Source organism: Glandiceps talaboti, chromosome 1, assembly GCF_964340395.1.
Source record: "Glandiceps talaboti chromosome 1, keGlaTala1.1, whole genome shotgun sequence".
Lineage (NCBI taxonomy): Eukaryota > Metazoa > Hemichordata > Enteropneusta > Spengelidae > Glandiceps > Glandiceps talaboti.
Window position 1 is genome coordinate 2,325,753 of NC_135549.1, and position 72,089 is coordinate 2,397,841.

General features: G+C 35.6%; 4 protein-coding genes across 6 annotated transcripts in view; 3 read left to right on the top strand and 1 right to left on the bottom strand.

Annotated features, from left to right (window-relative positions):
* Nucleotides 1-7,421: 7,421 nt before the first annotated feature.
* LOC144439907 (aminoacylase-1-like) lies at nt 7,422-20,964 on the bottom strand. The gene is made up of 15 exons (XM_078129142.1): nt 20,799-20,964; nt 17,655-17,824; nt 17,205-17,276; nt 16,827-16,849; nt 16,446-16,522; nt 15,709-15,795; nt 15,426-15,482; nt 14,443-14,516; nt 14,137-14,186; nt 13,161-13,224; nt 12,490-12,570; nt 11,680-11,748; nt 10,641-10,720; nt 8,668-8,728; nt 7,422-8,193 (listed from the first exon to the last, which is right to left on the bottom strand). The coding sequence occupies exons 1-15, from the start codon at nt 20,875-20,877 to the stop codon at nt 8,041-8,043; spliced, it is 1,197 nt and encodes a 398-aa protein (XP_077985268.1). The 5' UTR covers nt 20,878-20,964; the 3' UTR covers nt 7,422-8,040.
* A 626-nt stretch (nt 20,965-21,590) lies between these two features.
* Nucleotides 21,591-32,027, top strand: LOC144441113 (putative protein-lysine deacylase ABHD14B). Of its 3 annotated transcripts, none has more exons than XM_078130654.1 (4): nt 21,591-21,697; nt 25,864-26,312; nt 27,731-27,963; nt 31,739-32,027. In XM_078130654.1, the coding sequence occupies exons 2-4, from the start codon at nt 25,886-25,888 to the stop codon at nt 31,922-31,924; spliced, it is 846 nt and encodes a 281-aa protein (XP_077986780.1). In that variant the 5' UTR covers nt 21,591-21,697; nt 25,864-25,885; the 3' UTR covers nt 31,925-32,027. The 3 variants fall into 3 exon arrangements, with proteins under 3 accessions (XP_077986780.1, XP_077986788.1, XP_077986772.1); XM_078130662.1 differs by lacking the exon at nt 21,591-21,697 and adding an exon at nt 22,129-22,163; XM_078130646.1 differs by lacking the exon at nt 21,591-21,697 and adding an exon at nt 22,513-22,631.
* A 2,469-nt stretch (nt 32,028-34,496) lies between these two features.
* Nucleotides 34,497-49,901, top strand: LOC144437439 (aminoacylase-1-like). Its single transcript, XM_078126384.1, has 15 exons — nt 34,497-34,644; nt 38,279-38,448; nt 40,309-40,380; nt 40,750-40,772; nt 40,985-41,061; nt 41,503-41,592; nt 41,815-41,871; nt 42,867-42,940; nt 43,205-43,254; nt 44,221-44,284; nt 44,775-44,855; nt 45,509-45,577; nt 46,472-46,551; nt 47,540-47,600; nt 48,401-49,901. Exons 1-15 carry the CDS (start codon nt 34,566-34,568, stop codon nt 48,551-48,553), a joined length of 1,200 nt encoding a protein of 399 aa, XP_077982510.1. The 5' UTR covers nt 34,497-34,565; the 3' UTR covers nt 48,554-49,901.
* Nucleotides 49,902-72,057: 22,156 nt separating this feature from the next.
* Nucleotides 72,058-72,089, top strand: part of LOC144443206 (leucine-rich repeat serine/threonine-protein kinase 2-like) — a 61,816-nt gene continuing 61,784 nt past the window's right edge. Inside the window, exon 1 of the mRNA XM_078132606.1 lies at nt 72,058-72,089. This exon is cut by the window's right edge and continues 64 nt beyond it. The gene's annotated coding sequence lies outside the window, so the exon portion shown is untranslated.

A 72,089-nucleotide genomic window follows, 5' to 3' on the forward strand; every position in this document is an offset into this window, starting at 1 on the left:
AGAAAACAAAACTATCATTATTGTAGTTATCTACTGAATGAAAGGTTATATTATCAATATAACTCTGATAATATTAAGCCCAATGCTGAAATTGGTGTATGTAATCATAAACTTGTTGTACACACAGGTCTATGATATGCAACCATTCTTGAAGTACTTTTTAGGTGTTATCATGAACAACACATCAGGCATGCCTGTGGTATTTTTCCAGCTGACATGTTCATGAACAACACATCCAACATGCCTATGGTATTTTTCTTGGTGATATGTCTACTCAATACAGCACTGTGGCATATATCATGAAATGTGTACATACCACACAAGTCTATGGCATTTTATCCAGGAAATGTGTACATACAATACACCACACAAGTCTATGGCATTTTATCCAGGAAATGTGTACATACAATACACATCATACAAGTCTATGGCATTTTATCCAGGAAATGTGTACATACAATACACACCACACAAGTCTATGGCATTTTATCCAGGAAATGTGTACATACAATACACATCATACAAGTCTATGGCATTTTATCCAGGAAATGTGTACATATAAAATACACATCATACAAGTCTATGGCATTTTATCCAGGAAATGTTCACATAATACACATCATAAGTCTATGGCATTTATGGGAAATGTGTACATACAATACACATCACACAAGTCTATGGCATTTTATCCAGGAAATGTGTACATATAAAATACACATCATACAAGTCTATGGCATTTTATCCAGGAAATGTGTACATACAATACACATCATACAAGTCTATGGCATTTTATCCAGGAAATGTGTACATATAAAATACACATCATACAAGTCTATGGCATGTTATCCAGGCAATGTGTACATACAATACACATCACACAAGTCTATGGCATTTTATCAAGGAAATGTTCACATAATACACATCATAAGTCTATGGCATTTTATCCATGAAATGTGCACATAATACACATCATAAGTCTGTGGCATTTTATCAAGGAAATGTGCACATAATACACATCATAAGTCTATGGCATTTATGGGAAATGTGTACATACAATACACATCATACAAGTCTATGGCATTTTCCCAGGAAAAGTGTACAAATACAATACACACTATGGGTAAACTTGACATAGTGTGTAATTGTGATTGTTACATGTCCATATACTAGTCTACACACCATACATATCTTTGGCATTTTTCCTAGTTACTGTCAAGACATCATGTAGAGGGAGTCCTTTCAATTCCGCAATACGCTGTGCTACAAATATTGCCATACCAGGGTTGGACCACTTCAAACGTTGACCGGTCTGTAATAACAAACAAACAAACATACATAACAACAAACCATCCGTTTCAATGTACACAAAAAACTTACTAACGTTACAACATTTCATGTTTGGTGCAAAAACAATTCTTCACCATTGCGACATTTCATCATGTACCGCAACAAACATCCTGTTATCATTGCTACATTTCATCATGTGCCGCAACAAACATCTTGATTTTGAAAGGGATTGAAATACTTTCAAAATGTTGGTGTCTGCCCTTATTTGGATTTCATTTGCCACACTGTAAATAAGAGGAATGTTATTACTGGCTACCAAACAACACAGGGTTTTCCCCAGACACTCTAGTTTGTGCCTGCATTAACACTGAACCATAAGAGATGGGGCCCTCACTGGATTCCTTGGGATATATAATATATGATGTAAGTGTTGATATCCAGATTACAGAACTAACAATTATACATTACTTTTGTAAATACTCCAATTTGGCTATCATTTTATACTTACCCTTTTCACTTGCTGAGGTAGAAAGAAGGGAGCATCTGTCTCCAATAGAATTCTTTCCAATGGTACTTCTATAACAGTTCTATGTACCTGCCTGGCTGATGCATAGGTGACCAGTGCTGTGAGGCCAATGTAGGAATTAGGAAACTCTGACAGTATGTCTCTGTTGATAAAACAAATTGGAATTTGTACATGATCATGGTTGGGTGTAGCTAGATACTAGTAGTTTGAAGTGTGTCACCTTTATACATATTCCAAGGTACTTTACTAGGGTTTTCTTCCTAAGGCTACATGTATACAATCCTCCTAATGTCTTACAATCATGTTGTTAGCAAAGTGCAATACTTGCCTCCCCCACCCCCCTTCTCAATATGATTTTACCTAGGTTAATGCTAAAACTGAACAAGAGGGTCAACTCATTCTTATGCATTCCAATCATGCTACAGCAATGTACGTGTAGTGCATGGGGTGGAAGTCGTGGTTTAACCAAGAAATTGAGTGATTGTTGTTTTGTGATGCACCTACATAGAACATTCTTAAATGTTAACAAAACTTAGTTGCGATCTGGCATCTATGAAAAACATTCTGGTTTTGTTCAGAAAATGTTCATTTCTGATATTTCTTCATATATCAGTTAGTATGAAACAATGGAGGAAAGGTAAGAGTGAAGTCTATTATTTTCTATTAATACAAAACAATAATTCAATATATCTTAATTGTCCATTCAACTTATATCAAGTCAATTTCAGACACTTACAAGGTGTTATCAAAATGTAGGTACATTCATGGAAAAGTGGTTTCTGGTTGACAATACCTACAATAAATAGACTGATCATCTGTATTCATGATGTACAGTCACGTGTACATATACAGTCCTGTGTACATGTACAGTCACGTGTACATATACATATATCAGTATACTGAAACTTTTGATGTTTTGCTATAGCTCTGTAAGCCTACAAACTCTGATTAATCTAACTCTAATTTTAATACATGTAAATTCATCTTTGTCTGATGAGAATGGTAACAAACTAATCTGAACATAAATTCTTTTTAACCCCCCCCCCCCCCATACAAATCAATTCACATTTAATAGCTCCCTATACAATGTAGTTTTGTAGATATGATACACAGTATCTACAGCTATACTTACATTGCTTGTTCAGTAGTCCCTGTGAAGCAGTGTCTGTGTATCTTGTAATTCCTTGGCACAATTCGTGTAAGAATCTCTGTTGTGTCTCTCTCTGCTTGTCTGGAATGTATGACCAGTGGTTTTCCAAGTTCAATAGCTAGCTTCAGCTGTCTTTCAAACACCATGTGTTGAGTGATTTTATCACAGCAACAATGAGAGGAATAGTCTAATCCAATTTCTCCTAGGGCTACAGCTTTAGGATGTTGTAGAGCTTGTCTTATCCTCTTCTCTACTGCCTCTGTGTAGCCATTGGAGCTGTGAGGGTGAATTCCGAAAGCTCCCCACACCTTGTTCTCATTCAACAAACACTTCCATAGATCGGAATAGAAAGCATCCGGATCACAGAACACTGCAACACATCCATCAAAACTACTGGGAAAATCATTCTCCTTCATGAACTTATTGAAACTTCCTTTATAATCTAACCTAGTGTACATGTAGTCAATATGACAATGTGTATCTAGGAATCCAACTCGTTTCCTGTGACTTGGACTGGGAGATTCTGTGGTGTTCCCGTGACGTTTCCTGTGACTCGGACTTGGACTCGGACTTGGAGATTCAGTGGCCTTCCCATGTTGTTTCCTGGGACTCCGGCTAGGACTTCGGCTACGACTGGGAGATTCAGTAGAGCTCAAGAAATGTTCAATACGTTTATAATATGGAACTGATGATGTTATTGATGTAACTGATGTCTTTGAACTTGAAGTTTTACTGGATGTAGAGTTTTTAATGTACGGTGGCTGTAAGTCTGGTATCTGTTTGTACTGCCATGGTGGGATGGTCGATTTGGTTTTCTTGGACTCTGTCTCTGAGGGAATGTTTAGCTTAGGAGTTTGGTTGTACCTTTGGAAAGGACCAGTCCATGTTTTGTCATAGGTAGTTGAATCAACTTCAGCTTTTACGATATCTAACTTGGGTGATTTTACCACTATATCACTGCCATCTTTACTAGAATCAGTTCCTTTCAAAGACAGTTTGGGTTTTCTTCTCTGCGTTGGAAGTTCTGCTTTGGTGTTACTTTCAGAATGCATCTTTCGTCCATCTCCTTTCTCACCAATGTTGACATGTTGACCTTTATAACCCAATGAGCTAGACTTAGCTTTCATTGCCATCTGCTTCTGGAACCTTGGTGGCATTTCATACCTAGTTCCATCACTGTAATATTTAAACTCTCTCTGAGAAGTTTCGACCTCAGCACTAGAATAACTACCTGGAACTTTTGAAGAGTTTGGCTCACTGGATGAGGGCATCTCACTGGCAGAAGTATCATTATCATCACTACTCTCTGTACTCTTCTCTTCAGAAAACAACCATTTGAAGGATTCTTTTGGCAGAACATCATCCTTAGAGACTTCTTCACTAGGAGATCGTCTATCATACCAACTTTGAAATGTACTCTGTGGACCTGGTTGACAAACATTTCTCTTTCCTTCTTTTGGGCTATATATTTCTTCAGGTAAAATGTATGCCCTAGAATCACCATGTTTGGTAGAAATTATCCTATTGTTCTCTTGCATAAAATGCATTGGAGCTGACTGTGTTGGTAGAGGTGGAGGCGGAAATGGAATAGGTTGCCCATGTAAAAGTTGTGGTGGCGGTGGTGGGTAAGGTGGTGTAAACATTACATTCTGACTATCAGCCATACCATAACCATAGCCATAATACTGACTATAGTCTACCATGGGTCTGAATTGATACTGCATAAATGGTTGATGTGGAATCTCTCCACTAAATGCATGCCCTATTGCTGCACCTGGTTTTGCAATCACATTTGGTCTTGACTGCCATACAGGTGATACTGTCTTGACACCATCTCTTCCTTTCATACTGCATGTATTTTGAGACTCGGTCATAGCTCTTGGAGTAATGATCCTCATATCAGCAAATTTAGACGGTTTACTAGGAGTCTCAAAATCATCCCTGTTACAATCTGCATCATCGGGCACTTCAATACCATGGTTACCAATCACTGCATTATCATTACTTCCATCATTGAAATCCTGGCTTTGTGTTTCTAAGGCATCACCATAGTCACTGTTACTATCGCTATCAGTCGGACAGTAAGATTGACACAGCTCATCAAGTACACCCATAGTACTTTTTTTACTAATGCTACTATTACTACTACTAGCTACATGCATTTTTTCAACTTGTGGTGTGGTATTGTCATCCATGACAACGCTTCTATTGTTTGAGACACTGCTACTGACTTCAGATTCAATATCTTCACCTTTTGCAGATTTATCACTGTCTTCAACACTACAAGCCCCTGTGGTACATGTAGTGGTATTGTCAATCTGTTGAGATTCTAATACAGTAGTGTCCTCACTTTGAACATCTTCATTTATTTGGTTCCATGTTCTTTTCTTTGTTCGTTGGCCATGAGCATGCGATGAAGGGGAATTAATCTTGCCTGGTGTGATGTTCCCTTCGCTGTCATCATATTTGCCTTCTTCGTGTTCAACTTCGACTTCCATCTTTTGAAGTGTGGCATTATTACGGTTCATGTCAACGTAATTCCGGGAATAATCCAAAGATGACGTCTCATGCTTAATGCTAAAATGTTTATTTGTTTTTTGCAGCTTTTGCGCTTCTTCGTATTGTTTCCACAGAGGTTGTGAGGCCTTGTCGACACGACAGTTGTGTTGAACTTGATCTTTGACGAGTTTTGTCAACATATTCTTGGGATTACCAAATGCATTGGCTGTCGTGGTATGTTTACGTTGCTTCTTTGTGACTTGGGTGTGTTCACCTGAAGTGTTTCCCCGGTGAGGAAAAAAACTTTGCATGTTTGGTGGATTTTTAAGGAGAGTTCTCCTTACCTGACCTCGTCCTCGGCCCACACTGAAAACTCTTTCAACTTGACCTGCTCTTGGGGTGACGAGACGCACACCACTTGCACTACGCCCATCAGCATTTGAAGTTATGTGATTATCCATTCTGTTGTACACTGCACCATTTCCCATGGATATGTTGTGAGAAAAACACTCCTCCGGTTGCGATTTTAGTATGAAAGACCGTTCCCTGTATTCAGGAGTCATACTATGCTGATATGTTGGCGAAAACCTCGACCGTTCGTCAATGTCACGGGAGTGATTGAATCTCCCTTGTAACTTGTGACCCAGTTGAACATGCTTTACCTGTTCTGGGCAGACTGGTTTCCAGTTACTAACCGAGTCAGTGCTGTCTGGAGAAACTCTGCTTGCAACAAACTTGTTGACAGTAGGGAACTGCTCGTCTACATCCATTCTTCACTCTTGAACGATCATAAATTTGATGTGACCCAAAATTTCCAAAACGACAAGAGTCGCCTTCCCTTCAATTCCGTATTCGGCGGACTTTATACCCTTGGAACACACTTTAGCCTCGATCTGACTAAGCAAACTTATCTTTATAGAGGGCGCACATCTGGTTATCACCGTCACCGTCACCTTCACGTACATCATTATTATCATGCCTTCACAATCATATGCTTTATTCAGTGGACTTCACTCAGGGCGTCTCCATGCTAGCTGCTCCGGACTAAAAGTGGCGCTGAAGAAAGTCCCCAGATCATATGTCCCAGGGACATCGGCTGCAACATTCTAATGTCGTATTGTCGAGGCTATTTTGCACGGCAATCACAGTCACTTGTGAGTTAATTAATATTCTATTCCTGGATGCGGATGGTAATATTTTAGTCTTGGATGATCATAATACAAAATAATGACGTTATTAGGTATATACAATATTCCAAAAATACCGCTGTTGTAATATATCAATCAATCGATCGATCGATCGATCGATCGATCAATCAATCAATCAATCAATCAATCAATCAATCAATCAATCAATCAATCAATCAATCAATCAATCAATCAATCAATCAATCAATCAATCAATCAATCAATCAATCAATCAATCAATCAATCAATCAATTAATCAATCTTTATTGCATAACAACATGTCATAGCAAACATGGTAAAGCATACAAAAATAACATACAAAAATAAAGTGAATACAATACAGTCATTTAGTCAACTGCTGGAGGACTATTTACATCAACAAGAAATTTTCCAAGAGGGTTTATCATCAAAGGTCAAAATGTGCACAAATTTACTTTTGTCATTTAGGAATGAATATTTGAATTATTTAATGACAAAGAAAAAAAAAAGTGCCCTTCTCTCATTTGTATAATGAGAACAAAGAATTAAATGATGAAATTCAACTGTCTCCCCAACTCAAGTTGAATATTATAATTGAAATTCTAAATTTAGTCACTAGTTTTCTACAATATATAAGAGCAGTCAGGATCATAGGCATGATTAAAAGAAGCTTTTATACACTTCGTACCACAGGGCACTTAGGTAGTTATGTTTACAAAAACAAACAAACAAACCAGGCTTAGTTATGTTTACGAAAACAAATAAACAAACAAACAAACAAACAAACCAGGCTTAGTTAGTTATGTTTACAAAAACAAACAAACAATAAAGAAATAAAAAAAGTGAGTATAAATGGTAGACAATTTGAACAATTTCCCAACTAGACCCCACAAGTAATGTCCCCACCAAATACCAAGGCAATCTCCATTTTCTAAAATATGGCCCTCCCTCGAGGGCTGATTTGTAAAAAGTGTTATTTGCATAATTAGTGATTCCCTTACGAGAGGCATTCAGTTTAAATCTGGTATTGATATATTAGTATCATTATGATAGAGAAGCACTGAAACTAAAAAATCAGCTGAATGTGGATTATTGAAATTTATTTATTCATTTTGTCATAAAAAGTCACCTTATTTCTGGTCTGAAAAAAATCAAATAAGCAGTACTGATTTCTCATTCTCATTTAAATCTTCCTTTAAAAAAAAGTACATTTTCATGTACTGTTCATACAATGATTATCCAGATCTAATATTTCAATCAGAAATCTGTCTGAAAATCATAAATTTCCCAATCTGCTCATTCATTGTATTTTTGTTCACATGGGAAGCACATACATATCATTTATCATTCCAAATTACAGCCCTATGTCACATGATGGTCATGTGACTGCCACAATGATAGTCATGTGATAATCAGATGGCAGGCACATTGGCCAATGCGGGGATAATCTTCTCATAGATGGTGATCCCCTTCAGGTATATGTTTTCATTGAGGAATTCATTGTGGTCATGAAGCAGAATCGGTGTGTTGTTCATGGGAGAGAAACCAATTGCAGAATATCCAAGCTATAAGTAAGAGAAAGCATTGAATGCATGTCAGAAATTGAATAATATGAAGGACAGTACATTTTGCATAATTTTGAAATAGTTCATGAACATTAAATGTGTGACTTCTAAATATTCTATGATTGTAAGTACATACATACATACATACATACATACATACATACATACATACATACATATACATACATACATACATACATACATACATACATACATACATACATACATACATACATACATACATATTACATACATACATTAAATACATACATACATACATACATACATACACACACACACATGCACACACATACATTGTGACAAAATGACTTCAACTGCATATTTTATTATGGTGGGGAGGCAAATTATAGTCTGTCTTGTGGTTATGATGGCGTACACTTTCAGACATTAGTATTATAAACCCCTGCATTATAGTACGTACATATAGAATGTTATTCAATATGGTTAGAATACCTCTCTTAGGAAACGACTGTCTGTTGCTGCTGGAAAGATTTCCGTTTCTATCTTCATACTCCTGGTAGTTATTTAAAACAGAAAAAAATTAAAACATTATACACATGTAGATGTAATGGTAAAGCTATTTTGTCACTGTGACCTTAGTAATGACTGGTTCCAAACTCAGAGTATAAATTATTTTGCATAAGATATTTTGGCCACATCACCTATAACCTTCTTCACCTGTTACTGTACACTATTCAATAACATAAAATTGTCCAATGATTGCAGGATGATGTACATGTATTTCCATCCCCTCATCCTGTAACGGATGCCATTTCTGTTTAATCTTGATGGATTCTTTGACTCAACCTTTGAAGCAATGGTCCTCACATGAATCAAGTCAAATGACAAGTTTATGTCATTGAACTCTGCTTAATAACAGCTGTAGAAGGTTGTCATAGCGAGTAAGCTATGAGTTCAGAACGGCTAGTATTATGTAGTATCTTTCCAAACCAAGGAAACAACACTTTTGGATTGTTGTTTGTTTCTACAATGGGCCTAGAAACAGCATGAACTCTCTACTGGGGTCACATAGGGGTTTCTATAGGAGAGGAAACATGAGAAGTAATTGGGATTAATAGAATCCCACACCCAGGCCCAATGGGCTGAGATGGAATATTTCACACGAAGTTGGGGATTTTTTTGTCTCACACGAGCTGCTGACGAGTCTGCTTGTTTGACAAGCAGTATTCCAAAATATGTCATTAGACTATCATTGTCATTTCATTTTTTTGTTGATTATAAATGTCATGCTTATATACTATTACATTACAATACAGTGGGAACATGCAATGATCACCAAAAGACTGTACATATCATACACATTTTATGTTCCCCACAATGATTTAGATTAGATAAGAAACAGTGTTCACACAGACCACTCACTACAGATATAAACTATTCTACCCAACCCCAACTGATACACAGGCTCTCATACAATATCATTGGAACAAAAGAAGCTATTGAATATCATCACAATGCAGGCTCAGATTTTGACATTTATACTTCCATTTGATTGAATTCTAGCAAGAATTTGTGTCTGCTTGTTTGTATGGTGATCTCCATGGCGACATGTGTGTGCATATATAGTGCCTGTTTATCAGCAGGAGTGTGGTGTTATTCATATTTGTATTGAGTGGTCTGTAGGAAGCCTGTTTCTTATCTGTCTAAATGGTTCTTGGGGATCACAAATTGTAAATGTGTATGATACACACTGTGTCTTTTGGCAACCATTGCATGTTTCTGCTGTAACTGAGTTAGCAATCATTGCATGTTTCTGCTGTAATTGAGTCGGCAATCATTGCATGTTTCTGCTGTAATTGAGTCGGCAATCATTGCATGTTTCTGCTGTAATTGAGTCAGCAATCATTGCATGTTTCTGCTGTAATTTAGTCAGCAATCATTGCATGTTTCTGCTGTAATTGAGTCAGCAATCATTGCATGTTTCTGCTGTAAATGTGGAACATATGTTGTAAACCTGCACCAGCTGTAACTGGAGTATTACTTTTTTAATAGATCAGATAACAAATGTAGTCATTGAAAATTGTTAAAATACCAAACATTAGACATTGTAGAGGTCTATTTTATCTACACAAGTAGTAATAAGTTTCAATCATCATTCATTGAGGTGTTGATTTTTGGGTATGGACACAAAAAAAAACCTAATTTTATTAGATGTAGTGTAGATTTTGTACCATATGATGTGAAACTGCTACACAAATATGTTTACCCAAAGATGATTCAATACCATTCAGGATGTATGATATTATAAGTCATCTACAAAACAGTTTAAAAAATATTCAAGTTGCAGTTAGTGCAGCTTTACAGACTCATGGATGTATAAAATTAATTCCATTGTAAATTTCATGTAAATTTGCATGTCATATCAAGTCATGTCATAACCTGTAGACATCATATTAATCACTTACATTTGTTCACATGCTGTTGTGAAGGCATTCCACCATGGGTCACTTTTATCAATAGATGTCATGGTGTTATCCATATGTTTCTATGACGACAAAAAACAACAAAAAACAATAATTTAGGGATGTTAATTCTAGAGCAAACAGATATCATTCGTATGTATTGTTGCACTGGAATTATTTTACCTGAATACATTCATCAGAAATAAATCCCACTACCATACTTTATGTATATTATGCAAATTAAGTTGACAACATGTTGTAAATAAAGGATACACTGGCGTGACCGGCCATGGTATCATGAACTCTTACACAAATATACACACAGAAACAACAGACTCACAACTACTACAACAGTATTTATATATATAAAAGGTTTAAAATGGTCACATCATTTCAAAAAAAGTTGTCAAGTTTCAAAAATTACTTCAATTCATCTTTGTCTTGTATGTCAATATGTACATTACAGAGCTAAATGAATTTAAAAGAGTTTTATGATGATTCTACCAAAATGGCAGGGTGACCAGACAAGCCATTTACAAGTAGTGTCTTAAATTTCCCTTTGTACCGTTTGCCAATTTAAAGTGTGCCTGATGCATCCTAAATTACCATTCCATAAACTTTTTCATGTGCAAATATAAATATAACTACAATACAGTAGTGACTGTAACTGACTATTATATTACCAGTGTTCTCCCCAACAAAATAACTTGAAACTGTATTGTAATTCTGATACATTTTATGGACATTACTCTGATAATCCCTACATTTTATGCAAATTACTTTGATAACACTATATTTTATGCAAATCACTCTGATAACCATTCCATTTTATGCAAAAATGCCATCAAAATTGCCATCAAGTCAAAGATTCTCTCTTCCTTGTGTCTAGCGATTATTTACTAATCCAGCTTTAGAAGAGGAGTCATTATTTTAAATTATTTTACTGGATTGGATAAATATAGGGAGAGTCGGGTCATGAAAAACACAGAAATACAACAATGGCCAACTTGTAAAATATCATGTCATGTTAAGAATTTCTCACCAGTATAAATTCATAGGTAACATCAGTACCGGCTTCTGTACACCAAGTCTTTATCTTTTCTTCAAACTCCTATCAGATCAGTGAATTAGGGGAATAAAAACAAACAATTATCAGATTAGAACTCAAATGGAAGTAATTTTCTACTGTTTTAAGTAAATATTCCACACCATATATTGTAATTTGCAATATTGTTCTTTCTTCTAATTTTGATTGACAAATCAGGGAATTTGACAAACTTATAATGTAAACACCTTAAACTCTATGGTCAATTTTAATTGAGGTTTAAGAAAATGTAATGTGCACATAGATGTATAGGAACCTGCACACACACACACACACACACACACACACACACACACACACACACACACACACACACACACACACACACACGTACACGCACACGTACACGCACACGTACACACACAAACACACCACATGCACACACAACACACACTCACACACACAGACACACACACACACACACACACACACAATTTTTTACAGTTATGTATTACAGATTTCAGATGCACAAGGTCAATCCTGTGTTAAATATGAGGTAAAGTAACATGGGGCAGAAAGTTTTACGGCAATTTTTTGGTTAATTACATTTTGTTATTCCAATGCTACATGGATATGTTACACTCATTTTAATACACATACCAACATAATTTTAATGACACTTGACAGAGTTTATGTGATTATCTATTGACTAGAAACAATAGTATCTCAAGTTGGCCATGTCCCTCAATTAAATATGAAGGCTTGTAAATTAACATTTAAACTATGTGCCAGGGTCAGGTGACTTACTTTCATATCTACTGTTGGCGCCAGTCGAATGTCAAATGAAGCAACAAACTGCATAGGAACAACGTTGTAGGCAATACCACCCTGAAATGATAAAGTAGGATCAATGCAGAATATGACAATATCCAGGTTATCAGAAAAAACAAAGGATTGTACAGTTATGGCCACTAGGGTGATAAAGACATACACAGTCAGCTATTAAAAAACTGTGTAAAAAGTTTGTTATTGTATGTACAATAACAAATATTTTACACATTGTTTTAATGTTTTGCAATTTATTGAGTTACAAACAAGGAGTGATTTAATATATGTTGTTTCAAAGTGTTTATCCAAGTATAGACACACAGTAGAGTTGTTTTTATGAATTGAAAATCAAAATTTGTCACCCATATGGCCACTTTAAAGGGTAACATTTTCTGACTGGTTTAGTGTTTTTCTTTTGTTGACAGCTTTGTATACCATCGACATGTCCTCTGATTTATGTCCAGCATGAACAATCAAGCTCTCATATTTCTCAATCTGCAGTACTCTCATGTGACACTTCTTTTGAAAATGGCTGAAAACCTGCTGCATCCCTTTGATACATGAAGCATGGCCTCAACACAATGCACTTTAGAAATGTGTATACAGTGTTTTGCATATATGTTTGAAATGTCCCCCTTCCCCAACTATACCTCCAACTTGTTCATATTTACTGTAGTAACATCACCGAGTCTCAACTCTTCATTTTTTTGGAGTCTGTAGGAAAGACAAGAAAGAGATTAACACAATATATAAACTTTGTTACCTTTATATACAATCTACTTTGAAGCGACTGTGTAGCTTTCATCCAAATAATTCATATGTTAATATCAACTGTTTGATAACAAACTTGTTTGCACACCATTAGACTGTTTTCTCCACTACACCTATATCTGCATGCATGACAAGCCAGAGCATATTTTAGTGCATTTTCTTGGATAGAGCTGTAAAGAGGCCTGTACTACCATACTTTGCTAAACACTGGCAAGAAAAGAGAGAAGTGTGTGGTGCTATAGTATTATGGCAGTGAGCTGTAAAAACAAAAAGAAGCACCTAACACATTATTTCCCACAATGCCTCTTCCCATCGCATAGCAGCTCTCTTCTACACGGCTAAATATCTACATGCATGTGACAGGATTGATCTGTAACATGCATGAAGCCGGCCAGTCAGATCAGGCCTGCCACAAGCATGTCCTATCCGGCCTGCCACAGGCCTGTCAGATCAGGCCTGCCACAAGTATGTCCTATCAGGCCTGTCAGATCAGGCCTGCCACAAGCATGTCGTATCAGGCCTGCCACAGGCCTGTCAGATCAGGCCTGCCACAAGCATGTCCTATCAGGCCTGCCACAAGCATGTCCTATCAGGCCTGCCACAGGTCTGGATCTGTACCTGCACAGACCCTGTAGGGTATACCTGTACCAGACCTGCCACAGACCTGTTTCAGACCTGATAAATTTTAGCTGTGCAGGTATCCAGATTTGGGTAATTTTCATTATCATATTTTAAAGAAATTGCTCATTGCAGGGTTAGTAAAGTTGACTTTTTCATAAACATAAAGCAATGCAGCCAAGCTAAAATCAGCCTCGCCTGTTTTCCCCTGTAATTTAATGATGTCATATCACTTACAGTTCCTTTTGTTCCTCTCGGAAGGCTAAGAATGAGTTGATAACTTTTTGCTGGAAAAACAAAACATTTTACTCAGCATGTAGTTATTTTTTATGTTAATGCAAGGTATAAATATCTGAGACGAAAACAATTTTTGGATTAAAGTAAACTTTGTGATTACACCCACAAAAGCTCAGGTATAGCTATAACTTGTCTGGTACAAACTTTCTGAGGAGGATTTCATCAAAATAACATTATTAAACATCCTTCCTCCATGTAGTGACATCTAGTCTAAACAACTTTGGTAGTTATGTTTTCTAAACTTGCCAGTTTTTCTGCTGCAGTGTTTTCAATAAATCGAGAACCATGACCAGGATTTCCAACACATTTCACATTGACCCCTAGTAAGACAGACAGACAGACAGACAGACACCTGAAAAGAAGCTTTGACAGTCTTCAAACTTTGATCTGGGTTGGATGGTAGGATGATGAAGAATGTGTAATCTGTATAAGATAAGGCATGTCTCCTGAAGATTTCTACTGTAGAGAGTACATCTAAAATGCCTTGTATTATCACATAATGTACCAGAGATTACTTGCACTGGTGCATGCACATCCTAGTGGTACTTTCACTGCAGTGCAATACCGAAAACATTATTACATGTGTACCAGAGATTATTTGCGCTGTTGCACATGCATAATAGTGGTATTTTCACTGCAGTGCAATACGATCGTACATTCTAACAAAAAGCATGTTATCGTATAGTGTCACTTTTATGGAAATTTGTTGTTGTTTTGGATAAACATATGTAATAATAACACTGCACTGCACTTTCATGAGCATAGCAAAAACACCGCAAGCACTAATTGTGCTTATACCTTGAGTATGCCACACTTGCACATGCACTTCATGGGGTTCTGTCATATTATTGAACATGTATCAGAGATTAGTGGTATTTGCACTGCAGTGCATGCACACATACTAGTGGTATATACACTGGTGCATGCACACATACTAGTGGTATATACACTGGTGCATGCACACATACTAGTGGTATATACACTGGTGCATGCACACCTACAAGTGGTATTTGCACTGCAATTATGCAATACTGAAAACAGGTTGTCCAGAACAAAAGAATGATGTGGTGTAATCCAATTTATGACTCCACTGATAAGATGCAAAAATGCAAAAACTGTGACTGACAACTTTAGTCTATATCAGAATTGAATCAACTCCTTCATGATCTACAGGTATACATCCATGTGAAATATCATTTTGTACCAAAATATATAAGTACAGTACTTACACCAGATTGGTCTTTCACCATAGAATACAGTGAAAATATCCTTTGGATTAGCCAATCCTGGTGAAAAAGAAAGAAATATTTAAAAGTATAATATGTAACTTCAATCCAATATTCTCATGCTCACATGGCTGGTATCATAACATTTGAAATTTTCAAGGTTCTGACTACTAAGTCACTTTCTATTCAAACTCACAAAATGTCAAAAACAATGAAAACAAATAAACAAAAGTGAAACATTAAACATTAAATAGAAACATTTAAATGAAATGTACAAAGTGTGTACCTTCATCTAGGACATATCCAACATTCAAGTCCTTGAACTCTGACCTTTGAACAAACTTCCCCATTCCTAGCTCCGTCACCTCTTCATCTGTAAGTGTAAGTGATACAAATGTACTGAAATTAAAACACTGATCTCTGAGCATGAAATCTTGACATTTGAGCTCTGATGTAATGAAACATAGTAGATTTGAGACACTTGTTTCTGATGTGATGATAGAGAGTATTTATTGGTATAAAATGTTGAGAATACAATTATTTCCTGTTGGATATTGAAGTTTGGACTTGAAACACTGACACTTGAACATACCAAACTGGCAAATTGAATACCGTCAGGCCAATGTCAGGATTATGTTTAAAATTTAGGTGTAAAAAACAGTTGTTTGGCAGAGCTAATATAAGATGATCATGAACAATTAAAATGATCCTATTTAATTGTTATGGCTCCACTGATAAGATGGTAGTGAGCCAAGACCATGGAAATTAAACATTCACCAGTAGTAAATTGATTTACTTACTATTATGTATAGGAAATCTTCACAATATGGCAAAGTTAATTCTCTCTATAATCTGCCTGCTCTAGAGCTGTGAACATTCTTGTATTTCGTTTTTGAGTATAATACTTTCATTGAGTATATGCAAATTTCACACTTGAATGTCATCATGGTAACATAAAAACAAAAGAAGCAAAATACTTTGACATAGAGGGGTGTAATAATTTTTGATAAGGAAGGAACTAACCTGGCACAAAGGTCATGTGAATTGTTCTCAACAATTTCACACCCTGCTTCTTCAGTCTTTTTATAGCTTCAATATACCTGCAAAATGGTCAATGTCAGATAGATGGTCAAATATTTACTGTACAAGAGTAACACTTTCCTGGTAAAAATACAAGTCATAACAAAGCATTCTTTAGCTCAAAATTCTGCAGTCCTTTTGAATCACAAATTGAGCATCTTCCAGAAAGAAGGATTGAAAATGTGTCTGACTATTCTGTCAACTTTACAAATGTGACTGACTATTATTATTAACTTTACAAATGTGACTGACTATTATTATTAACTTTACAAATGTGACTGACTATTATATCAACTTTACAAATCTGTATGTAACTCTACTTACTGTATTCCAACACTCTTCATATCCTACCAAATTAAAAAAAAAAAAAAAATTAAAAAGAAGAAAAATAGTGCAAATTGGTGTTTTTTTCAGAAGTTCTCTTTTTAATACATGTAATGTGTTATACTTTTTACAGAAGAAATGTCATCAATAAATATTCACAGAACTAAATGTTGATCACAGAACAGAATAATTAACACAACATATGAATATATTTCTATAACACTGCTTATTTTGTAAAAATTCCATGCTATGAAATTAAAACTTTGATATTGCACGGAATCTGTCAACTGTTCTAATCTATTGATTTAGAAATTTGAAAGACTTTCACATTGTCGACCAGACCAACACTGTCAAATAATCCAATAGTGTTCATTTTACCTGTGTACCTCTACCATAGATATCACCATTTTCATATTTCTTGGCTTCAAATGGATCACACTTCCATTGGTCCTGTAAGGTAGAAAAGTGACTCTAAATAACAACAACTTGGGAACCATCAGTACAAATTTTATTGTGAATACATATACATATCCTATGAATATTATCAAGTCATACTAGCACTAACTACCAATTATCAAGTCATACTAGCAACTGAGTACAAGTTCGGCCTCTTTCTCCCTAGGGGGCATTTGTTCGTGGAAAGCAAATTTTCAATGCAAATGGCAATAAAGTTATATTATTATCATCATTATTGTTGTTATTGTTATTATTATTATTATTATTATTAATAAACCTGTGTATGTAGCTGTCCACATTATATGATGATATAAAAGAAACTGAACCCCCAATTGATGGATGACGATTAGGTATAAAATATGATAGTCTTACCAGAAATACTGGTACAACATCTGTGTGTGAATTCAGCATTAACGACGGCAGAGATGGATCCGTTCCTTCCCACGAGATAATGACCACTGGCATTCCAGGATGAACTTCAATACATCGGAATGGCAATTCCATGTCCTTGGCCATCCTTTCCAGGAATTTAACTGCTCCATCTGTAAAAGTAAAACAAAACAAGAACAACATAATGTATATTTGACATTAGATGTCTTGTGTTCAATCTCAGTCTAAGGTCAAATCAATTGTATTGGAACATTGTCTATAAAAGTAGTGTGCTTCGTAACAATCAGTCTAGATATTGGCATCTTGTTATCTGATACCACACTTGGCATTGATTGTTAGAATTCCTATAGGATTCTTTCTGGAATACTAAAGGATTCCTATAGGATTCTTTCTGGAATACTAAAGGATTCCTATTGGATGTTTTTTAGGAATACTAAAGGATTCCTACAGGATGTCTTTTAAGGATACTAAAGGATTCCTGGAGGATTCTTTTAGGAATACTTCAGAATTCCTATAGGAAGTCATGTCTAGGATTTCACTGTCTGTCCAATAAACTACCATTTTGCAAGTATAGATTTGTTGTGTGGCTATACCCTGGTCCCATCCCATAAATAATTTAGACAAAAAGGTCCTTGTTTTGATTGCAACAGTGAGACATGGCAAAGACAATGAAACAGTCATGAAATCAATAAAGGGTTGCATTTTGACGATGCTATAGTGTTTGTACGATAACATCACATATAAACTACATGTATTTTGTTTATTTTAAATGTGCATGCTCCATGTGAGCGGTAATTAAAATTGGTAATTTCGTGGCTGTCAAGAGAGATATCATTTGAGTGGTTCGGAGTATATTATCGATGTTTTCAACAGAAAGTGAACATATCTGAGTACTTACATTGTTGAATTAGCATTTATGATAGAGAAGGTGAAATTGGTTATGAAAACCAATAATTATTGCAAATAAAAACAGACAACAGATCTTTGGATCCGAATGTGAATGTGAATCCAAAAAATATATATATTTAGCCTATACGTGACCTGGCCTGGCCTGTACCTGGTCTGTACCTGCATTTTGTACAGACCAGGTTCGTACTGTGCCTTGTCCTATCCCAACCCTACTAATAGCACTTCTGCTTCTGCTTCTTCTTGATACTGTGCAAAACACCTTGCGGTTATCATGCACAGGTCACTCAGGCTTAGTTTAATAGTTATGTTTACCAAAACAAACAAACAAAATAAAGATATGTATGTACAATAGTGACCATTTCACATATAGGAAAACATATAGTAATTCTTGTTGTTGATAATGATTTGTAATACTCTCTTGTTAATGCTTGTCAATATCTATTATTGTTTGTTTGTTTGTTTGTTTTCGTAAACATAACTAACTATAAAAGCCTGAGCCACAGGGCGGTCAGTGTGGAATTGATGTCCTGTTGAATGTTTACAGTTTATGGTGAGCTCTGGTTATCAGGTCTTGCAAGTTTAATTTTTGTAGTAATATTTTGAAGTGTCAATGTTCTTGGCAGCACGGATAGTGGGAGGCAGTAAATTCCATTTGCGGATCGTTTTTGGATACAGCAAATATTGGTAGCAGTTTTATTCAATGGTGGTTCATGCAGAATGTGTGGACCACTGTGTGATTTCTATGTGTATTTCACCTGTTTCTCGCTCTCGGTCTCGACTCTCCAGCATGCCGTGCTGGTACAGGCACAGGGGCCTGTAATATTTCATAGATTGTTGTTTTCCAGGTCTACAGACTAAATATAACAACCTTTTGATTAATACATATTCCTACATGTAAGGGGAAGAGATATTTCTTCGTAGTATAGAGATTGATACATTTGTAGCAGCAAGATTCGTATGATATTTTCCTAAGAAAACGACATTCTAAGCAATAAGAAAAAAACAATCTATGAAATATTACACGCCCCTGTGGGTACAGGTGCCTGTCAGCAGACTTGGCCATAATTATAAGATGTATAGTCCTGCTTGCACGGGTCTAGATTACTGACATGACTCTCAGGAGAAGGAAGGGACGACAAACATGTATTGCATTGTATGTATTGTATTGCATTGTATGTGTTGCATTTTTGTTGCCTTTTGTTGTATCTGGAAAAATACTGCATCATGCCAAACACGGGTACATATTGGATGACACATTACAGTACAGTTACCATATCACGTTCCAACGTCAAAAAAACTCGCACTGTAAGACATGATTAGCCATAGTTCTCTTCATCATGGTCAGATTTCTTACACAAACAGTCAGAGACGATACTCAATACACAACGGTAGTGTATACGGGTAGGGCTTCATGGGGCGGGGGCTTCAGTACATATTTGTAAAGACTGAAGGAAGACAAAACCGCTCCGTGTCACTGTGTTGATGGAAATTGAAATAAAGCAAATACACAGTTTTCAAGAGGGATAGTTATGCAACAAAACTTTCTGCTATGATGAATTTGTGGTCTAAGTTCGCTAAGGATGGGAAAGCTACATTAGCTGTTGACACAGACGATGAATCTGACTTTGGATTGTGTGATTCAGAATTTAGTGAATCGCACAGAGAGGAAGGAGAGGACTGTGATCTCTTAGAGATTGCAGATAATGTAGATTTATTGATTCATTCACCCATATTATCTACAATCTATGGATCTGTATTGCTATGGTGGAATGAATACATTCAGTCTCAGGCCACTATAGTCTATAGGAACAGATTATGCGAGAATGAATATTCATAGTCTCTGGGTTCATAGTTACAAATGAAGAAAATGTCTACTCACAGTCAAAAAGTATTTGGTTGTGAATCCAAGTTTACTTCCAAGTCATATTTTTTGACTGTGAGTGGAAATTTTCAATTGTAAGAACAGATTGATGAAATGATAGTGGATAGTAAACAATTCGTTGTACTCTCTTTTACTTTAGTATATCTAAAGATATGTTGTATCATATTAAAGTTCAAAATCATTTAATCTCTAAGTGGGGGGTGGGGGGGGGGGTGATGTAGATACAGGTCGTGAACGTGAACTGTATTGAATATGGACCAGCAGTTTTCCTTAAGGACCAGCAGCATTTGCTACATGTCGGTCCTTATGACCAGTAGTCACTGGATGTGACCTACCGTAGTCAGGATCTGGCTCTGTGGACACCGTCCTAATTCTGATGTATTCTCTGAAATTACTGACTGCTGGGTCTTCCATTGCAGATAGACTTTCTAGGAATTTTTTTTCAACTTTACACAAGCTGGTAGTATGAAGCGACGTCCAACGCTTCAAGTAGTGCACTGATGAATCGAGTGCTAGATCACATGATTATCAGGGGGTGTCGCACCAATCGGCAATAGTCCGATACCATGTAGAGTATTTCTGAATGTGAAATTATTGTTGTTAGTGAAATATTGAAATAAAGTGCTGTAAGTTCAGATGCCTGTTTCGTAAATAATTCAACACAAATGGGATATGTCAAGGCTGGGAGGGGTGGGGGGACCATAAATACGCACAGTGACTTGTGAAGTTGTGGGTTATTATTTTGCTTTGCAGAAAATATTATCTGAGTGTCTGGTACCACCACGGTGCCACTAGCTGTTCCTTCTTCGTTGGACTATACCATATTTAAGTTAGAAATGTGATTAGAAGTCATAAACCCGGCCTGGAGTGATGACAAATCAAATCTTGTTTCAAGAGACTTACAAGTTAGCCTACAGGATACTGTGGTGTACGTGTACTCGTGATCTTCATTTTTCATGTTAATTATCATTGTTATAGTATTACAATGTTTACCAGGTATTATTTAGATAACATACATTTTAGGGGTCTCTAGTGCCAAAAATCCAAAAGGATTTTTAAAAAGGGAAACACTGTAAATCGAACGAACAATGTGACTAGATATAACGCGTCATTTAGAGAGTAAATAGGAAGAGGTCAGATGCAGGTCAAATAGTATTGCATGAACCGATGAACCGAAGACGTGAACTTTGAACAACTATACGCAGCGAACAAAATTTTTATCTTCAGAAAACAGGTGAGACAAAGGGAGATCTTCTACAGTGTACTTTGCACTCTTTCAGAAACTCACACGACAATTTAGCAGTCAGTGCAGTGTTAGCATTGTTTACGTTCTTCGGTTTACGAAGGCCACGTAAGTATTAACATGAATGATGAACGCGGAACTTGGTTCCATTTTAAAACAAAACTACGCTATTACACCATAAATGACAGTAAAAACACGAGCAAATGAAGCTGAACTTTCTTTTCAAGTTCTCGTTCTACACGGATTAAGAAAGTGCGCGCCAAAATTGTGTCGAAGGAGCTCCGGAGCCCGGGCTTCGTAGCTTTGCTTGTACAATTTAGATTGAGAAACGGCTCATGGTGCATCGATATCACCCATACATGGTGTTCCATGCATCATGCAACTTATGGACACAATCACTCGTTTGTCAATATTACATGTCCTCCACCAAGCTGTAGTGCATTTTGTAATCTCATTGGTAAGAATCCAAGTTGGTTTTACAATGTATGACTTCGGTGACAGAAATCTAAAATGACAAACATAAATTCCTTATGAAAACAATATAAATTATGGTCACTGTCAGTGGCTGTCTCACTGTAGTGTAGTGAAATACAACAAACAATAATGTCAGAATCAGAATCAATGTTGTAGGAACCAATACTGGTAAATAATAAACTGAATAGGAGGGTGAAATAATTAGTCGTTCTGCATGGTTGCCTTGAAGGCACCCACCGATCCATATGTGACCAATTATTGTCTAGTTTGTTCCAGTCTATGATTGTTCTTGGGAAAACTGAGTTCCTGTAAATTTCTGTATTTGAGTGTAGTATTTGAAAGCAGCTAGAGTTGTTTGTCATGTACTTTTCCACGGGGTTCCACGGTTGCTATGTTGGTAGTCAGCAAAGTTACTAGGTTTGATTGTCCGTTTTGGTCTTTGTGATATGAGGTATGTGTCATGATGTATCTATAGCTGGTATGAGGCCTCGAGCAACTTTAAACAAGAATGTGAGACGAAGTTCTCTTCTTCTTTCCTGAAGTGGTCAGATGTCATTTTCTTTGAATATTTTATTGATAATGTAGTTCAATAGGTACCTGTTCTATGCTGTGTAGTGTATAGAGAGTAGAGGGGAAATCTCCTTCACAGGCTATGGGCTTACAGAATTATATGCTTCCAACATGATTTACAGCACAGCCATGTTTACAATATAAGTTAGCTGAAACTACACCCTCGGGTCATGTGTCTGTCCAGAACAATTTCCAACTCAGATTGCAAGTAATGAATACAGAATTGTGACATTCTGTTCAATCATAGACAGTGGAGGGGAGATGTAAACTTTGAAACTAACATTAGAGTAGCACTAGCTGAGTTTATAAAGCCTCAGTTTTCGTTTTAATACATGTAGATGATTCTTGTATCATGTTTTTGTTGATGCATACCTTTAAGTTCATGGCATTAATAATCATCATATGTGTTATCACAGATGAAGGCACAAAAGGCCTAGAATCCAGGTGATTAAGGATTTTGATTTTTGATTTCCCCTCTCAAAATTCAAAATCCCCAGTCACCTTGATGCTCAGCTGAAGGTTTCCGTAATATATCAAACATTTGTGTCATCAAATTATGCCAGAATACCAGGTTTACAGGTAAAACATTGAGGGATCACCGAATGACTGTGCATATCATGCACATTTTATGATCCCCAAGAACCATTTAGATAGATAGGAAACAGGCTTCTCACAGACCACTCATTACAAGTACATATAAACAACACCACATTCCTGCCGACAAACAGGCACTGTGTGTGCACACACATATCACTTGTAACTTTGAATCAATGCACTTGTATGAGTCAAAATCTGAGCCTGTAGTGCAATAACTTTCAATAGCTTGTTTGTTTCAAGGACGTTGTGTGTGTGTGTCTGTGTATCAGTAGGGGTTGGATGATGTTGTTTATATTTGTATTGAGTGATCTGTGGCAAGCCAGTTTCTTGTCTATAGATGTAAATTAAGCCCATTTACATGTTATCCAATCATTTCAATTCACATGTGAATGTGTTTATAATGTTCAACAATTTTAATACAAGACACTGCAAAAACAATGTGCAAGACATGAAACAAAACAGCAATTTTGCTACCTATTTGAATCTCAAAACCTGTCTTGTTTCAGTTGTACCATGTGACATTTGAAAAACAATAATACCTTAGAACAAACCTAAATTATGATATAGAATGTAAATGAAAATTATATAGTGTGTTTAAAAATCACTGTTCAAAAGAACCATGTGATACAAGAACCAGCTGTTAATAGGATTACTGATTATCACACAATCTATTTAATTCCATTGGTGTACAGGTCAGTAATATAACCACATCAATCATTTCAATATATGATATATTCTCAGACAATATACTATTTTGAGATTATTTACGTTGCAGTTCAATTGAAGATGAGTACTCTAAAGTATGTAACATTGTCTTTCTTTGTTCTTCAATTCTTTCTCTTATTTCAGCTAGTATATATATAGTGTAAATCCACTTGTATATCCAGTGTTTTCTACTGGATGCACTATTGGACATACATGTTGCTTGCATGTATACACACATACACACACACACACACACACACACACACACACACACACACACACACACAGACAGACACAGACTCACACATACATACATACATACATACATACATACATACATACATACATACATACATACATACATACATACATACATACATACATACAAACATACATACATACATACATACAGACAGACAGACAGACAGACAGACAGACACAGACAGACATACATACATACACACACACACACGCATGCTCACACACAATAATTAACAATACATGTACGTTAAAGTTGTCAGGATATTGGTACAACTCACATATGAAACTATATCAAAATATTTACTCAGTGAAAAACATGTATTAGGAACTGATGTAAGCTGGAATGATAATGTAGCTTTAATTTTAGTGCAAGTTAGTAAATACTGGTGAAAATTTTAATATGCAGGGTTGCTTTAGGAAAATATTAGTACTGTATCATGTGGTTCTTTTGAAACAATGTTAATATGAACAACATTACTGGTAACATCTTGTTCATAAAGTGAATAATACATGTAATAATGAGTATATGTAGGTTTGAATTGGAAGTGGTTGTCTATGTACATTTGTGCTATTCACTGATTTAAAACTGTCCAGTCAATTTAATGTTTACAATATTGAAAGTGTCTCCATATAACAATAATAATATTTATAATTGATTGTCAACAAAATAAAAGCAATATTTGATCAAATGTGCTTCAACAAATACAATATATCAAAATTCTCAGTGTCTGGTATAGAATTTTCCCACCTAGGTGCATCATAAAAATAGCAATCATTAATTCTTTGACACCAAGACTTGCTCTCCATGAGCTATGTATGCATTACTGTTGGCACTCAAGAATAAGTCGACCCTATTGTTTTATTTTGACTCTCTTCCGTAGTGAAATACTACTGCAGTTACTGAGAATTAAATTGTCAAACCTTTTGTTTGTACTTTTTACACATGGACATCAATAATACCATCAATGACAAGTAGACAAGAGACTCAGTTGATTTGAAGGATTAATAGGGAACTTGCAATCCAGACTGAGCATGCTCAGATTGAAAGGACTATGTGATTATCTGTGGTTATTGTAATACCTAATCTCGAGCTACTGATAAAATAAACTTCCCACACTGGTCAGGGTGACTATGAATTGATTATTTGTGGTTACAAACTATGTAACAATATTGTTTACATTACTAATTGGTAGGTATTTATTATCACATTTCCCATAATGCAACATTCAACATGGCAGATTTGCAAGTTCCCTATTGAACTGTTTGTAGTAAAAAGCCTGATCTAAAAAGTCAGGTGTATTTCGCAACGAGTAGAAATTATTGACAAACAGTGAAAAGTTACTATTATCATAGACTGAAATATATTCATTGTTTTGTACGTTCCCTGTAAGTTACCCATTCATAAAAACTGGTGTTCAGCTTAACAGACAGACAACAATGACGAATCTTCAGCCTAAGCTAAGTAGGCTTCAGATTAAAACTACATACTACATTCAAAAACTATTTTGTGTAGATCCATTGTGATAATCAAACTGTCTTTGTTCTTAAAGTTCCAGACAGAACCCAGGCTTCATGAATGTGAGTGTGAACAAACCTGTTATAGCAGGCGTTCTGATTGCAGTTGTTGCAGGCTATTTTATTTGGACTAATTTGTTGTTTCCTCGACAACCTGTACAAGCTAAGATGGCGACTAAAACTGGTGGTGAATCAGAAAGCTGGATGACAAGATCCCTAGATCCCATCCCAGCAGACATGAAAACAGATAAGAATAAACCAGATGCCGAAATCAAAGTCGTAGAAAAGAAAGCAATTATTCCGGGCTCCAAGGGTGAGATGTATTATCAGGAGTGTATTGATGGAGCTCAGAGTACTAAAATACTAGGAAGTGTTCTTTTACTTCATGGGATGAAGTTTGCTTCCAAAACTTGGGTTGACCTTGGTACTGTACAGCAGTTGGCTAAGTTTGGATACAGAGTGATAGCAGTGGATTTACCTGGAGGTCAGTAAATAGTCTACATGCATTAAAAAGATATGACACTATATGTTTGTACATACATGTACCTGCTATGAAACTATTTGCCACTATAGTGTACATGTGTAAAAAATCTTGGAGTCACACTTAATTGCAATCTCAATATGGCCGAGCATGTGCAACGCACATGCAAGGCCGCCTACATTCAACTGAGACAAATCAGCTCTATTCGTCACTTTCTCACTTCTAGTGCCACTCAAACACTTGTCTCCACACTCATCCTGTCTCGCTTAGACTATTGTAATGCTCTTCTCTCTGGTTGTCCTAAACACCTCACTGACAGACTACAGCATGTACAAAATGCTGCAGCTCGGCTTGTCTGCAAAGCTAAAAAGTTCGATCATGTACAACCTCTTCTTAGAAAACTTCATTGGCTGCCTATCACTTCACTATTCAATACAAAATTTCATCCATTTGTTTCAAGTCAGTTGTAGGTATTGGCCCACAATATCTCATGGATCTTCTACATCAATACATTCCTCAAAGACCACTTCGCTCATCTTCTGATTCTCATCTTCTCTGTGTTCCAAGGGTGTCAACCAAAACATTTGGTGAAAGATCCTTCTCTTGCATTGGCCCTACTTCATGGAACCACCTCCCTTTTGATCTCTGCCATTCCAAATCTTTGTCAACCTTCAGACATTCTCTCAAAACTCACCTCTTCAACTGCTAACTGTTTTTCTTTCTCATTTTATTTAATACACATTACCTTGAATTCACATTTCCATTAACTATTTCTGTATCCACTCTTCCTCTGCGCTTCGAGCTCTTCAGAGATGAGGCGCATTGCAAATCATCTTATTATTATTATGTGCCCGTTATTTAATTTTATGACCTTTATGACAAAATGGCAGCCATAATGTCCTAAAAATACACATTTTGTCTCCTACCTCCAAAAGTTTGATACACACAGACACCACATCAACTTCAAGTGTCTACCCCACGTTATGCATAGCTTCTATAATAACACCTTGACCTTTTGTGACCCTGATCAACATTTTCAGGGTCAAATAGCCAATATTTGTCTTTTCCCATAATTCAAGAGGTTGAATACACAGAGACTCCATTCAAGTATCTTCAACTGTTATGACACAGGCAAGCTTTCTTTTTAAATGTATACCCTGACCTTTGACTTTACCTACATCCTCAAGGTCAAATAGGAAATGCCTCAAAAAAATTATGAAATTCTCAATATATAGAAACACCATTCATAAATGTAACATATTCATAATTTTAAATTGATTTTAAAGTTTTATTGGATAATCTCATTCTGTGTATACTACTGGTGTTCAGAAGACTTTAATAGTGACAATCCTGGTCATTATGATAAATTTATGAATTTGATTTGTTTTTGTTCAGGTATTTCCTATTTTTTGTTATTTCAGGCTTTGATATTTCCAAGTCTAAAGATGTCAAAATAGAGGTCTCAAACGAACAGTTCATACAGAATTTGGTGAAAGAGTTAAAGTTGGAGCACTCAGTCATTGTATCGCCATCACTGAGTGGACAATTTGCTATACCTCTCCTGGTATCACATCCTGAGGTTTTCCGTGGTTTTGTACCTGTCGCACCAGTTGGTACAGAGAAATATAAGGCAGCAGACTATCAGAAAATCCAGGTTGGCCTACACTAATACTTCTTTTTGTTAAAGGGAAGGTCCAATCAAATGACATTGCAATTTCTTTTGATAAAATAAATATGTGACAAGTGATTTATACCATTTTTTGAACTCAATTATCTTTGGTATAGCTTAAAAATCGTACGAAATAACAAGGTCATGTATGTCACCATTTTGTCCTTAAATACAGAGCAAGCCAGTGTTCACTTTGAGAATTTGTGATGTCATGTCATCCTATCACTGAGGGAAAAGTATTCCATGTATGAAGCCAGTAAATGTTACCAGTTTACCTGTAATTTTTTTGAAAACCATGCATAGACCGATTGTATGCTCTGCTTTCCTTGGTACTGAGAGTCAATTGTTACATTTTGATACATGTACATCTATATCAACGTAAAACAAGACAACACTATAAATGTGAACACAAGTCGCGATCGTGCTTTGAAAGAAGATGGCAAAACCACTATGTGTCACTGTGCGGATGGTAATGAACCCAATCAAAAGAAAATAAAATAAAGCAAGTACAAAGTTTTCAAGAGGGATAGTTATCCGACAAAACTTTCTGCTACGACAAATTTGTGGTCTTCTTTCGCTAAGATTTGGAAAGATCATAGAATGTACTGTGATGACACACAATATGTTTGAACTATAAACAAAGGGAACTTTCTAAAGGGGAATGTAGCGTTCGATACTGATGTAGCCATGGAAAATCTGACTTCTGTATTTTTTCTAAAAGAAGCAAATCATAGCCATAGCGACTTTGAAAACCACAGATCTTGGAGTACTTGTACATGTAAAACTGGACCTTTTCAAGACTTCGTCATGGCCCACACCCATCCATGAACAGTGGACTTGCCCACAGTGTTGTTAGTATTATATTACATTGCGTTGTTTTCTTGGGAAGCCCTACTCCATACTCACCTGATCGCTGTAAGTTCAATGGGTACAAAAATATTGGATCATTTGCGTTTCGACTAGAATGCAATAATCAGGAATTAAAATGTAGCATTTTTAGCACAACTGAACTTGTTCAGTAGTGCTATAGGGATCGCCCGGCGTCTGTCTGTCTGTGTGTGTGTGTGTGTGTGTGGATGTGTGTGTGTGTGTAAACAACTTAAAGTCAAAAACTGCTGAACCGATTGCCATGATATTTGGTGGGTCCATTACCTTGGGTGTCTAGTTGGGAAATTGTTCAAATCAAAATGATCGCATCACAGGTCTGTGATTTGGGTAAAAAAATGTGATTTTTGGTCAAAAAACTTAAACTCAGAAACTACTGGGCAGATTGGTGCGAAATTTGGTGGGAACATTCTGAAGGGGGTGTAAAGTAAGATTTGTTCATGACATGATGATTCCATCAGTGATATGCAAATTAGGGCTAAAAATGTGTCTTTTGGGTTAAAAATCTATAATTCCAAAAGTACTGAGCAGATGGGGCTGAAATTTAATGAGAATGTATCTAGGGATGTATGGATGAAGAGATATTAAGCATACAGTGAGTCCATGAGTGATATGCAAATTAGGTGTAAAAATGTTCATTTTTGGTCAAAAACTTATATCTCAAAAACTATTTGGTCACTGAGTCTGAAACTTGGTGAGATGTTTCTGAAAGTGTTATTCTGCAGATTTTCATCAAAACATTTTGACAAAATTGGCCCTAGCAACCATGACCACGCCCTTAGCAACGACCAAATGGCAGTATATTTTGGTCAAATGACAACATCATCTGGTAGGCAAATGAGTAAACATTCAAAAAATGTATGTAAATACCCTAGCAACCATGACCACGCCCATAGCAACAGCGAAATGGTCGTGTATTTCACAAAGATAACAACAGGGATTAATAGACAATTGAATAAACATTCAAAATATGTATGTAAATTTGCCTAGCAACAAGACCACGCCCATAGCAACAGCCAAATGATCACATATATTGCAAAGATAACCAGGATTAATAGACAATTTAATAAACATTCAAAAGATATATGTAAATATGCCTAGCAACAAGACCACGCCCATAGCAACAGCCAAATAATCACGAAATGTATGCAAATATATCTAACAACATGACCACGCCCATAGCAACAGCCAAATGATAGCATGTATCGTAAAGATAGCAACATGGTTGGATAGGCAACTGGGTAGCCATTCAACAAATGGCCACTTATTGTTACCATATGGATAAACATTTTTAGAAACTGTACAGTTGTGCTACAACGCCATTGGCGGTATTTTTTTATTTCAGTGTCACACTGACATTTTATTTAGTGTCGCCTGAGTAGTGTTGGTCAACAACATGAGGCGGTATGTGTTTACATGTAAACGATCTTTGATCGTGTGGCGTCATGATGGGTGAATGGTTAGTGTGACCGGCTTGGAATCTACAGGTTGCAGGTTCGAGCCCTGTTGCTGTCTACTGTTTGTTTCTGAGTGGCTAAAGTCCTTGGGCAAGATTTGAACCATGACTGTGCCTCAGTCAACCCAGCTGTATAATTGGGGACCTGGTAGGATGTAGGTTGCAATGTGAAGGCTTTAATCCTATGCGCTGAAATGGCTGCAATGGATTGTATGCTCCCCGGGGAGTTGAGGAAGACTAAAGGGTCGTTGTGCTGTTCTGATCCGAATCAGAGGTAATAATTGTAAAGCGCTTTGAGCACGGCGTAGGAAAGTGCTATATAAGAACCCAACATTATTATTATTATTATCTCTGTTGGCCTCAATTTCACACATTGGAGTTCAGGTGCCGACATTGCAAGTTGTCCATTACATTGGAGTTCAGGTGCCGACATTGCAAGTCGTCCATTACATTTGATAATTTAAATTAAAGCTGCATCTTTGAAGAAATGTTGCAATTTGTGTAAGACACTCTTGTGCATGGTTTGTCAATGATGAACAGCTACTACACACACCTAGATCTAGATGCCAGTAGATGTTTAGGCTGACGTGATGTCACAAGCATGGAGTTTTCCCAGCATCCTTTGTGGCAAAAGTTCCCAAAATGGCGACACACAGTGAGGCTCAACATAGCAGAATTTTGACATTTCAAAGACACACAACTTTAATATGTTTCATTTTATTTCTAAAATCCACATACATATCAGTTAAAACACTAAAAGTTGAGCTATCTAAAAGTTAATGTATTTGATTGGACCTTCCCTTTAATTGTCTCGTCTCATGAAATATACAGTTCAATGCAGATTACTGTTCACTCGTTCAGTTGGGTAAAATCACACAGAAACCAATAAGAAACTGGACATGCTACACTTGAAGATAGAAAGATTGAATCAATACAGTTTCTTGCTACATTTTGTCTAAATGAACAAACTACTGGGAACATATGCCACCATGTAGACATCAAAGGATAGGCACTCACATGGCTGCATTAGTTACAGTATATGTTTAAATAGTTTATTTCATTTAGACTGAATGTAGCCAGAAATTGTGATCTTGTAGAATGTGCAATTTCTTGATGGTTTCTGGGTGGTTATAGCAATCAGAGTGAGTGAACTGTAACCTGCAATGTGCTGTATAAGTGTATTGGCATTTATTGCAAGTGTAACTCAAGAAGGTGTTGTTCCAGCCAATGGCTCCAAAACAGTGACTATTATTAATAGTCAATTGTGCTCATTTTCCAGGGGTTGGAAGAATTTTTCCAGGGTTTTCTGGGTGGGGAAGGGGGGGGGGGGTTGAAATTCCAGGGTCTGGGTTGTATGTGAGCTGCATAATGCTTATGGGACCCAGAATGTCATTGTTTTTTATTATGAATTTTTCACAGGTTCCAACTTTGATTGTTTATGGCGAGAAGGATACAAGCCTTGGTCGGACGTCACTGGCAAATCTCAGGAATTTGCCCAATCACAGAGTGGTAATGCTTGAAGATGCTAATCATCCAGCATACTTGGATCAGCCTGACAAGTGGCATCAATCCTTGTATAATTTCCTTAAATATATTCCCAAGTAAAATCCAAAGAATATAGATAGTTGTTGGGGTTTTGTGAAGTACCGCATTTCTTCAACACGCATGCATGCATGCATGCATGCAGTCATACACACACACACACACACACACATATCACACACACACACACATACACACACACACACACACACACACACACACACATGCACACATGCACACACACGTCTGACAAACTCACACATATCAACAAACACATGCATCCACACTACCTCCCACATACACACACACATCCCAACATTTGCAGAAATATCAACAAACACATACATACACACACACACATCCTAACACTTGCACATAGATATCAACAAATTTACTTAGTATGGAACTACTACAAATGCATTTTGGTTTCAAAGTTGATCTTCTAAAAACCTGTAATGGTCTAAAATAGTCTAAAATGTGGTATGGGGTTGGCAGTACTGGCCACCCACCCCTACCAGAGCTGGCCATTAGTACCGCTCCAGGACACACACACACACGCACGCACACACACACACACACACACACACACACACACACACACACACACACACACACACACGCGCACACACACACACACACACACACACACACACACACACACACACACACACACACCTCTGACATGCTCACTAGTGCATTGAAGCATATCACATTATGTTTCAAGTTAAGTTAAAATGCAGTAAAGAATAAAAAGAGTACTTTTATATGTATTCAATCAACTATTTTGTTATAACAGTACAATCTGGGTATTCTTGATTGTGGGACATGTATTTCAATTTGTCGAATATTTGTTCCTCCCTTTTGGTTCTGTGTAAAGATATAGGCAACTACCTGACCTTCACATCATATCACTTTACGGTCTAGATTATCAGAACATGTGATTATTTTTCAAATACTATGGCAAACTGTTTGTAATTCTCTTTACAAATTAATGTATCACAAACACCTTGGATTGGTATCAGTGAAATATGGAATTTTACAGTCTGCTTACAGAGAAAGGAGTGAATTACTATTCAGAAATATTATATTTTTAAGGGATCTTTTTTTAAACATACAACAGTAGCAACTAAGCAAACAAGGTAAAAAGATGATTGAGTAGCAGTTTAGTAGCAGTTTAGTAGCAGTTTAGCAGCAGTTTAGTAGCAGTTTGACTGATAGAGTAGTTTCACTGCTCCAAGACACAGTTTAGTGAAATTATCATCAGACTTAGCTCAAGTCAGGTTTGATTTTTAGTGAAAGACAATCAGCAGTCAAAAGTATGGCAGAAATACTATCCAGTTCAAATATAAGATTTCCTGAGAACATTGAGAAAGTCAATTTCAGCAACGCAAGCTAAAAACAAAAATATAACTGAACACATACCTGGTTATCAGTGTTTTGTTGTTTGTGAAAATTGTTCCTTCGTGTAATTTATGAAGAAATGTCTAAATATGAACTTTTTTATCTGTCTAATTTGCTAAGATTGTAAAACATGAAGTAGACTGTCGACAGTCGCTCGCGCCTTTTTTTCCTACGTCTTATCTAAACTCCGATCCAGTGCATCACTACTATAATCGCATACTGATATCGAGGGCCAAAGGCCCAAGCTGGAGCATTGCGTCGGATCGGAGCGCTGCAACGACTTAAGTTTAGATAAAACGTAGGGAAAAAAGGCACAAGCGACTGTCGACAGTCTAAGGTAAAGACATTTTTATGACAGCAGTATTTACAAATATATTGGTTTATCTTTCATTATTCGCCAGTTGCCATAAATGTTGATGGCAAGTAAAGAGATAAGACAAGACCATTTATGATTACCATAGAATGCACTTTGAAACAATTTGATAAAGTTACTACTTTGAGATTTAGGCTCTGTCATAATCAGGCAATTTCTATCAACACCTCTTTGGTGTTCATTATAATTACCTTGGTATATGGGACATTTCTTTATTTGCTTGATTTTGGATGTCATAGTTGTATTAAGATGTTTTATTTTAGAATCTCATTTATGTTGTTTTCATGATGATGTATGACATCATTTGAAGGTGTATAGACTTATGTCAACCTTTCATAAATAAATGGTGAATGGTGAACTTTTTACCTTGTTTGGATTTATTGATTGCTATTGATGGATGGATGGATGGGTGGGTGGGTGAGTGGGTGGATAGATGGATGGATGGATGGGTGGGTGGATGGATGGATGGGTGGGTGGGTGGGTGGGTAGATGGATGGGTGGATGGATGGGTGGGTGGGTGGATGGATGGATGGGTGGATGGATGGATGGATAGATAGGTAGAGGAATATTGATTATTGGATGGGTGGATGGATAGAGGAATATTCTGATGATTGATTGTCATTGATGGATGTCTGGATAGAGATATAGATTATATATAGATATGAATAGACAGATAAATGTGTTGTACTGGGTTTACCTTGATGGCATGGGGGGGGGGGTTGATTGTTGGATGATGGGTAGGGTAGCTGTTTGAATGGATGGATGGATGGAGCGCCTGTGGTTATGACTATTGCCGATTGGTGTGACACCCCCTGACAATCATGTGATCTAGCATTCGATTCATCCGAGTGCACTACTTGAAGCGTTGGACGTCGCCTCATACCAGCTTGTGTAAAGTTGAAAAAAAAAATCCTAGAAAGTCTATCTGCAATGGAAGACCCAGCAGTCAGTAATTTCAGAGAATACATCAGAATTAGAACGGTGTCCGCAGAGCCAGATCCCGATTACGGTAGGTCACATCACAATCCCTTCAAGTTTATCGCCACATTAGTCCATAGGCATAGGGAAGGGTGCATAGGGCGTGTTTCTTAGATTGTTGTTTTCGTGGTCTACAGACTAAATATTCCTACCTATAAGGTAAGTATAGAGATTGATACATTTGTAGCAGCATGATTCATGCGATATTTTCCCCAAGAAAACGGCAATCCAGGGCGCCAATCTGAGCAATAATACGTGTCCCTGTGCATTATTCCTGCTTGCATACTAAGTAATCCGGGACTCGATCCTGATAAGTGTCCCTCCCTTCCAGGTATGTCATACGTACCTCTCCCTTCTCCTATGGTGTTGAGGGTCATGTCAGTAATATAGACCCGTGCACCGTCTGCAAGCAGGACGAGTATCACCACATATAGGCACCTGTCACAAGTTTGCTGGAGACCGAGAGCGAGAAACAGGTGAAAAACACATAACAATCGCAATGTATGACATCTATTAGGGGTAGACCATTCGATATCCTGGGGGGGGGGGGCTTGGAAGATTGGTGGAGAGTCATTATTTTTTCCCCCACCTGCCTGCCTGAGAATTATTTTTTTTCTCCTTCGCCTATGCTGGCAACTTTTTTTTTTCTCCTTCGCCTATGCTGGCAACTTTTTTTTTTCTGTGCGTCTTTGAGATATCCAGATTTTTTTTATGTCAATGTTGAACACCTACTTTTGTTGCCACAATTTTCTGTTTGGTTTTCGCACAGGGTAATACAGAGAGTAAAAAGATGCTGTTCTATCACACACAGATTTTATTTAGAAAACTACATATTTCATATATGTTTAATTTTAAAACATCATTGACAGGTTTTATGCCATGGTATGATTGACACACTGAAAATACAAATCGGAAACTTGATTGGTGAGCTCAAACATTCAGATAGACCGGTCAGTTTCTCCAGTTTGGGGGGATGGGAGGGGGGGGGGGTGTCAGTGTTTCATGGCATCTTGACAGTAAGAGGTGGAGGAAAGAACTTTGATTTGAAACTGGAATATGTCTACCTATTATGGGGAGGGGGGTTCTAGGGGGTCTCTCCCTAGAAGCCCTGGAGGATTTTTACTCTTAAAGCCTATTTTCAGGCTATTAACAGACACTGTCAGACAATAATTTGCAAGCTTTACAAGACAGCTCTAACAATTGTAAAAAGCAACTACACATGGTTGAAACATTTTTTAAATAAAGTTTCATAGCATCTTGACAGTAAGAGGTGGCGAGAAGAACTTTGATTTGAGGCTTGGACATGTCTGCCTCTTATGGGGGGTCCTAGGGGTCTCCCCTAGAAGCTTTTCAAGTTTTTTACCAATTTTGGTGAATCTTATTGTTGGTTTAACGAATGAGTGGCCTCTGGGGTGATGGCATCCAAGGGATCCCCCCCCCCCCCCGGCAGATCTGCAGTTTTTTGTTTCTATTTAGGCAATTTTTAGGTTATTCATAGCCTCTGAGATATATATTGCCAAACTTCGTAAAGCTAAAGTAAATATAACTTTTTAAATAAGTTTTCCCTGTTATAAAAGTGGGCCTCAGCCCTGTAACATTGGTATAGGGGGCATTGATATTGCATGTATAGTAAAGTTACTGATGTGTTAGAGCACTTTAGGAGGTCATACCTAGTGTACAATAGAAACTTGAATTTGAGTTGTGGTGTTGATACATGTAGTGTCCCAAATAGGAAGTATATTCATCCCTTCTGACAAATTCATACTGAAGAGACTGGAACAATTTAGATTAAGTTCTTTTATAAACTATCTAATAGTATGAAGAATACGATAACAAAACCTTCAAGTTCACTTTTGCCCCAAAGTGCAAGATAAGTGAAGCACTGATTGTGAAACAGCCAAACACTTACATGGCATGTTCTGTAACTAGTGTGGTAGCTAGGTAATACATGTATTATATGTATAATTTTATGTATAGTTATGTTTGAACCCTTATATGAAGTAATATTTAAACAATTTATGAAAAGAAACAGAGACAAGAACAAATATATGTATATGTACCACAGGCCAACGAAACTGACTGGTCCCTGACATGTGTTTGAAAATGTTTGTCATGATTTGACAAGTGCCCTGGTAGGAGAGGTACGAGCAGGTTGAACAGTATACTCGAACCTGTGCATCATTTCCCTGCCAAGACATTTTTTTTCGAGCAGCAGTTGTCCATCTTTTTTTTTCCATCACCCACTCATATCCGGATTTTTCTTTTCAAGCAACTCCATTTGGCATCTTTTTTTCCCCCCGAAATCTTCAAAGCCCCCCCCCCCCAGGATATCAAATGGTCCACCCCTTAGTGTTAATGTTTGGCAGAAATTTACAAACTTCAATTGATGACTCTATTTAATGTTATCATAAATCAATTATATGAACATTTTTTTTGAGTGATAACTTGTCAACTTTAGGGTAACATATTTTCTGAAAAGTGTGGCTTTTTTGTCAGATGTCAAATAATGTGGTGACAGCAAACACCATTATTAATAACCTTGTCTGTACATGTTCTTTTGTTGGCAAGGTTTGTAATAAATATCACTTAAGGGCTTTTTGCAATGCAAACCTTAAAAATATATCAAATATTAAAGTTCATCTGGCCTCCCATACTGTACAGACTCAGAGAAGGGTTGTATATCTGGGGGTAGGTCCAACTCTGCCCATTGTCAACTCGGCCCATTACCAACTCGGCCCATTAAGTGATACCAACGTCGTTCCAGCATAATGGTGATGATGTGCGTATTGTAATCTGACAGCTGACGTACGTACTTTACTTACAACATACATCAGACAATGCAATTGTACGTGTATCAAGTCTATGTATGATTTCAATCAATGTCATACATTGCAGGAGTTTCATTCTCAATTATGAATAAAAAAGATCAAGACATTTTTAGATTGCATGTCATGTTGAAGTGGACGACACGTTAGGTAATCAATGACAACACAATTTATTAAAAAATATGTTTATTACATTTGTAATAGCAAGCTGTGACGGGAATCGCAATCGTATTGAACTTGAGGCAAGTTGAAACTTGGACTAGTTCAACTGGGACGAATTGAACAGAGTGGGCCGAGTTGGCAGAGAGTGGGCCGAGTTGGTGGGCCGAGTTGGCGATTGGCCGAGTTGGACGTGCACCGTATATCTGTACTTTCAATATATTACTTTTGTATTTTTATTACTCAATAAATACAATTATTATAATATTAATGTTTAATTTTTAGTGAATATATTGTTGGTTGTCTGATCACAAAAAATATTATACATCAGTTACAACTACTAGTAGAGTTTTAAAACTTGAATCCACTAAAAATATGCTTTGTGTATATTGACATTGATATTAAAGCACAATTTTTTTCAAAAAAATAGATAAATAAAAAAAGATGAAAAATACGCACGTTATATTAAATCTACTTAAATAGTGTCTAATTTAGTTTAATCTGGAACAAAGTTAGAGGAGTATCCATTTTAAAATAGCAATGCATTTTAGTCATCCCCAGTATTTCCCAGAGTTCACTACATCAAGTTATATTTGATATATTGAATATTAATTTTGATATTATAATCTTTTCAACATCAAATATACATTATGTTGTTCTTGTTTTGTTTCACTTTTACAGATGGAGCAGTTAAATTCCTGGAAAGGATGGCCAAGGACATAGAATTGCCATTCCGATGTATTGAAGTTCATCCTGGAATGCCAGTGGTCATTATCTCGTGGGAAGGAACGGATCCATCTCTGCCGTCGTTAATGCTGAATTCACACACAGATGTTGTACCAGTATTTCTAGTAAGACTATCATATTTTATACCTAATCATCATCCATCAATTGGGGGTTCAGTTTCTTTTATATCATCATATAATGTGGACAGCTACATACACAGGTTTATTAATAATAATAATAACAACAACAATAATAATAACAATAATGATGATGATAATAATAATATAAGTTTATTTCCATTTGCATAAAAATGTATTGGAAATTTGCTTTCCAGGTGCACTCATAAAAAAGGAAACTAAAGACTGGAAAAAAAAACAATTGAATAAAACATTGGAAAGAAAAAGTGAAATGTAAAAACAAGAGATGACATTACGCTAACACTTCAAAAAGGTTCCTCTTTCTCCCAACTTGTACTCAGTTGCATACAAACAAATACCCCAAGGGAGAAAGAGGATCAAAACACAAAAATAAACAGTATGAAACTAATATGAATGGTAAATGATCCTAGGACAGGCTGAGGCAATAGGCAATCTAGTATATATAACACTATAGATATGTAAATGAAAGTTCACCAAACATTGGAACTCCAGTTACAGCTATTGAAACATTACAGTGCAGTTGTTGTCCCATATGCTTGTCTGGATGAAGCACTTTTTGTTTGTAGACAGACAGACAGACAGACAGACAGACAGACAGACAGACAGACAGACAGAGACAGACAGACATACATACATACATACATACATACATACATACATACATACATACATACATACATACATACATACATACATACATACATACATACATACATACATACATACATACAGACAGAGAAAGACAGACAGACAGGCAGGCAGACAGACAGACAGACAGACAGACAGACAGACAGACAGACAGACAGACAGACAGACATGACATGACATGACATGACATGACATGACATGTAAGATCTAACTAGATTTAATTCTCTCTTAAATTTAGCTTGTTTCCATGACACCAGCATTCACTTGAGGAAACAGTTTATCACAAATCATATAAATGTCTGCAAAGGAACACTTTTTTGAGTATCCTGAATTATTAGCTAAACCTTTGAAGTGTGTGAATCAGAAACCTACTGTAAAATTTTAGAGAAGTTAGTGATGGTTCCCAGTTTTTTAAATCTTTTATTCACTATTCTGTGGACAAAAAAGAAAAGCTGACAATCCATATGAAATCAAATACATCCTGTTGGTAGTTAGAACTAGTATGACTTGATAATTGGTAGTTAGTACTAGTATGACTTGATAATTGGTAGTTAGTACTAGTATGACTTGATAATTGGTAGTTAGTACTAGTATGACTTGATAATTGGTAGTTAGTACTAGTATGACTTGATAATTGGTAGTTAGTACTAGTATGACTTGATAATTGGTAGTTAGTACTAGTATGACTTGATAATTGGTAGTTAGTACTAGTATGACTTGATAATTGGTAGTTAGTACTAGTATGACTTGATAATTGGTAGTTAGTACTAGTATGACTTGATAATTGGTAGTTAGTACTAGTATGACTTGATAATTGGTAGTTAGTACTAGTATGACTTGATAATTGGTAGTTAGTACTAGTATGACTTGATAATTGGTAGTTAGTACTAGTATGACTTGATAATTGGTAGTTAGTACTAGTATGACTTGATAATTGGTAGTTAGTACTAGTATGACTTGATAATTGGTAGTTAGTACTAGTATGACTTGATAATTGGTAGTTAGTACTAGTATGACTTGATAATTGGTAGTTAGTACTAGTATGACTTGATAATTGGTAGTTTAATAGTACTAGTATGACTTGATAATATTCATAGGATATGTATATGTATTCACAATAAAATTTGTACTGATGGTTCCCAAGTTGTTGTTATTTAGAGTCACTTTTCTACATTACAGGACCAATGGAAGTGTGATCCATTTGAAGCCAAGAAAGATGAAAATGGTGATATCTATGGTAGAGGTACACAGGTAAAATGAACACTATTGGATTATTTGACAGTGTTTGTGTGGTCTACAATGTGAAAGTCTTTCAAATTTCCCAATCAATAGATTAGAACAGTTGACAGAGATTCTGTGCAATATCAACGTTATAATTTCATAGCATGGAATTTTTACAAAATAAGCAGTCACTGTGTTATAGAGAAACATTTATATGTTGTGTTAATTATTCTGTTTTGTGATCAACATTTAGTTCTGTGAATATTATTGATGACATTTCTTCTGTAAAAAGTATAACATTACATGAATCAAAAAGAGAACTTTGAAAAAAACAAAAAAAAACAATTTGCACTATTTTTCATCTTTAAATTTTTTTTTTTATTTTTTTTTATTTGGTAGGATATGAAGAGTGTTGGAATACAGTAAGTAGAGTTACATACAGATTTGTAAAGTTGATATAATAGTCAGACACATTTTCAATCCTTCTTCCTGGAAGATGCTCAATTTGTGATTCAAAAGGACTGCAGAATTCTGAGCTAAAGAATGCTTTGTTATGACTTGTATTTTTACCAGGAAAGTGTTACTCTTGTACAGTAAATATTTGACCATCTATCTGACATTGACCATTTTGCAGGTATATTGAAGCTATAAAAAGACTGAAGAAGCAGGGTGTGAAATTGTTGAGAACAATTCACATGACCTTTGTGCCAGGTTAGTTCCTTCCTTATCAAAAATTATTACACCCCTCTATGTCAAAGTATTTTGCTTCTTTTGTTTTTATGTTACCATGATGACATTCAAGTTTGAAATTTGCATATACTCAATGAAAGTATTATACACAAAAACGAAATACAAGAATGTTCACAGCTCTAGAGCAGGCAGATTATAGAGAGAATTAACTTTGCCATATTATGAAGATTTCCTATACATAATAGTAAGTAAATCAATTTACTACTGGTATGTTCAAGTGTCAGTGTTTCAAGTCCAAACTTCAATATCCAACAGGAAATAATTGTATTCTCAACATTTTATGTTCAGAAACAAGTGTATCAAATCTACTATGTTTCATTACATCAGAGCTCAAATGTCAAGATTTCATGCTCAGATATCAGTGTTTTAATTTCAGTAAATTTGTATCTCTTACACTTACAGATGAAGAGGTGACAGGGCGGCTAGGAATGGGGAAGCTTGTTCAAAGGTCAGAGTTCAAAGACTTGAATGTTGGATATGTCCTAGATGAAGGTACACACTTTGTACATTTCATTTAAATGTTTCTATGTAATGTTTAATGTTTCACATTTATTTGTTTTCGTTGTTTTTGTCATTTTGTGAGTTTGAATAGAAAGTGACTTAGTTATCAGAACCTTGAAAATTTCAAATGTTATGATACCAGCCATGTCAGCATGAGAACATTGGATTTAAGTTACATATTATACTTACAAATATTTCTTTCTTTTTCACCAGGATTGGCTAATCCAAAGGATATTTTCACTGTATTCTATGGTGAAAGACCAATCTGGTGTAAGTACTGTACTTATATATTTTGGTACAAAATGATATTTCACAAGAATATAACCTGTAGATCATGAAGGAGTTGATTCAATTCTGATTGGCTAAAGTTGTCAGTCACAGTTTTCGCATCTTATCAGTGGAGTCATAAATTGGATTACACCACATTATTCTTTTGTTCTGGACAACCTGTTTTCAGTATTACATAATTGCAGTACAAATACCACTTGTATGTGTGCATGCACCAGTGCAAATACCACTAGGATGTGTGCATGCACCGGTACAAGTACCACTTGTATGTGTGTATGCACCGGTACAAATACCACTTGTATGTGTGCATGCACCAGTGCAAATACCACTAGGATGTGTGCATGCACCAGTGCAAATACCACTACTATGTGTGCATGCACCAGTACAAATACCACTTGTATGTGTGCATGCACCAGTGCATATAATCTCTGATACATGTGCAATAATATGACAGAACCCCATGAAGTGCATGTGTAAGTGTGGCATACTCAAGGTATAAGCACATGTGCTTGCAGTGTTTTTTGCTGTGCTCGTGAAAGTGCAGCAGAAAATATTGCAAGCAAAAGTGTAAATACCCCTGAGTACCCCACACTGGTACTCACATGGCTGTTATTATTATACATGTTTATCCGAAACAAACAAATTTCCATAAATATGACATTATACGATAATGCACTTTTTGGTAGGGTCAACGATTGTGTCCTCATTTGCATATTATTTGCATGCAGGTATGCAATAATGTTTTTGGTGTTGTACTGCAGTGAAAATACCACTAGGATGTGCATGCACCCGTGCAAATAAGCTCTGGTACAAGGCATTTTAGATGTACTCTCTACAGTAGAAATCTTCAGGAGACATGCCTTCCCTATCTTTAACAGATTACACATTCTTCATCACCCTACCATCCAACCCAGATCAAAGTTTGAAGACTGTAAAAGCTTCTTTTCAGGTGTCTGTCTGTCTGTCTGTCTTACTAGGGGTCAATGTGAAATGTGTTGGAAATCCTGGTCACGGTTCTCGTTTTATTGAAAACACAGCAGCAGAAAAATTGGTAAGTTTAAAAACATAACTACCAAAGTTGTTTAGACTAGCTGTCACTACATGTAGGAAGGACATTGTATAATGTTACTTTAATGAAATTATCCTCAGAGACTCCGAGAGTTTGCACCAGACAAGTTACTGAGCTTTTGTGGGTGTAATCACAAAGTTTACTTTAATCCAACAATTGTTTTTGTCTTAGATATTTATACCTTAGTGACCTAGCATTAACATAAAAATAAATACATGTACAGTATAATGTTTTATTTTCTTCCAGCAAAAAGTTATCAACTCATTCTTAGCCTTCCGAGAGGAACAAAAGCAACTGTAAGTGATATGACATCATTAAATTATAGGGGAAAACAGGCGAGGCTAATTTTAGCTTGGCTGCATTTCTTTATTTTATGAAAAAGTCAACTTTACTTACCCTGCAATGAGCAATTTCTTTAAAATATAATTATGAAAATTACCCAAATCTGGATACCTGCACAGCTAAAATTTATCAGGTCTGAAACAGGTCTGTGGCAGGCCTGATATGACATGCTTGTGGCAGGCCTGATCTGACTTGCCTTTGGCAGGCCTGCTGGGACATGCCTATGGCAGGCCTGATAGGACATGCTTGTGGCAGACCTGATCTGACAGGCCTGATAGGACATGCTTGTGGCAGGCCTGATCTGACATGCCTGTGGCAGGCCTGATCTGACTTGCCTTTGGCAGGCCTGCTGGGACGTGCCTGTGGCAGGCCTGATACGACATGCTTGTGGCAGGCCTGATCTGATAGGACATGCTTGTGGCAGGCCTGATCTGACTGGCCTGTGGCAGGCCTGATAGGACATGCTTGTCGCAGGCCTGATCTGACTGGCCTGCTTCATGCATGTTACAGATCAATCCTGTCACAGGTATGTAGATTTTTAGCCGTGTAGAAGAGAGCTGCTATACGATGGGAAGAGGCATTGTGGGAAATAATGTGTTAGGAGCTTCTTTTTGTTTTTACAGCTCACTGTCATAATACTATAGCACAACACACTTCTCTCTTTTCATGCTGGTGTTTAGCAAAGTATGGTATTCATCAGACAATTCATCATTGTAAAAGTACAGGCCTCTTTACAGCTGTGTTCAAGAAAATGCACTAAAATATGCTCTGGCTTGTCATGCATGCAGATATAGATGTAGTGGAGAAAACAGTCTAATGGTGTGCAAACAAGTTTGCTACATAGTCGCTTCAAAGTAGATTGTATATAAAGGTAACAAAGTTTATATATTGTGTTAATCTCTTTCTTGTCTTTCCTACAGACTCCAAAAAAATGAAGAGTTGAAACTCGGTGATGTTACTACAGTAAATATGAACAAGTTGGAGGTAAGATGACTATCAAGATAGTTGGGGGAAGGGGGACATTTGAAACATATGCAAAACACTGTATAAACATTTCTAAAGTGCATTGTGTTGAGGCCATCCATGTAATTCTTCTAATATCAATGGGGGGGGGGGGGGGGGGGGGGGTTAGCTTTTCGACCATTTTCAAAAGAAGTGTCATATCAGAATACTTCAGATTAAGAAAAATGGCAGCTAAATTTTTCATGCTGGATACAATTCACAGGATGTATTGATGGTATACAAGGCTGTTAACAAACTACAACACCGGCCAGTCAGAAAAACCGTTTAGTCAGAAGATGATTGGAACATCATAGTGGCACTAGTAGGGTCAAAAATTTAAATGACTGGCCTGACTTGTTGTCAATGAACTACCTCCAAACAGCACCCAAGTGGCCATAACTGTACAATCCTTTGTTTTTCTGATAACCTGGATATTGTCATATTCTGCATCGATCCTTCTTTGACATTTCAGGGTGGTATTGCCTACAACGTTGTTCCTATGCAGTTTGTTGCTTCATTTGACATTCGACTGGCGCCAACAGTAGATATGAAAGTAAGTCACCCGACCCTGACACATAGTAGAAATGTTAATTTACAAGCCTTCATATTTAATTGAGGGACATAGCCAACTTGAGATACTATTGTTTCTAGTCAATAGATAATCACATAAACTCTGTCAAGTGTCATTAAAGTTATGTTGGTATGTGTATTAAAATGAGTGTAACATATCCATGTAGCATTGGAATAACAAAAATAATTAACCAAAATATTGCCGTAAAACTTTCTGCCCCATGTTACTTCACCTCATATTTAACACAGGATTGACCATGTTGATCTGAAATCTGTAATACATAACTGTAAAAAATGTGTGTGTGTGTGTGTGTGTGTGTGTGTGTGTGTGTGTGTGTGTGTGTGTGTGTGTGTGTGTGTGTGTGTGTGCAGGTGTGCAGGTGTGCAGGTGCCTATACATCACTTTGATTTCCTACACATTTCATTTTAGTAAACTTTAGTTAAAATTGACCGTAGAGTTTAAGATAATAAGTGTGTCCAATTTCCTGATTTGTCAATCAAAATGAGAAGAAAGAACAATATTGCAAATTACAATGTATGGTGTGGAATATTTACTTAAAACAGTAGAAAATTGCTTCCATTTGAGTTCAAACCTGATAATTATTTGTTTTTATTCCCCTAATTCACTGATGATAGGAGTTTGAAGAAAAGATAAAGACATGGTGTACAGAAGCCGGTACTGATGTTACGTATGAATTTTTACAGGTGAGAAATTCTTAGTCATTAACAACATGACATGACAAGTTCATATGACGGTGGCCATTGTTGTATTTCTGTGTTTTTTCGTGATCCGACTCTCCCTATATTTCTTTAATATTAAATAATGACTCCTCTTCTATAGCTGGCAATTTTATGGTATTTTTGCATAAAATGGAAGGGATATCTGCTTGATTTGCATAAAATGTTGGGTTATCAAAGTAATTCGCATAAAATGTATGGTACCAGTGATTTTCATATTTATCAGAATTACAATACACATTACTTTGTTGGGGAGAATACTGGTAATATAGTAGTCAGTTACAGTCACTACTGTATTGTAGTTATATTTATTTTGACACGTGAAAAAGTTGATGGAATGGTAATTTAGGATGCATCAGGCACACTTTAAATTGGCAAACAGTACAAAGGGAAATTTAAGACACTACTTGTAAATGGCTTGTCTGGTCACCCTGCCATTTTGGTAGAATCATCATAAAACTCTTTTAAATTAATTTAGCTCTGTAATGTACATATTGACATACAAGGAAAATATCAATTTAAGTAATTTTGAAACTTGACAACTTTTTTGAAATGATGTGACCATTTTAAACCTCTTATATATAAATGCTGTTGTAGTAGTTGTGAGTCTGTTGTTACTGTGTGTATATTTGTGTAAAAATTCATGATACCATGGCTGGTCACGCCAGTGTATCCTTTATTTACAACATGTTGTCAACTTAATTTGCATAATATACATAAAGTATGGTAGTGGGATTGATTTCCAATGAAGTGTATTTAGGTTAAATAATTCCAGTGCCACAATACATACGAATGATATCTGTTTGCTCTAGAATTGACATCCCTAAATTATTGTTTTTTTGGGTTTTTTTGTCGTCATAGAAACATACGGATAACACCATGACATCTATTGATAAAAGTGACCCATGGTGGAATGCCTTCACAACAGCATGTGAACAAATGTAAGTAATTAATATGATGTCTACAGGTTATGACATGACTTGATATGACATGTAAATTTACATGAATTGATATGACTTGCACATATCAGTTACACATATGGTACAAATGGTTGCAATGGTTGCCAAAAGACACAGTGTGTATCATACACATTTTACAATTTGTGTTCCCCAAGAACCATTTAGATATAGTAGATAAGAAACAGGCTTCCTACAGACCACTCAATACAAATATAAACAACACCACACTCCTGCTGATAAACAGGCACTATATATGCACACACATGTCGCCATGGGGATCACCATACAAACAAGCAAACAAATTCTTGCTAGAATTCAATCAAATGGAAGTATAAATGTCAAAATCTGAACCTGCATTGTGATGATATTCATTATATAGCTTCTTTTGTTCCAATGATATTGTATGTGAGCCTGTGTATCAGTTGGGGTTGGGTAGAATAGTTTATATCTGTAGTGAATGGTCTGTGTGAACACTGCTTCTTATTTAATCTAAATCATTGTGGGGAACATAAAATGTGTATGATACATACAGTCTTTTGGTGATCATTGCATGTTCCTACTGTATTGTAATGAAATTATTATTAATAGTACAGATATATAAGAATGTATATAAGAATGATTCAGTTGACTAGTTTCATATTTCAAAATTTCATTAATAAATTATAATCAACAAAAAAATAAAATGGCAATAATATATGTTGTTTTGTAATGACATATACTTTTGCAATACTGCTTGTCAAACATTGTTTTAAAAAAAACGGATAAAAATATGGAGATGGGGTTCAGCATTGTACACGTCTAGTCATGTCATGTCAGTTTAATTTTATTGCATCATGATAGAGAAAAGAACAAACCATCTGTCTGTTAAAGTATGATATTAATACAGCTCACAGTGACAAAAATAGGTTTACCATTACATCTACATGTATATCATGTTTTAATTTTTTTTTCTGTTTTAAAAAACTACCAGGAGTATGAAGATAGAAACGGAAATCTTTCCAGCAGCAACAGACAGTCGTTACCTAAGAGAGGTATTCCAACCATATTGAATAACTTTCTATATTGTCGCATCAGTGCAGTAATGTATCTACTATGCAATTGTATAGCAGACAAGACCTTACTGCACTGAGGCGATGTATGTCTATAACGCAGGGGTTTATAATACCAATGTCTGAAAGTGTACGCCATCATAACCACAAGACAGACTATAATTTGCTCCCCACCATAATAAAATATACAGTTGAAGTCATTATTTATATTACAATGTATGTATGATGTGACACATATTTACAAACATTGTAACATAAGCGTGTGTGTGTGTGTGTGCATGTGTGCGTGCGTATGTATGAATATATGTATGTATGTATGTATGTATATATGTATGTATGTATGTATGTATGTATGTATGTATGTATGTATGTATGGATGGATGTATGTATGTATGTATGTATGTATGTATGTATGTATGTATGTATGTATGTATGTATGGATGGATGTATGTATGTATGTATGTATGTATGTATGTATGTATGTATGGATGGATGTATGTATGTATGTATGTATGTATGTATGTATGTATGTATGTATGTATGTATGGATGGATGGATGTATGTATGTATGTATGGATGTATGTATGTATGTATGTATGTATGTATGTATGTATGTATGTATGTATGTATGTATGTATGTATGTATGTATGTACGTATAATCATAGAATATTTAGAAGTCACACATTTAATGTTCATGAACTATTTCAAAATTATGCAAAATGTACTGTCCATCATGTTTGTTCAATTCTGACATGCATTCAATGCTTTCTTTTACTTTTAGCTTGGATATTCTGCTATTGGTTTCTCTCCCATGAACAACACACCGATTCTGCTTCATGACCACAATGAATTCCTCAATGAAAACATATACCTGAAGGGGATCACCATCTATGAGAAGATTATCCCCGCATTGGCCAATGTGCCTGCCATCTGATTGTCACATGACTATCATTGTGGCAGTCACATGACCATCATATGACATAGGGCTGTAATTTGGAATGATAAATGATATGTATGTGCTTCCCATGTGAACAAAAATACAATGAATGAGCATATTGGGAAATTTATGATTTTCAGACAGATTTCTGATTGAAATATTAGAACTGGATAATCATTGTATGAACAGTACATGAAAATGGACTTTTTTTAAAGGACGATTTAAATGAGAATGAGAAATCAGTACTGCTTGTTCTAACTTTTTTTCAGACCAGAAATATGGTGACTTTTTATGACAAAATGAATAAATAAATAACAATAATCCACATTCAGCTGATTTTTTAGTTTCAGTGCTTCTCTATCATAATGATACTAATATATCAATAAAAGGGCAGCAAATTCCTATGTTACTCAATCCAAATGTCTTCTTCAACCAAATATAAATCAGTGATTGTTTGTACACTATCCACCATTTTAGTTTGGGAGCCTTCAGTAATTTCAAGGGGGAGGGCCAGGGAGTGGAGGGGGGGGGGAGGTGTCACTTTTTACAAATCAGTTATTGAGTGAGGGCCATATTCTAGAAATGGAGATTAGAGGAGGTTACATTTTACTTTTACTCATTTTTATCTAACTTTTCATACTTGTGATTCTGACATAATCCCACCACTGCCACCAGTTCCAAATCCTACTGTTACCACACCCCACCACTGCCAAAAAAATTTTCGAACCCAGGACCTCCTGACAACTAATCTTGAGCTCTGACAACTATGCCGCAGGGGGTGGTGGTGTAAAAAATGTTTTTCATCAAAATATTTGAACGGGGAGGGGGCTGGGGGTGGTGGGGGGGATGGTCATATTTTAGAGAAAGGAAATTGAGGGAGGGTCACTTTTCAGCACAACAGACCAGGGGGGAGGGAGGTCACATTTTATGCCACAGACCTGTCGACCAGGCTTGATTTCAACCAGCCCTCCCCTTTGTGATTACTAAAGGCTCCCTTAGTGTTTGTCTGTAAAATGTATGCATTTTGGTGAGACAAGGGAGAATGACATAGCAGCATGGATTGGATTTTAACAGCTAATTGGTTGACAGTCTTTCATGGCCTTCAAGCACAGATACACGGTCAGCTGAAATATCTGTGTGTGTTTCAGAAACACTGTGTAGCATCACATATAGATATTGCCATGGTTTATTAATCAGCTACTTATTGTAAAGGTTTTTCTCCTCAAATTATTTGTTCATTCAACTCAACTGAGGGTACTGTAGCAGTCTTACATGTAATATTTGGTCATCAAAGGGCACTGACCTAACACATTTCTTACTGTTGCTGCAACTTTGATAAGTTATAACCTTTGATTAACATTTACAATAAAGTATAGTTTCTTCATATGACAATTTGATGTAATCAATAAAACTGGATGCATTGTAAACTGTTAAATGCTGTTTTGTTCTTGAATTCAGTGACAACTCTAAGAGTGGCAATGTCAGTTTTGTTAAAGTTAAAAGTCAGCATGAGACTAAATGTACAACAAAACCTCTCCGAAATACAAATATATTTCAGTTAAGTATATTCGAGTTAACTAGCTGCGATTCCTGTGCAATTTAAAGACTTTTTTCCCGGCACATTATCTCCGGCACCGGCATGCAGTAAAGGCGTTGGTTTTCTTCAATCAGCATCGAAGATACAAGGCTGTTGACCATAAAAACATACATTTGTACCTGTCCATTTGCAATCTGCTTGAAATGTACATTAATCAAGGACACGATTTGTACATTTTATGTTTCAACTTTTGTTCTCCAATTTACTTTACTTCCTTGTTTATATACACACCTATCTATTTATGATGTCTTCTATCGATTTCCACCACACGTATCTATTTATGATGTCTTCTATCGATTTCCACCACACGTATCTATTTATGATGTCTTCTATCGATTTCCACCACACGTATCTATTTATGATGTCTTCTATCGATTTCCACCATATGTATGATTTTATTGACAATACACAGTCTTGTTTTATCAATATCATTTCATGTTTTAATGGAACTACTAAATGTACCTGTCAAGTCGTATCATAATTATTAATTTACATGGTATAATTCAGCTCGGATAAGCATCATGATAAATTGAAGGTGCGCCCTCATCGGGAACCAGGTAACCAGAGTTCTGCAACTCCAATGGTACATATTCATTGGCGTGTTTATGTAGTTATACTTCAAATCCCTCACTTTTCTCTCCAATGTTTCATTTCTATTGTGTTCTTGTGTTAACTTTTCCTCAATGTCATCCAACATGTCGACTTGGGCAATGATGAATAAATGAGTAAATGAATTAAACATCATGGTAGTTTTTAACTCCTTTAATACATTCAGTGTCTGACTTTTCCATACGCGCGTTCCGATGATGTATACTTACTTTGCATGACCAAGGTCCGCAGTAAAACTTGGGATCGAAACGGTGCAGTTAACCTTTCCAGGTAAATATATTTTACTGTTTAGTTGAGTCGTGGAATCATGAACATTAATTGTACTTCCACATACTTATTACTTGTTTATTTCATTTCATAAGTTATTTCTTGTGGGTAATTAATGCAAAGACTGAACATGCCCATTTGGCTGGGTATAATCACTGACTTCTACATGTACAATTACAAGGGGACTCAGGGGCCTATGGTCGAAATATAGTTTAATGAACGGGGGGGGGGGGGGATGGCAGTCAGCGTACGTACACAAACTTTCCACCATGACTTCTACACAAGTTTGATCTTAGACAGCGCCCTCTAGACGATTGACAGAGTGTTTCGATATTTCGTTCGTGGGCATCTAATCGGCGTAAACGGGGATTAGGATTACATGATTAGTGCAGGAGTTATTTAGTGTTAGCTCCTCGGCCAGAGTAGACGGGACTATGGCGAGACAACCTACAACATAATCGGGTTCGGATTGATCTATCATCTTGTTCAAACATCATTCCGCAAATCAGACTTCGATCGTGTAACTTATATAAGAACAAAAGTTTACATCCCATAGATGATAGAATACGAGCGACTATACTATAATGACATACCGTGGAGGTATAAGAGGAGATACCTCCTTGAATATACTAATGCATCTGCCCTGATCGATCCCACAGGTGAGGCTCTCCTTCATGACTTCTTGCAATGAAGTCGATTACAGTGATACTAGTCTAGAATATTTTGAAGGCTAGTTCTGTTTGCAGGCTGAGTAAATCGGGACTCGATTCTGACAGTGTCTCTCCTTTATTCTGTGTTCAGGGACATTGTCAGAATCGAGTCACGTACGTCGTCTGCAACAGGCTGCAGGACTGCATGAAAGCCAAATCAGGCTTTGTTGTACTTTTATTTTGCAGTATTCCTTACAGAGCTAGTCGAGTGACGAGTCAGAATCGACCCAACGTCATGCAAGCAGGGTTCGACCTAATTTAGATGAGTAATTGGGGACTCAAATCTAACATTGTCCGATCTTCATTGGAGAAAGAAAACAAACTCCTCCTCCTCCTCCTCCTCATCATCATCATCATCATCATCATCATCATCATCAATCATCGTCGTCGTCACCGTCATCATCATCATCATCATCATCATCATCATCATCATCATCATCATCATCATCATCATCATCATCATCATCATCATCATCATCATCATCATCATCATCCACTATTAATGGAGGTTTATAATGACCATACAAAGTTCCAATGATATGTCTAAAGTCTGTTGAAGTCTAGTGCATTTCTTGTGCACCAGATTTGAAAATATGGATTATATCAGTAGAGTGTTTGTATAGAAATGATTTAGTGTTCCAGATCTATCAGAAAATCTGAATGAGGGAACTATATAGATATAAGCTGAGGGAGGAGGGGTGGGGATAGGATGTAGTGCACTGATGTGGAAGAGTAGAAATGATGAGGAAGTCTAGATTCTGTTGATCCCACGACCCTTCAATATCAGCCAAGGTTATGATTTAGTTGATTTCAATGATACATCCTAAGTATAATTGTCATTTACTCAGTAACCTTATGTATTGTAACAGGTCTAACATACATGTAACTTCCATCCATCAATGTCTTTGCCCAGCATCAACTGTTGAGATTTTCCCTGTGTTAAAAAGTGATTATTTACAGTAGAGTTGTGCTGTGGAATTTATCAGACATTTCTAGATATTTCAAAAACGTTGTCTGTATACTTCTCTAGCACACAAGAGTTATAAAGACCACTGTCAGATAATGTAACAATAGATGTGACAACAAACCATAGATATGCAGTGAAGGTTAATTAAATCTCCCCTTCAGTCTATGAATAAACAAAGGACTATTGTGTCTGCTTGCCTCATGTCTGAATCTGTGACATCACATGACAGCAGTAGCCTGTCAAGGACACTCAGCTTTGACTCTAATAGCACGAAGTACCTGACAGTATGGAGATGAGAGTTACAAGGGCTATCAGAGTTACACATCACTGCTGTAGACAGGCTGTGATGGCTGCTGGAATCTCAGACCAGTTCTAGTATCCAGATAATAGGGGATTTTGAATGTTGTTTTTAGAGGGGAAAACAACTGAATAAAATCTAGACTTTAATAGTAGTCCTGATAGTTCCATACACAGATATTTGAGTATCGGAATAAAATGGCAGTCAATCAATCCATGGTCTCTCCTAATAGTAATACATCCATGATCATCACAAAGACTGTATGACAGCAAGTGGTCATTGTTATGTAAATTACTGAGAAAAAGTTGTCCTGGCTATAAACATAATGGTTATAAGCACATACTTCTGCTTCATACCACGCATAATATTTGTCTGCAGCTACCACAACCTTCAATATATGATTCCCTAATGAATATGTATGATGTGTTGCACATGTACTAACACATGAGTATCAAGGTAAGTAAACACTGTTATGCAACAAGTCACTGTAAAGAGTTCCAATACATCAGAGACATGGTATCTGAGTGTCAATAGACACTCACATTTCATGGCATGTGAGGTACGTGACAGACACTGGCTCCAGACTTAGATTGCAGACTTGGAATCAATCATATGCTGTCTGGAATTTGAAGGTATGCACACCTGTAAGTAATACAGAATGATTGATAGTTTTAGGTCATATTTCCAATGTATATGACTATATGTTTGGATAGCGTTTGAGACAGGAGACCACCACAAGTCTCTGGGCCAACCTGTATCCACCTGGTTTAAGTGTTATTGGATCACATGAACATATAGTGTATACATATATATTACAGTAATTGGTTCTGTAAAAATATTGATCTGCTGCATGTATTGTCTTGGAAGAGCTGCTGTAATCTGGTAAATGTCATTGGTATGATTTCATTTTTTTAAAGAGATCATGGAAATGCTTTAGTCTGAAAGGTCCAGTCATTGATCTACTCATAGACTGTTGACAGTTGCTCGTGCCTTTTTTTCCTACGCTTTATCTAAAGTTAAGCCGTCGCTGGGCTCCAATCCGGCACAATACTACTATAATCGCATACTGATATCGAGGGCCGAGAGTTGTTGTGGTCCTTATGTCTAGACTATTCAAATTTATATGTAGCATACATATAAGATAAGATAAGATAAGATAACACTTTATTTTAGCCGTTTAGAAAATTTTACATTTCTAATTTGGTATTTAAACAAAATAAAGTTAATAATGATCTATGAAATATAAATATTAAAATATATAGTAGTTCTAGTGTGTGTCTATTGACTACATGTATCATCCAGGTATATGTAGAGAGCGGTTATAATATCCTTATGTTTTGATTGTAGTATATATCTAAATTGCTCTCCTCTATCTAAGTTTATAAAGTTTGAGTTGAGGGTAGTGATAATACTAAACATTTTTTCTCTTTGTTTTGTATATAATTTACAATGAATTAGATGATGTCTTTCATCTTCTATTTCTTTACAATGTGTACATAGTCTGTCTTCTACTGGTGTTTTTGGTTTTGTATATCTACCCTTCTCAATGGCTAGTTGATGGCAACTTAATCTAAATTTGGCTATTGTTTTGATGTGTTGTTTATTGTTCATTACTTTAATGTATTCTTCTTGTTCCAGGGAATTTTTGAAGTTGTTGTATGTACGTAATTTAGAGTTTTCCCTTTTGTTATTTTCATTCCATTGATTGATATAATATTGTCTAATTGAGTTGTATAGTTCTTGTTTTGTTAAATTGTTGATATTCTTGCTGTTATATAATTGTATATTGTGTTCAAAGGTAGTTAGCCATGAACCTGTGTAATCATTGTTCTCCATGTCATTCATTGCATAATAGGCTAAGTTGTTATTGTCTAATGTCTTGAGGTATTTGTAATAGTTTATTGCTGAGTAGTATATTCTACTAATCAGTGGTTCTCTCCCAAGTTCCATTCTGCATCCTATTTTGCTCACTCTGTTGCTGACATTTAATATTTGGCGACAAAAACGTAGATGGAATTTTTCTGTCTCTGTTTTGTCCCAAGTTGTTTGATTTTGGATATATGCATGGATGAATACTACATGGAGAAAATTAAGATTACTACAAGTCTCTCATCTAAGATCATGGCTGCACAATCTCTACCTCTGTAGTCAAACTTATATTGCAGATGTATATGTATGGCAGTATGCTACCTACAGTATAGTCTGGATGCCAGTGTGGTCTCTAACTAAACCACGGAGGTATAAATCATAACAATACCATATAGGAACTAGACATAAGCTACAGTAAGAAATTAGGGATCCTCTTGGTTGCCTTTTTAGGGAAGTGCATGCTCCTACATTAAGATCTATCAGTAGCGAGGTAGTCCTGCTTGCAGCCGGATTAATTCTGATATTGTCCCTCTCTAAGCTTCTATTTGATTTCAGTCTTTGTCTCTCATTTGTTCATGTCAACATGTGTGGGGGGGAGTCACAGATACAGTGATATAAGTTATAGTTGCTCTTGATAATTACCATTGCAGCTAAAATGTCATGCAGTGCCTGAACTGTGGTACATGTAGATCCCTCATACATACCTGATTCAAAATATAATTTCTATTTTAGAGGGAACCTGGAATAATCTTCCTGAAGGGTTTGTTTGTAAACATATCTAATTCATAAATAAAAATGTTAACCAATCCACAAAATATCCCTCGTGTGTTTCTAACAATTATATCAACATTTGTTCACTGTTCAGGGTTAGTACTTCATATTTGAAGTTGATATTTATTTCAAGAACTATGTGCTTGATTTAAAGTTGTTAAACACAAATTTCAAGTTCTCTGCTAAAATGCTAATTCTACTGTTAATCCACCATTGTAACATACTTTGCCAATGTTTACACCATCTCTAGTAGATGTCAGTGTGACATAAACTTACACCATATGTAGTAGCTGACATAAACTTTACACCATCTCTAGTAGTTGACTTAAACTTTACAACTAGGGTGTGAGAACAACTGAATAAAACATACAAATATGATTTAATTTTTACAATGAGATTTACTGATTATGAATTGAACTGTGATAATAGAAGTAGATAATATGTTTACCTTAGTTACCCCTTGATGTTTACCTTAGTTACCCCTTGATGTTTACCTTTACCTTGATTTTAATAATTATCGTCAATGTTCTCCTTGAAGCATAGACAGTACTGTCTATGCTTGAAGGTGGTATTACAATGCCATCAAATGAGCAACGAGGCCCTATAGGACATGACATGATACATGTAGTGTCACTATTTCAGTGATAAAATCACCACATAGTTATATGTTAAAGAAATACAGATAAAGTCAAAAGGCAAGTAGTTTGAAAATATAAATGTATATGTCTTCCTTTTTAGAAAGAGTAACCCCCACCCCTTGCTGACTTACAGAGAGTGAAAACATTCATTTATCCTGAAGCCCTCAAAAATCTTGCGATGACAGGAAGGTTTTCCCCTTGTCCAAAGTATCAATAAACAGTCTTTTTCCCTTCTTTCATGAAGACTATACATGTACATGTAGTAGTACATTCTTTTCATTCGACACAAAATTAATACAAAAAATAGTTTTACAAAGTTGTCTTCAGGCTTATAAATGAAGTGAGTCCCAGAGTTCTAGGTTGTCACTTGATTGATAATATCAATGGAAGTATTCTTTTCTATACATGTACTAAGCTCTGTCAAAAAACTACATGTTTCTCACATAATTTTTGTCATTATCTGACATGAGACATTAAATAGCTCTTGCTGACGAATAGGCTCACAATTCAAAATATAATATTGCCTTTTTTTCAATATTTACATGACTGTTCAATTTCTGATATCTTACTTTATATTGTAAATAGATTGAATTCTGATTTGATTTGTTGCAGACTAACAACTGTGTTGGATTAGTCCTATTGTAAGAAATCACAGAAGACTTCACAAGAGAAAGAATATTTATTATTGTACATGTGATTGCCCCAAAGGTAAGTTGAGAATGGAATTTTCATATCATAAGATATCACTTAAAAGAAGGTAACACACATTGAATAAGATATCACTTAACCAAGAGATTAGACTGTAAGATACGTCGTGACGTTTCACCCTCACCGGCCTTTGTCGACTAATAACTTATTTCTTGTTGGCACCAAAGAAAATTCAAATGCCCACCACTGGTAAGCTGATGTCTACTGAGATAGAAACAAATGGGAATAAAGAACTGTTACAGTAGTGGTTATCATTATTATAATATATTTTTTATAATGTAATAGATGTGTTGCATTCAAATACTAGAAGTTTCTTTATGATTTATTGTACATGTTTACTGTTAGAGAAAGTTTCAAATTTTGGAGTAGACTGCCCTCTAGAGTTTGGATGCAAATGTTAGAGGCATTCAAAACACAGAAGGCAAGTACAATTCTGTGTAGTTGCTGATATTGTTTCTCACTACATTAAAGGCAGAAATTGAAGTTCTAAAGAATCAAGGCTTGGAAAAAGAGTTTTGATTTGGTCAAAATGTTGTTTCTTGGCAACTGAACGAAAATTATGTGATGTGAAATCATGAAATGACTCTCCAGAATCCAAAGTTTGTGAATATACCTTTATTATCTGTAGTGGTGTTCCCCTTTAATCAGAAATTGTAAACTAATTCTAAACAACTTCATTATTAACTGTGGAAGATGATGTGAAAACAGTTTGTTGACTCAAAACCCCTTGTCTTGCGCACATGCAGTGGTCGCTACCGACTAAGCCTGAAAGCACTCTAGTGAAATGATCATAGGAAGGAAGCCGACTCCATATTGAATTTGCTATGTTATCATACTATAAGTAAGACCCTTGGTCCTTGCATACAGTTCAGGATAAACTAGTGTTTAGCATCTATTGTTTACACTTCTTTTTAAATTTAATGGCAGCTAGAATTGTAGAACTGTATTTGAAAGACCCTGTTTTATTACCGTACTGGCAATAAACATATAATATAAAGGTATTTACAAACTTGAGTCAAGTACTCTTAGCCGTAAAACACTTCATTGACATTCCATTAGTAAAGTATTTGTCAAAATAATTTATTACAGCACTTACTAGTATGTTTTGTTCAGTAGACAGTGACAAATACAAATGTGTATGTCTATAAACACCGTTAGCTTCATGCATACCTCAATATCATTTCTTGTGAGTTATTTACTATAGCCCCCCCCCCCCCCAAATCACTTAAATACCCCCACATTGGTCTTTTTGTGTGTGTTTGTCCGGCGCATACAGTCTGCAGATCCATGGGGAAAAACAAAAATGACCCTCCCTACTTCAGTGAAAACAACTGCAGAGCCAATCATGAACAACTTCACAAGCAAATGACATCTGCCCCACCTACACACTTGCTCTAAAGTACTAAATAGAAAGAACAATAACTGCCATATATAGTAGACTGAGCGACAGATTTGTTGAGAATTTAAAAAAATAAAATTGTGTTGTCGCACCATTTCAGACTTACTGTCCTGACCTGGCCTAATATCCCCTCCCCACTAAACTTAAAGATCAGCCAATGAGGGCACACTTCCACAATGGGAGGGATGATACAGGACATTCCCTGTGACATATTTTACAGTCCATCCCCCCCCCCCCACCTTGTCAACCAACTATTGTCTTTGCGATATGTGATTATGTGATTATGTGTGTTGGATAAAGTGAAATTTTGGGTAAAACAGCAAAGTTTTGAGAATGAAAATTAGTTTAAAGAAAATATGGAAAGTTATAGAGGATAAAAACAAGTTTAATAGTTAAACATATCTGAGATAATATCCACCAACAGAAAACATAATACATGCACTGATATAAAAATTATTTTGTGTAATGTCAACAATTGTATCTCTCAAAATGGCATAAATATAATAACCACATTATGAAAGATATTCAAGCATAATTAATTGACTGGTAATAATAATAATAATAATAACTTTATTCGTCATGTCGATCATGAAATTTTCGTTGCATTGACAGAAAATAGACAAACTACATATCCACACAGTTTACATTAATTAAATACATAATCCATGAAAAGTAAAGTTAGGATTACAATACATATAAATACATACATACATACATACATACATACATACATACATACATACATACATACATACATACATACATACATACATACAGACAGTAGCGGTTACATGTTATTTATGAGATGAATAGATCTTGGAACAAAGCTATACTTAAATCTGTTTGTACGTGCACGTGGTACTCTGAGGCGACGACCACTTGGTAGATATTCATATTCTGTATGTAGTGGATGTGTTGAATCTTTGATAATTTTTGTAGCAGTCTTAAACGATTTGAGTTTATACAATGTAGAGTTATCAGTTACTAGTAGTTCGTAGAATTCATTACTAACTAATTTTCTGCATATGTTCCTAGGACGGTTTAGATCGTGTTTAAGATAGGTAGGCAGCATATCATAGAATGCAATGTTCGCATAACTGAGGACTGTATAAATAGTTGAATTGTAGAACAAAGAAATGACATTCGAGCTAACATTTAATTTCCTCATGGACCTTGCAAAATACAACCTTTTATTTGCTTTTTTGAGCTGATTGTCCACATGTTGAGCAAAGGACAATTTATCATCAACCATACAGCCAAGATATCTATATACTGATGTTCTTTCGACTTGCATATTGTTAATTTCAACAGGTTGTTTTTCTGCTTTATTCCGTCGGAAGTCAAAAATTAATTCTTTTGTTTTTGGCACATTAAGATCAAGGTAGTTATCTTTACACCAGGTGTTGACAAACTCGATACACTCCACATACTCACTGTCATCATCATTTGATATAAATCCGACAACAGCTGTATCATCTGCATATTTCTCAATCATCGCGCCATTAGTGTCCCATGCCAAATCATTTGTGTAAAGTACAAACAGAACTGGTGACAGCACACAGCCCTGTGGTGCACCTGTATTAACTGTTATTATGTCGGATACACCATACTTAGTGCGGACATATTGTGATCTTTCGGTGAGGTAATCTAAGATCCATAATTTCAAGTATGCCGGTACATTGAGTTCATTCAGTTTATTAAGCATTAGATGTGGCTGAATAGTGTTGAATGCTGAGGAATAATCGATAAATAGAACTCTAGCTGTATTCGATGACTTGGCGTCTAGATGCTTAGTAAGACGATGTATTAAAGTACAAATTGCGTCATCAGTTGAACGTCCAAGTATGTATGCGAATTGCAAAGGATCAAAATTATCCTTTACATGTGGCATTAATAATGCTAAACCAACTTGTTCAAGACATTTAGACAGAATAGATGTGAGGGTTACAGGTCTAAGGTCATTGATAACCTGTGGTAGATCTTTCTTTGGAACAGGTACTATCTCACCAATCTTCCAAGATGATGGATATGTGCATGTTGACAACGATAGCTCAAATATATAATGGATTATATAAAATAAACTATCCTTACACTGTTTTAAGAGATTTCCACTTAGTTTGTCTGGACCTGGTGCTTTGTTCACCTTAATTCCTTTGAGCACTTTACGAACATGTTCTTCGGGTAGCACGAAATCCTCTTCATCTACAGTCCCTACTAATTGTTCCTTGATGTAGTTCTGCTCATAATTGAAAATTTCTACTTCTTACAACTTGGATAGTAGTCTACAGACTATCCATTGGGTTTGAATCTGAAGATCTCTTTACCCCCCTCTAGGGGCTATCCATTGGGTTTGAATCTGAAAATCTCTTTACCCCCCTCTAGGGGCTATCCATTGGGTTTGAATCTGAAGATCTCTTTACCCCCCTCTAGGGGCTATCCATTGGGTTTGAATCTGAAGATCTCTTTACCCCCCTCTAGGGGCTATCCATTGGGTTTGAATCTGAAAATCTCTTTACCCCCCTCTAGGGGCTATCCATTGGGTTTGAATCTGAAAATCTCTTTACCCCCCTCTAGGGGCTATCCATTGGGTTTGAATCTGACGATCTCTTTACCCCCCTCTAGGGGCTATCCATTGGGTTTGAATCTGAAGATTTCTTTACCCCCCCCCCCCCTAGGGGCTATCCATTGGGTTTGAATCTGAAGGTCTCTTTACTCAACGTACTTATAAATTGTTTACATCATTCTGACAGTGTTCATTTGCATAAACAACTTTTGGTTCATAATTTCTAATTCAGATTCGGACCCAGTGTATAGCATCGGGACTATGTGGATGTTGAAAAATATAATGTTTACTTTCGAATTTTACATTTATCAAAATGTAATTTGAGATACCCAGCTTTATTAATTATTTAAATGGAATCTGTTGTAACCACACACAATTTTATCCATACATTTTAAGTTGCTTAGAGGGCATCTTGGTATAAACATTCTAGAGAGAGAGAGAGTCTGAGTGATGATATGACGCCATCAATTGTCTAAACAGTGCTATCAAATAGTGAAAAGACGGTCAGTGCCCTGGCCTGCTTTCCTGACTCAGGTCACGTGACTTTACCTGCAATCTACACCATCGCATATCATTATAAAAGAAGTGAGGTGAACTTTTGAGTAAGGTTAAATAGAGATGTTTACATGGCAAAGGTAGATTACAAAATAGAATAATGTGTATGGTTGGCTAGGTTCAGGTAAGTGCTTTATGAATTACTCGGCAATAAATCTAAAACAAAATGGGTTGTATTCACCAAGATATGTCTGCGTCCAGTGTCTGACGAACTGACAAAATCATGAATATGCAAAGTTATTCTGACATGACTTTCGTCACTAGGCTTAATGTCTGTCTTGAATATCACGAAGTACCAATTATGTATCAAACTTGTACAACTTATGAAATAATGTAGCAGATAATAAGTGTAAACTTTGCGTGGAAATTTCACTTTTCGACTCTGGGTTATTTTGGATAAATTTCCCATCTTGGAATGTAGATGTCTACATAGCCGTGTTAGCATATCTCGGTACACACATTGAAGTCTCCAGTAAATAGCATAGTGTGAACTTTGTTTTTTGTTGTCAACATTGGCTTAGGGTGGATTTTATTGTTCATTTGAAAACTTTCTGAGGTACGCCAATCTATACAACTTTCAAAGTACTCCGAGGTGTTACCATCAATCATATCAGTCTTACGACTCTTAGTCAACATTTGTTTCTGGGGAAAAATTCCAGTGTTAAACAATTAATATTCTAAAATTAGTACTCAAGACAGGCACTTTATTATGATCTAAGATTCCCCAACTTAACAATAAAGAAAGATTATGTATGTGCCTCACAAACATATTCTTGCATAGCTCTGCAACCTTAGTTGACCCCCTCTATTGTCATGTAAATCAGCACCAGAAAAGAAAGTCGGTGGACGTACTGTTTGCATGCTTTAACATACATCCATTGTATCCCCAATCAGAGTTTGACACACACCATTTGTACACATTTATTGGTGTGTTGGTTTTAACTATTCTATATACCGTGTAAATAGCTCATTTGAGATAGTCTTTTAAGTTTAATGAGTCATATTCCTCTCTCTTTTTTTTGTAATAAAAATGTCTAATTAATTTCCCATTGCAGTGTACAAGTCATTAAGAATGTGACATAAATATACTACTACTAGTACTAGGGTACCAATAACAATTCATATCAGTGGAATGATGGGGTGTAACATCTAATAACTGTGTTACACAGATTCATTTATTTGACACATTATTAAATTTCTCTGTTGATTAGAATACTAGTATTACACCAGATGTACACCAGATGTGAGCTAATCAACAAACATCCTTGTCAATACATTCCCTTTTTATATGCTTGTCAAAAGTTACCATTGCCTCATTACTCCTTCCATATATTCATTCATTTGCTATTTTTTGACATTCATTACTCCTTCCATATATTCATTCATTTGTTATTTTTTGACATTCATTACTCCTTCCATATATTCATTCATTTGTTATTTTTTGACATTCATTACTCCTTCCATATATTCATTCATTTGCTATTTTTTGACATTCATTACTCCTTCCATATATTCATTCATTTGCTATTTTTTGACATTCATTACTCCTTCCATATATTCATTCATTTGCTATTTTTTGACATTCATTACTCCTTCCATATATTCATTCATTTGCTATTTTTTGACATTCATTACTCCTTCCATATATTCATTCATTTGTTATTTTTTGACATTCATTACTCCTTCCATATATTCATTCATTTGTTATTTTTTGACATTCTTTACTCCTTCCATATATTCATTCATTTGCTATTTTTTGACATTCATTACTCCTTCCATATATTCATTCATTTGCTATTTTTTGACATTCATTACTCCTTCCATATATTCATTCATTTGTTATTTTTTGACATTCATTACTCCTTCCATATATTCATTCATTTGTTATTTTTTGACATTCATTACTCCTTCCATATATTCATTCATTTGCTATTTTTTGACATTCATTACTCCTTTCATATATTCATTCATTTGTTATTTTTTGACATTCATTACTCCTTCCATATATTCATTTATTTGCTATTTTTTGACATTCATTACTCCTTCCATATATTCATTCATTTGTTATTTTTTGACATTCATTACTCCTTCCATATATTCATTCATTTGTTATTTTTTGACATTCATTACTCCTTCCATATATTCATTCATTTGTTATTTTTTGACACCCATTGCTCCTTTCATATATTCATTCATTTGTTATTTTTTGACATTTATTACTCCTTCCATATATTCATTCATTTGTTATTTTTTGACACTCATTGCTCCTTTCATATATTCATTCATTTGTTATTTTTTGACACTCATTGCTCCTTTCATATATTCATTCATTTGTTATTTTTTGACATTTATTACTCCTTCCATATATTCATTCATTTGTTCAGTCGATCGGTCATTCGTTCGTTCATTTGGTTATTTGTTCATTCATCCATTTATTCATTCATTCATCCACTTACTCACTCACTCACTCACTCACTCATTCATCCATTCATTCAATCATTCATTATTTTATTATTTTATCCCATCCATCGACCCATCCAGTGAGATAGGCAGTCATCTAGTCCATCAGTTCACAAATAATTCATTCTATTTTTCCTTACTCACCCAAAATCATTGACAGGGGAGTAGCATAGATACATGTATTTATTTCAAAATCAGAAAATCAATTACCTAAAATTCCATCTTTCAGTCTCAGTCATTTCTGTATTGTCATGTATGTACTAGCTAGTACACTATAGACATATAGTAGAGTTGAGTAGATTTAAACTTGAAGTAATGTTTTTATGTAGAACACAGTTTAACGTCTGATTGAATATTGAACTTTGCTTCTATTGTCATTGACAATCACATGTTTTGATAATCTCTGTTTTTGTGATGATTATTGTCAGTGAGTGAATGAACTTCTGTCAAGGAATTTAAGTTTGTCAACCCTGTTTTAGTGTCATAGGTTAGCTAGTAGCTAGTCTGAAAGATTCTCAGCCGTTAGTCTACTTATATAACCGGCACACTCACTGTTAGTGAAAGAACTCCCGGATTGTTCATGCTATAGGTCAGCCTGTCACTGAAACATTGCACCTATATGCAAACATGTAATATAACTTTATGAGAATTCTGCCAAGTTGAGAAGCCAAGTTGTATAACCAATAGTGAAAAAAACACATACAAACCTACTAGTATTTGACATGAAGTAGTTATTGTGACCGACATCATGTGAATTTTTCTAGTCATGTGGTCGAGGTAAATATTAACTTTGCTAACTTGTGAGTTTGACAACACACTGGGCTTCAGTATGTGGTTGGGTCTCAGTTCTATTGGAAGCAGTAACTTAGAATTTCGTCCAGTCACACTTCCAGGCAAGTGTTCATTATTTTATTTAGTTTTAAGAGTAGTTTTATAATACTTTGAAATTCTGATAAAGTATTTGCATTACAAGTAAAATGTTAGTATACTAACTTTAATGTTATCAGCTGGATTTTAAATCGAAGTTGATACATTGTACCCATTCATTGTTCATTGGACTGTTTTCTATCATACGTACCTCTGCTTTGCATGATATGTATATGGAAAGACCCAAAGTGTCTCAAAATGGATGTGGTTCCATCCTAATATGAGCTTCAAAAAAAGGAAGTATTATTTGACAGGGCAAGTTTAGCAAGATAAGGTTTGTTTCAATTTTTATTAAGATATTAAACTTTGAAAAAGTTTGAGCAGGTATTTTGAATGGTTATTTTTACCTATGTTTTTCTCACTATTGCATTGTATCTATTTATAACTCCTTTGTCTGATTTGAACCATTGTGAAGGTATCTACAAGATAATTGAAACCAATCATCTGATTCCATGAATCCACTATCATTAGTTGGACACTGTTCCATTGAATTTACTCAATTTTCAATTTATCATTTGATATTTATTTATTTATTTATTTATATATATATTTGTTTATTTGTTTATTTGTTTTTTATTCATTTACAACTGTATGTATCAGTGATTGATTTGTAGTAAATAAGTAAAAGAACCACTGCACTGGTACTGTATTGTCAAATTGGTTTTATGTCTAATCGACTTCATTCAAGAACAGTCCCAAATTTAATTAAATAAATTATGATTTACATCATGTACTTGAACTATTGTGCTGTAGAATATGGTTAAAACCCCAGATATTGCAACTAATTTCATATTTTTTTCTGTTCATGTTTTCACCGTCTTGAAGCCATACTTACGGTAATATTTGCAATTATCACTGAATGTAGGTCAGTTAATGAAGGAAATGTGTATAATTGACCAGTGATCAAACCCTGGCAGCATCACGCAAATCTATAATTTGTTGACAACCAGTTAAATAGTCCAGACTATTTATTCCCACTTGTTGACATGTTTACACATGGATGTCAAGCCAGTGTACACATGTCTACAGTACCGTTAGCAAGCACTCATCAATCCAGGTATTATGTAGACAAGTAATTCAGCAAGGACTAAACCAGTTAAAATGCATGTAATTTTCACCAGAAATTTAAAAAAAAAATCAAATCAAATTTACAGGTATTGGATCTTTATATACATACATAAATGTACCTGGTATACCAATACTATAATACATTTATCAGGTTTAACTTTATTTTGTAGTTATCTTAAGGACATCCGTGAATAGTTTCATCAGGTTGGACAATATCTTGAGAAATATAACTATTTTTCTCAAGATATCTTAAGGACAAAGTACAACAAGAAGTAGATATGAATCACCCAAGGACTATTCTATTGACAAATCCTCACAAATTTTGATTAGAAAAATAGATATTGACAGGATTCATATATCCCTAACTTATAAATAAAAGGGATCCTGTAATGAATGGAATGAGTAGAGTACTGTGATATCCTAGCTGGTTATAATTTTATCAGAGATGTAATGGATTTAGTCTGGCATATTAATTATCTAGTGACATGACAGCTGTTATTCTTTCAATATATACCTATATTGTATATGTGGGCATTCCATTCAAAAGTACTGTACATACAAAATACAGACTTAATATATACATTTATTACATGTACTTTATAGAACAATTAATCAAGTGATATGACAATGCCATTGTAGCATAATTTGTATTCATTAATTTTCATAGCTTTTCAGGAATGCAAATCCACAGTGATATTAAGTTTATTTTATTGTAATTATGCATATATTTTATGTAGATGTATGTACAAGTAAAGTGAGTCTGACTAGTACTACATATATACAGACAATGGCAAATGTGAGAACCTGGGATTGAAACCCTGGTCTTTAAGACATATATACATATATCATATACTTGCCTAATTCCCGTTTAGAATCATTGATAGATCATTTGATTGTTTTGAGGGGAGGGGCTGTGTATAAATGCATATACAGTTTGTCATATATTATTATCTGAAAAACAGTCTAGTGATATGACATAAGTCATGAGGTGATACTGTATTGACAGAAAAACTATTTTTAAAAAAACAAAAAACTAGACACAATCAAACATGTAAACAGTAATTCATACTTTTTTCAGAATTGGGAGATTGATAGATCTAGATTGAAGTTGTGAAAAAAAAAGTGTTTGTCATGTTGTAGTCAGATCTGTCACTAGAGTACTTGTCAGACAGGCACATATTTGTCACAAATACTTGTCACAATAGGTCAGATTTTTTATCACAGATAATCCATACAATGTTCTTATAATCTTACTGGCCTTGGTTCACGAAGTGGTATGATGTAATGGTATATGATGTAATGCTTTCATTATGTTTAGAGAATAATAACCAGGGTTTAGAGTTACATATGAAATTTGCCCTCAAACTGATTAGTGAAGGGGTACAGGGTGATTCTACTTGAATATTGTGTGAGGAAACTTTGGTTCAACAGTCTGTAAGTTTATATAAATCCTAATAATATAGATAATACTACTAAACTGTTTGAACTAAGTAACCAATATTACAAGTACTTGAACATGTATGTGATTGATTGATTACATTGGTTTAATATCATCTGATGTGGTGAATACAGCTTCATTTCTCTGTATGCTGTTTATTGCAATGATCAGTGATAATCACTACTGTAACATTACTTTACCAAATCTGTCATAATTAATACTATCAAATGTCTCTAAACAAAATATACATCAATTATTAAATTAAGATTTTATTACAATGTGAAATGTACATTTTGTTTTTCTCTTGATTAGTGTGATTAGTGACGATAAAAAAAAATGAAATGGTTGACAAATTGACCTGTTGTAATAGAATGTTACAGCTCCATTTCTTTATTTATCTCTATTTCTTCATTTATTGTCGTTTGTTTCCAATTTTTGTTGTACCAGGAGACTGATTGCTTTCAAAATGTACTTTGGCTAGGTACTGTCAGAACAAGAAAATCAAAAACATATCACAATAAATGAAGACAATAGAGAAATCCAGCAGTATTCACCACATTAGATTTTAATCAGATTAATTAGTACTGTACACTATTTACATTTGTGCTACTGTATGCCTTTCATTTGTGGTGTGGTGCTTTGGACGAAGCAGCAAGGTACAACATTTAGACAAGTCTGTGGTTATAATCTACATGTAAATGTAGGTGTTGATTTGATACAGCACTTGTTACTGTCAGACAGCCATCTGTACACTTTTATACCAGTCTGCCATTATATTTACACTATGCTATTTATACAAAAACACAATCCTGCATAGTTCAATTAATAATTTTACACCAAAAATATTTACAAAGTGAATTTTCCTTTACCACATTCAGTCAAAGTTCACATCAAATCATACCCCATAATTCAGTTTCGATAGTAAAAGAAACCATGCACTACATATAATGATATATATACCACATGTAATGAATTGTACCTAGAATGCCACACCCCTTTGTCAATGTATTAGCAATGTCTGCCAACATTTGAATAAATTATTATATTTTATAAATAAAAACTTTTTGAAGCTTTTAGTAGAAACTGAACTTTTCAATGCAGTGCACCTTTTTCTAGTGAAAAAAAAGTTTTTGAAAAATTCAGAAATACCTTTTAAAGTCATGAATAAAGATTTTATGAGTATTTACACATCTTGATATATTACATAGGTTGTAAAAAATTTACGATTGTGGTTTTTCCTTTGTATTGCAACATGTTTGTGGTATTATTTAAATCTATATATAGAAATTCTTGTAAGTATTTTGGAATTTAAATGACCTAGTTTTTTATTTATTATCTGATTTACTACCTTTTGTGGTTGCATAAAGTCTTGTCGGCTTTTACCTTTAGTAGATTCCAACAGTATCATTTTTATTGGATATATGAAGTGTTGAATTTATGACTCCTTATGAAACCTTAACTCAGAACAGTTCTATAAAAATTACTGATGTAATTCTCTTAAATTTCTGATCATTGAGTATTTCACTGGGGTATTATAAATTTTGAAAGTCTTGCAAGATTTGGTCTAGAGTCACTTTATACTTGTCTTGTACTGAGATTAACTTAGATTAGCTTAGATTAGCTTAGATTAGCTTAGATTAGCTTATTTTCAGTAAATCGGCAAAAGTTAGAATGATTTATCAGCCAGAGCAATGAATACACCGCCCAACTAAATGTTGTAACACACTGTCATGACACATTGTAGTTTGGGGAGTGCTCAAAATTGGTAATTTAGGATAGAAGTGTACCTACTGTGGCGGTCATGGGAGGCTGACAATGAAACACACCCACTCCCTAACCAACGAACAAACAAACTAATAAACCCACCAACTATTGCAAGCAAATAACGGCATATAAAACAATTTGGTTTTTATAACTAACCTACTTTTTCACAACTGACCCTACATGTTTGTATTCCGAGATAAATAGCATGAAATGGTTCAAAAATCAGATATTTAAAATAGTAAACATTAGAACAGTGATGTCATAACCCCAAAATGAAAAAAAGACTAACTTTTCAATATTGACCTGTAAAGGTATCACCAAATAATGTACTCACACACTTACTTTTTAAAAACTGATTGACTGGCCAATCATTTTTGAGGTATTATGAAATTAACTATAGACACCTTACTGTGTCCCTTTGGTATTAGTGTTCAACAGATTCATATTAGTATCAGTCAATGCACATTGTTGTTTGTTGAATTGCGTCTACATAACACTCAGTTTTTGAGACAGACATGTCCTAATAACCCCGATCTTTTCTACTTGCGTGTCACATGCATGTGATGTAAGTAAAGTTGTTGAACCCGTGCCAAAACTGTATTGATCAGAATCAACATTCTTCACAAGCTACTAATTGCATACCTGGTACTACTGTACTGTATACATGTATGTGAAGGAATTTACTTTTATCTTCAGTATTATTCCAGGGGCTTTTTTTGAGCAAGTGGACAACATCAGTGTCAGTGAGTACCCATTTTTATAAACAGCAACTGATATTTCAACTAATCTCTTTCTTCATCTTATTTCATTTTTAAATTTTAATGCCGAGTTCTCTGAAAGTATAAAGTTTCATGGGTGACACATCTTGCTTGTGAGAATAGGAAAATGGTAAAAATTTATCATAATAAATTTTATGATCAATATGTATCATTTTCTGAATTATCAGAAGAGATGCAAGTACCTGCAAGTTACAAATAAACAACTGCCAAGGGAGTGAAAGTGATACAGATACTGGCTGTGGTACACATACATACTCTAGTAAATTCCTATAACTAGGGCACAGACCTCATTTAAACTACATGTATACATAGTGTTAAGTTTATTTATTCTGACTTAATACTTTACTACTTAATTACATGTATGTGCTGGTGTAGAAAACCTAGTGTTTACACCGATGTCTGATTTCCATGGTTCATGTGCCAGTTGAGTTGCCAAGTTTGAAAGTATATGTTCGTGTACGTGTAGTAGTAACATCGGACAGCCAGGAGGACATCAGACATCGGACCATAATTTGGTTTCCATGGAAATATAGTACTGTTAAGTTATGGAAGTATTATTTTTGGCATTTCTTCATATGCATGCCAATCAATGATTTCATTGATATGTATGTATAAGACAGCCAGGAACCTTATACTGTGATTGATACATGTATTGTCTGTCTCTCTACTGTATAGTCAAATGGCATTCTCTAACACACGTACCATTCCATTCTTACCACTGACACCAGTAGCTGAATGTTATCGAAGCATTGATATAAACATTATGACATTAAGTCATTGTCACATGATGTACTTTCAGAGTGGAGGTTGAGTTTGTAGTAAACTGAACTTGTAACTAAGTACAACTTCCTGTCCCTGTGTGTTGGATTACTACTGACATACTAGTATGTTGTTCACCCTTTCTCCAACAGGAGATTTAGTTAGATTTTCAGTACAATTTGAAAGTGCATTTGAGAGAGAGAGAGAGAGAGAGAGAGAGAGAGAGAGAGAGAGAGAGAGAGAGAGAGAGAGAGAGAGAGAGAGAGAGAGAGAGAGAGAGAGGGAGGGAGGGAGGGAGGGAGGGAGGGAGGGAGGGAGGGAGGGAGGGAGGGAGGGAGGGAGGGAGGGGAGGGAGGGAGGGAGGGAGGGAGGGAGGGAGGGAGGGAGGGAGGGAGGGAGGGAGGGAGGGAGGGAGGGAGAGAGAGAGAGAGAGAGAGAGAGAGAGAGAGAGAGAGAGAGAGAGAGAGAGAGAGAGAGAGAGAGAGAGAGAGAGAGAGAGAGAGAGAGAGAGAGAGAGAGAGAGAGAGAGACATATGTATTGGCTGACAGTTCACTTCTTCTGTTCTGTTATTATGTAAATTAACCTGAGGTATACATGTCAGTAGTCAGAAAGTAATGTATAGTATTTCTCTTATGTTTTGGGTTTAAAAATAGATATATTATATCTGAATTCTCAACTACTTTTGAGTTTATATTTTGTAAATATAAAAAAGCTGATGGGAACTGGTATTTGCAAATGGGTATTGAAATTGCATCATAATTTTGCCAATTTTTCTCCATAGAACTTTTCATTGCATGATTGCTGGTAGGTCACATCAATTTATACCAGAGTCTCATTCCAAAGTGTCAACAAAGGTTGCATATTATAATGAACTCTTTCATGAACTGTTCAGTGAAACATATACATATACACATACTCTTGTTGTAAATATAAGTTTGAGGGACATGAAACTGCCTGTTTGATATGTATATAACAAAATGTTCATTATAACAGAATTTGAAATTTGTTGTAAAGAGGTTACAGCTTTTAATTATCAACTTATTGCTATCATTATAGTCAGCTCCCTGTCAGGATGTTCTTTGAGGTATGATAGCAATATCCAGTGCAGTTAACAAACCATTATTTCTCTAATGACAACTCAAGTGTTATGACTATATATATATATATATAAAATGACTTGATAGATCAATAACAATTGAAACTGTAATGAAAGTTTCTGCTATGAAAGTATGAAAATCATCCAAGTTTTATTATGTGTTATTTTTTCAGAAAGTTGCTCATCAAAAGGTTAAACTCAGTATCTTTATCTCAGGTAGCTGGTAGATGATCATGACAAAGTCATCTTGCCCTGCACCAAACACTGACACATGACACCAAGGAAGGCAT

Bases quoted from the DNA above. Each gene is read 5' to 3' on its own strand.
- LOC144437439 (XM_078126384.1), top strand. From the start codon at position 34,566: ATGGAAGACCCAGCAGTCAGTAATTTCAGAGAATACATCAGAATTAGA. The intron at 38,449-40,308 runs GTAAGACTATCA...TCTACATTACAG, and splicing joins ATGTTGTACCAGTATTTCTA to GACCAATGGAAGTGTGATCC. The intron at 44,856-45,508 runs GTAAGTCACCCG...CACTGATGATAG, and splicing joins CGCCAACAGTAGATATGAAA to GAGTTTGAAGAAAAGATAAA.
- LOC144439907 (XM_078129142.1), bottom strand. From the start codon at position 20,877: ATGGAAGACCCAGCAGTCAGTAATTTCAGAGAATACATCAGAATTAGG. The intron at 13,225-14,136 runs GTAAGTGATATG...TCTTTCCTACAG, and splicing joins CGAGAGGAACAAAAGGAACT to ACTCCAAAAAAATGAAGAGT. The intron at 11,749-12,489 runs GTAAGTCACCTG...CTGATCTGATAG, and splicing joins CGCCAACAGTAGATATGAAA to GAGTTTGAAGAAAAGATAAA.
- LOC144441113 (XM_078130646.1), top strand. The intron at 26,313-27,730 runs GTCAGTAAATAG...TTGTTATTTCAG, and splicing joins AGCAGTGGATTTACCTGGAG to GCTTTGATATTTCCAAGTCT. The intron at 27,964-31,738 runs GTTGGCCTACAC...AATTTTTCACAG, and splicing joins CAGACTATCAGAAAATCCAG to GTTCCAACTTTGATTGTTTA.